At 36.0% G+C, this 51718-nt stretch overlaps 1 long non-coding RNA gene across 1 annotated transcript; it reads right to left on the bottom strand.

Moving 5' to 3' along the window:
• Positions 1-9748: 9748 nt before the first annotated feature.
• Positions 9749-50460, bottom strand: LOC109028290 (uncharacterized). The gene is made up of 3 exons (XR_008668332.2): positions 50325-50460; positions 29590-29660; positions 9749-9950 (listed from the first exon to the last, which is right to left on the bottom strand). It is a non-coding gene; the product is annotated as an uncharacterized lncRNA (long non-coding RNA).
• Between the last annotated feature and the right edge of the window lie 1258 nt (positions 50461-51718).

Consider the following 51718-nt stretch of genomic DNA (forward strand, 5'->3'; position numbering starts at 1 on the left):
AATGACACAAGCTCTGAATACAAATTTGAAGGAGGATATCTTTCCTTCTTGGATCCTGTCAAGAGGTCAATTGATCGATTAAAGAGCTGTCACTCCAGCAATTTGTCTTAAAAGTAGATTGTTCTTATCAGCAAGTTGTTTGATTAGCATAAAAGTCACAAGACTACATTTCATATGAATTATTTTTTTCTATGGTAATTGTCTGGAGGGGAGGAAATTAGCCAAAAGGAAGAAAAAATGATGTGAGAAGAGAGATTACCAATGAATCATTATAATTTAAAATGTTGTGTATCCTGCTACTGACCAAGAATACAAATATGCAAATATCAATCCAACTTTCATTAATATTTTACCTCAAAAATATAATTGTAAGCTATACCCTGACTAATATGTTAAACCTAATCTGGGAGTCAGTTCTAATTTTCAATATGAAGAAATTTTAGCTGTTTTAAACTCTATTCATGGTAGTTGCTAGTTTAAATTTCTGCTGATAATATAACTCCACTATGCTTGTGAAATCTTTGTTGGGTCTTTCTGTATATGTCATGGGTCTGACTAAAGAACTCCCTGAAATTCTTGTATTAGGTGAGACTGAGGAACATTGACAAAGCAATAAGGGTTGACATCCTCCACCCTACAAATCTATCATGGAAATTAATGATCTGCTCCATTTTAACTAACCAGTGGTGCAAAGCAGCCATCTTCTAGGGCTTTCAGGAAGAATCTTGAAATCTGAAGCAATAACCTGAGACATTTAAAGCTACAATTTATTTCAGCTTCACTTTATACCCTTCCGCTCTGCCTGCTAAGTTACACTTTCAAATAACCTCAGAAGAATGAGACTCAGCAACGTCTGTGTTTGAACACAAGTTTAGCCTCTGGACAAGTGTCCTATTGGAATCTCCCTAAATGTTTTAAGTTTTCAACTTATCAAGTCTAAATTCCATTGACTCTTAGGTTCCTGCTGCCTACATGAATATGACTGGCCATTTTCTAATCCAATGTTTCTCAGTAGGAGGAATAGCACCTTCTAGAGAGCATTTTAGGAATCTGTGGGTGCGTTCTTTTTTGGTTGTTGCAGTTACTAAAAATGTGACTAGTATTTAGAGAGTGGGAATCAGAGATGCCAGATGTCCTGTAATGTATAGGACAGCTACCCCAAACGAAGACATCTGTCACATCCTATGGGACTTGAAAGTATTCCTGGAAGATCAGTGGTTCTCAAACTTTAACCTATATCAGAATCACCTGGAGGTATTGTTCAGCACCAATTTCTGGTCCTCACCCCAGTTGCAGAGTCAGTGGGCTCAGGACAGAGCCAGATAATATGCATGTCTACCTAGTTCCCAGATGATGCTGATGCTGCTGATCCAGGGGACCATACTTTGAAAACTGTAGCTCTAGATAGATAGTTACGTAGGTAGAAAATCTGTTTATAGTTATCTGAACCTGATAAACTAGTTTCATTTTATGTGTAAAGACATATTTTGCAAAGGCCTTTTCTGCATCTATTGAGATAATCATGTGGTTTTTGTCATTGGTTCTGTTTATATGCTGGATTACATTTATCGATTTGTATATGTTGAACCAGGCTTGCATCCCAGGGATGAAGCCTACTTGATCTTGGTGGACAAGCTTTTTGATATGCTGCTAGATTCGGTTTGCCAGTATTTTATTGAGGATTTTTGCAGCGATGTTCATCAGGGATATTGGTCTAAAATTCTCTTTTTTTGTTGTGTCTCTGCCAGGCTTTGGTATCAGGATGATGCTGGCCTCATAAAATGAGTTAGGGAGGATTCCCTCTTTTTCTATTGATTGGAATAGTTTCAGAAGGAATGGTACCAGCTTCTCCTTGTACCTCTGGTAGAATTTTGCTGTGAATCTGTCTGTTCCCGGACTTTTTTTGGTTGGTAAGCTATTAATTGTTGCCTCAATTTCAGAGCCTGTTATTGGTCTATTCAGAGATTCAGCTTCTTCCTGGTTTAGTCTTGGGAGGGTGTATGTGTTGAGGAATTTATCCATTTCTTCTAGATTTTCTAGTTTATTTGCATAGAGGGGTTTATAGTATTCTCTGATGGTAGTTTTTATTTCTGTGGGATCAGTGGTGATATCCCATTTATCATTTTTATTGCATCTATTTGATTCTTCTCTCACACCAGTTAGAATGGCGATCATTAAAAAGTCAGGGAACAACAGGTACTGGAGAGGATGTGGAGAAACAGGAACACTTTTACACTGTTGGTGGGACTGTAAACTAGTTCAACCATTGTGGAAGTCAGTGTGGTGATTCCTCAGTGATCTAGAACTAGAAATACCATTTGACCCAACCATCCCATTACTGGGTATATACCCAAAGGATTATAAATCATGCTGCTATAAAGACACATGCACACGTATGTTTATTGCGGCACTATTCACAATAGCAAAGAGTTGGAACCAACCCAAATGTCCATCAGTGAAAGACTGGATTAAGAAAATGTGGCACATATACACCATGGAATACTATGCAGCCATAGAAAAGGATGAGTTCATGTCCTTTGTAGGGACATGGATGAAACTGGAAACCACCATTCTCAGCAAACTATCACAAGGACAAAAAAAACACACTGCATGTTCTCACTCATAGGTGGGAATTGAACAATGAGAACACATGGACACAGGAAGGGGAACATCACACACCAGGGCCTGTTGTGGGGTGAGGGGAGAGGGGAGGGATAGCGTTACGAGATATGCCTAATGTTAAATGAGAAGTTAATGGGTGCAGCACACCAACATGGCACATGTATACGTATGTAACTAACCTGCACATTGTGCACATGTACCCTAAAACTTAAAGTATAATAAAAAAAGAAACTTAGAACCAAATATTATTTAGTAGAGATGTGAAAATCAGAGATCTCTCTGCATTTTACTAACGTTAGTTATTTCATAATATTCTATTATTGTCCTGCTACAGCACAGGTGCAAAAACTATTTATTTTGTGTGTACCAGTGTGTTTTCAATGTTTTCCTGGTGTTTTCAGAGACTGATCACACAACTTCTTTGTATTCTCTTTATTACTGTTTACTCTTTTTATCCACCCTCTATTCCCCATGGCATGTCAAAAAATATGGTTTTTAAGACCCTTATAAGTATTAGAGACCCATAGAAGGGCATACTGTTTCTATCACTACCCTTTCCCATGTAATAAAAAAGAATTATTTGATGCTACATCTAAAAATAGGGCTCACTTTATTTCCAATTATTTTGTAGTCCCTCGTTGTATCCACTTCCCCATTTCTTGGCATATTAACATAATTCCATTAAGGTTATTTCTCTTTTCCCTACTGTATACAAGTAATTCTGACCTGTGTTTAATTGACTCATCACTATTTTTCTTAAGTTAATGTATACTTTTATCTCTCTTCTATTTTCCTGTACTCCTATAAAATGATTTCTGATCACTTCATGTCTAATAAATCAAAACATCCATTTTAAGAAAGTACAATTATCTGACCACTTCAATATGTTCTTCTGTGGAAACAACACTGAATACTTGCCTATTGAAATATGCACATATATGGTATTTTACTTTCTTGGGCACTAGAAATATTTGTTATAAAAGGGGATATCGTCCTTGATAAAACTGAGAGCTACTGATCTAGTTCAATTCCTCAGCTATTTTCTTGTAGAAATGGAGGCTTAGAGTGAAAAAGTTATTTGCCTGAGAACACATAGCTATTTAGAGAAATTGACTTCTAAAATCTGAGTTTGCCAATTTCAAACCCAATGATCCTACAACTAGAAAAAAAATTATGTATGTAGTTCTTTTTGTCCTTTCCTTATTTCAGCATAGAAGGCAAGAAGTCAAGTAGAGAGATTTATGTAATTTCTGGTCATGAATTATAAAATCAAGTGAATTTTTTCAGGACTTCACATATAATTTTATACAGAAAATTTCATTTATTGGTTTTCTCCATCTAAAATCTGTAAATCCACAGGTTCTTGTTTGAGCAAAAAAAATTGTGCTGTAGATGATGCCTTTTTCATTAGAGCATACCTTTGCTCTGCCTTCAAATGCTAAGAAATTGGTTCAGGCAGCATTTTGAAAGGGATACATTTCCCGGGAAATGGCACAGAATTGGAGGCAATCATCTTCCACTGACAGAAAAGAGTGGTGAGCTCAGAAAAGCTAAGAACTTAATCAGTACTGAATCAGACTAAGCACAATGAAGTAGCAGATTATTAGATAGCAGCCTTCAAAAGTGCAATACTTACAATGCAGGTGGAGCATGGGTACTTTGAAAACTTGGCTCAGAGTTTATTAAGCACTTCAATTGCACACATTGTATATTGCTGAGAGTTGGTCAAAAGTTTACTACCACAGGACACATTAATTGAATGTCTTTGTATGTGACCTGAAAAAAAATGAATCATTTTTAGCAATATATATATTTCAAATTCATTACCTTAGCCTTTCACAGAATCAATGCCACTACATTGATTTCATCGCTGTTATTGCTGTTGTTATTGTTTTATGGTTATAGTTTTTTTTTGGTTGTTGTTTTATGTTGCTCTCAGCAATAAGGTCATTATAAGAAACAGCAGTATGAAATTAGTGCAGGAAAGCCTTTAATTATTTTAAGGAATCACAGAATTTTGTTTTTTCTCTCTGATCACAAGAAGTGTGTAACATATGTAATCTCTGCTTTCATCTTTTCTGCCAGAAAACTCAGAGCCCAATTTGGAATACAACTATAGAAAATATCTGGGCCATTGTTTATTTTATTATAATTTTATCAAATTAATTATTTGTGTAAACTACCTCAAACCCTTCACTGAATGATGTGAAGCATAAACAAATAGATTTGAATAAATTGTATCATGTTTCACCCACATCCAACCAATTTGATCTCAAATATGTGACACTTTAGTTTCCCTTTTAAGTGTTTGAGTTTCCTTGAACCTGAGAAACAGATGTGTTCTTAGAAAGAGCAAACACCTGACAGTCTTTGCTAGAAGGGTTTTTAAAAGATAACTAGGGAAGAAATATTAAGTAAAAGGAGAGATTTTTATATCTGATGAAAGAACATTCTAGAATAAAATTATAATAAGTTAACAAAGCTATCTTAGCACTTATGTTGTCTCCGGAAAAGGAATTATAAGATGAGCCAGTTGAGGGTGCAGCCTATCTGTATCCAAGCAAGGAAAAGGAGAGGTAAAGATATAATGATATCCTGGAATTAGCAAGCTTAGAAGTGAACTAGCTAATCAATGCACTTAGTTCTCATGATCTTGGCTCTGAAACTTTATATATCTTTCAAGGAAAGTAATGTGTTCCATGAAAGAAAGTAAGAGGATAGTTAGCCAAAGAATTTCTGTAGAAACAATATGTTAACTGAGATTCAAAGGATAAAAAAAGCCAGTAAGATGAAGAGGTGGGATGAGGAGAACATTACAGAGAAAACCGTAATAACAGATGTCTCAAGGTAGGGAAGAATTTGATGTATTTGAATAACAGAAAAGATGAGGGTGGTAGAAGTATAATGAGCAAGACTACAAGAAGTAGATTAAGTTGAAAACCTGGACACAGGGAAGGTTTAAATAGGGCAGTGGTATAATCTAGTTTGCATATTTAAAATAATACTTTGGCTTCCATGTATAAGGTGTGTGTATTGATAAGGTGAAGGTGGGCAAGAGAAGGCAGAGACAGGAGACTGGTACAGTAAGTCCAAGAAAGAGAGGATGATGCCTTAGTCTAAGGTGGCATTTGAAAAGGTGATGATGTGGAGCAGATTCTGGATGCATTCTGAAGGTAGAATTGACATGTCAATAGGACAGAATTTATGTCAGTTAAAGTAAAAGGTCTAAAAATGATTCTTAGATTTTTAGTATCAATATAGGGGTGGATTGGGTTAATTTGATAGACAGATTGAGACAATTGTGGGAATAGGATAGAAAAGGTGATAGGTTTTATTTGTTGCATATTAATTTTGACAATCCTGTAAGACATCTAACAGATGTCAAGTAGTAGAATAAACAAGCCAGAGGCTTGGATCTGAAAGAAAGGTATGTAGTCTAGAGTCATGGCATATATATAATTTTTAAGTCGTAGGAAGAAGAAAGTTCAGGACAGACTTCCTTACTTCTCTATGTCTTCTCTTTTATCCCTTCATTCCCAGGAGCAAGCCAAAGAAAAAAAAAATAAAGAAATTTGTGCTCTATCAGTTCCTGGGGCTGAGATTGAGTGGATGATAATTCCATATCACTCAGCTATCAGTTATGCTAATTTTGTTGATTCAATGGAAGATTTGTTTGATACCTAGGTTGTAACCTTATAACAAATTTATATCATGGAGGGGTTATTATTTTTTGTTATATTACATTTTTTTGCATTTCATTTTGTATTCATTTAAGCAGGGAAAATACCAAGAACCCATAATTCAAATTTTCCCATCATTGCCACCATTGTCTTTGGGCCACCAAAATCCATGTGTCAGGAGTCGGGGAAAGTAGTCAAAATAATATAATGGAAATCCATAGAAAATAGATGTATATACAGTTTTTAATATTTACTATGTGTGTTCACCTAAGCTTTTCCTCCAGCAAATATTGGGGCAGAGGTAGCTAACAAGTCTCAATATCCCAGGCATCATATAGCCTGGAAAGAGGGTTAAGTCTTTAAACAGCTCACTCTGTATTGTAAGTGTACTCTGTATTGTGTAATATACTCTGTATTGTAAGTGTATTGTGTAGTGTACTCTGTATTGTGTACTCTGTATTGTGTAGTGTACTCTGTGTTGTGTAGTGTACTCTGTATTGTGTAGTGTACTCTGTATTGTAAGTGTACTCTCTATTGTGTAGTGTATTCTGTATTGTGTAGTATACTCTGTATTGTGTAGTGTACTTGGTATTGTAAGTATACTTGATATTGTAGGTGTACTCTGTATTGTAAGTGTACTCTGTATTGTGTAGTGTACTCTGTACTGTAAGTGTACTTGGTATTGTGTAATGTACTCTGTGTTGTGTAGTGTACTCTGTATTGTAAGTGTACTTTGTATTGTGTAGTGTACTTTGTGTTATGTAGTGTACTCTGTATTGTGTAGTGTACTCTGTATTGTGTAGTGTGCTCGTTATTATAAGTATACTTGATATTGTAGGTCTATTCTATTGTGTAGCATACTTTGTATAGTGTAGTGTACTCTGTATTGTAAGTGTACTCTATTGAAAGTGTACTCTGTATTGTGTAGTGTACTCTGTATTATAAGTGTGCTCTTTATTGTGCAATGTACTGTGTATCGTAAGTGTAATTTGTATCATGTAGTGTACTTGGTATTGTAAATGTACTCTGTATTGTGTAGTGTAGTCTGTATTGTAAGTGTACTCTGTATTGTAAGTGTACTCTGTATTGTATAGTGTCCTCTGTATTGTAAGTGTACTCTGTATTGTGTAGTGTAGTCTGTATTGTGTAGTGTCCTCTGTATTGTAAGTGTACTCTGTATTGTGTAGTGTACTCTGTATTGTAAGTGTACTCTGTATTGTGTAGTGTACTCTATTGTAAGTGTACTCTGTATTGTAGGTGTACTCTGTATTGTGTAGTGTATCTGTATTGTAAGTGTACTCTGTATTATAAGTGTACTCTTTATTGTGCAATGTACTCTGTATTGTAAGTGTACTCTGTGTAGTGTACTTGGTATTATAAGTGTACTCTGTATTGTGTAGTGTACTCTGTATTGTGTAGTGTACCCTGTATTGTAAGTGTTCTCTGTATTGTGTAGTGTACTCTGTATTGTAAGTGTACTCTGTATTGTAAGTGTACTCTGTACTGTATAGTGTACTCTGTATTGTAAGTGTACTCTGTATTGTGTAGTGTACTCTGTATTATAAGCATACTCTGTGTTGTAAGTGTACTCTGTATTGTAAGTGTACTCTGTATTGTGTAGTGTAATCTGTATTGTAAGTGTACTCTGTATTGTGTAGTGTACTGTAAGTGTACTCTGTATTGTAAGTGTAATTGTATTGTACTCTGTATTGTGTAGTATATTGTGCTTTAACTTTTAGAACAGCATACGCTGTGGTTTTTCATATATGTGTGTGTATACTTACATCTGTTTTAGCAATACATTTTGTGTATTTATATATATATTAGAGGCATAATCTGTAGACTTTTTATAAAATAAAATATTTTATACAATTAAACAGATTTCTCAATTATAGCCAGAGTCATTACAAACTGAAATCCATAACCATTTTACAGCAACCTTAGAAGGATAGAGCACAAAGTGCTTTTAATCTTTTCCCAAGAGATCAAGAGTTTCATTCACATCTTCAAAAAATATTAAGTAATAATTTACATGAAATTAATTATTCAGGAAAAAAATAGAAATTGAGAGAGATCATAAAATGCTGATCTATAAAGAGGTCCCTGTACAATTATGTTTAGTACATCACCTGACCATGTGGTTAAAGTGGTCTTTTAATAAAGATGCAAAACAGGAATCCAGGCTAGTTCTAGGATAATGGCTAAGTGTTCAGTGGGGATGGATGTTAAGTACTCTGGTTTATTGCATTCTGTTTATTGCATTTTGAATACCTTAAAATGACAATTTAATGTAGCTGAAATTACAAGAAATGTATGTTCTGCCAGCTATTTTTTAGTGAAAACCTGTGAGATATGACTAGAGATCAGAGGCTAAGCCTTTATTACATTTATGGAAATAAGAATGAATTTCTAAAAATGAAAGGGCAACTCCCAGCTGTGGAGAGTTTTATGTTTGTTTTTAACAGACTTTCTACTTCTAAGCCATTACTCCCATGAAAGAGTTCCCTACTGTAGAGCAGACCCTCAGGGCAGAAAATTTTAATCATAAACCTAAAAAAAATTGATTTGTTGACATTTTTGAAGGCATAAATATAGTCTTCATATGACCTTAACCAGGATGAGGAAACCTTGGTCAATCATGAAATTCTGACTGACTGGAGGGTAAAATCCTTCAGTGGAGTACCAGTCAAAAAAAAAAAATTCATAGGATGAGGTGATTTTACATTTGTTTTTTAAAAATATAAATCTAAAATATTGTATTTTCTGGCTTCAAAAAGTAAGAACAAGAAAAATAAAATCTATTAGCTCTCATTGCTATTGGATGATTCAACCAAAATAATGGTTTATTACTGTTATTGATACTTATGGGAAGAAAGAGAAAGAAACAGTGGTAGTAAAAGAAAGATAAATAAAATAAGAGGGTGAAGGTAAATACAGAGGAGAGGACCAACCAGGAAGCAGGGAAGAGAGAAAGAAGGAACCATGTGCTTAAAAACACAGAATGCGGTCGGGCGTGGTGGCTCGTGCCTGTAATCCCAGCTCTTTGGGAGGCCGAGGCAGGAGGATCACGAGGTCAGGAGTTCAAGACCAGCCTAGCCAACATAATGAAACCCTATCTCTGCTAAAAATACAGAAAAAAAAAATTAGCAGGGCATGGTGGCAGGCACCTGTAATCCTAGCTACTCAGGAGGCTGAGGCAGGAAAATCACTTGAACCTAGGAGGCGGAGATTGCAGTGAGCGAGACTGCGCCACTGCACACCAGCCTGGGAGACAGTGCGAGACTCTGTCTCAAAAAAAAACACACAAAACATTATCAGTTAGGAGTAGGTTTTTCTGAAGATAACAGAAAAAGCCAAAATAACAGTAGCTTAAACGAAATAAATCTTTATTTATCCTCCACATAAAATTTCAAGCCACAAGGACACTGCCAGCATGATGGCCCCACAACAATTGGCAAAGCTGGCTCATTCTGTCATGTTGCCCAGCCCGAAGTAATATGATGCTGAATTCTCGAAGATGGCTGCACATTTGCTCATCAATCAAGTCCATATTCTAACCAATCTTTGGGAGTAAAGGATAAAGAAAAGCATGCCTTGTTCCAATAGTCAAATTTCCCTGAAGTTGCACACTTAATCACATGTCCAAACCTAGATGTAAAGGATGACAATAAATGTTAACATTATCTCAAGTTAAAATTTGGAGTTTCTGTTGCTAAGTAAAAAGTGAAACATGGACATTTCTATATATAATTTGTACTCCTTGTCACCAAAACCCATCATTTATTCCTTTTTTCTGGAAACATAAAGATTAGTTATTTGTTATAGTTATAACAAAGTAATATTTCCCAATTCCTCTAAACAGTCAGAATTTTTCTGTTTGCATGTTTAATCATTAGATAACATTTTAGTAGTCAATTTTAATTTTCCCATGGAAGTTTGAAGTTTTCCTTAGATACAGAAAAGAATTTCTGGAGATTTTAAAATTTACTTTGAGATTACAAAAGGATTTCAGCCGATTAACTATGTCTGCTCATATCCTTAGTATTGTCTTCCTTCCACAATTCAAATTTACAGCTGTGATCTATTGATGGGATTAGCTAAAGCATCCAAATTTCATGTATTCTTTCAGTAAAGACAAATTGTTTAATGTAATTAAGTTGTTATTCCTTTGTAGAACAATGCATATTTAAAAAAAAAGAAAAGTCTCATTTTTATTCTATATGCCCCTATGTGGAATTGAGAAAATAAGGCTATTTCTCCATGTTGGGAATAACTTCTAAAAATTGTATCAGTGAAAAAAATAGTGTAACTTAGAATTAAACTTATGTAGCATTTACCAATATTGAAATGCATTTTCAAATTCTAATGAATAGAATGTTGTATGACTTCCAAGGCTAGGTCATAACAGGGAATATTGTGTAGTAGGCTTTCCCTCTTTCCCAGGCATGAACCTTCAGAGCCCTGAGCTGCCATATAAGAAGTCTAGCTAGCAATGCCACCATGCTGGAGAGATGATGAGGGAAAACTACATACAGATACAAACAGAGTGAGACACTCAAGAAGCCCTAGTTGTGGAATACAGCAGTGCTATGGAGGCTTGACATAACCATCTACTTTTTCAGAAACCCACATTGTCTAAGGTAAGATAGTGTGTGCGAAAGTTTATTGAATCCGTTGATTCGCTACCTATTTCTGCTAATTCACTTGATTAACATCTGTTCAATAATGATCTGTAATCCACCCTGGGAAATTTGAAATGTGAGGTGAAAAACTAAAGACCTGAAGGGCACAGGCAGTATAATTATTTTTCTTTAAAAATAAAAGTATTTCATTCAATGGGCTGGGCGCGGTGGCTCACACCTGTAATCCCAGCACTTTGGGAGGCTGAGATCTCAGGGAGGATGGTTTAAGGCTAGGAGTTTGACACCAGCCTGGTCAACAGAGTGAGACTCCATCTGTATTTAAAAGACATTAAAAATAAAAAAAGAAAAGTATTTCATTCAATGATCAAAACTTTGTCGCTTTGTGACTCGTACTTACAACAAAGCCCTACTCTCATTTGAAAGAGAAGGAAATATGACATATAGAGGAGGCAGAAATCCAGTGGAAATAATATAGTTTCAAAACCCTTTCATGTATACAGTCATGTGTTACTTAATAATGGGGATACATTCTGGGAAATGAGTCATTGGGAAACTTGGTCATTGTATGAACATCATAGAGTGTACTCATGCAAACCTGAATGGTACAGCCTAATACCAACCTATGCTATAAGGCGTAGCCTATTGCTCCCAGGCTTTTAATTTATACAGCATGTTACTGTATTGAATACTGTAGGCAACTTTGCCACAATGGTATTTGTGTATCTAAACATAGAAAAGTTACAATAAAAATATAGTATTATAATCATATGGAACCACCATCCTATAGGTAGTCTGTCATTGACCAAAATATTCTTATGCAGCACGTGACTGTATTATTTTAGCCAAACTCCACAGCAGTTCTCTAAGGATTAAAAGAAGGTTTTCTTTACACTCCAGAGATGAAAAACCTGAGATTCAAAAAGGCTAAGTGGGTCCCTGGTCAAATATCATTTCCTTTAAGACCATCATGACTAGGTTAAATCTCTCTTTCATGAGTATTTATAACACCATATGTCTTTCCATTGCAGTGCTTAAAATATTTATAATTTACATTATTTATATGACTTAAACATTAAACTTGTCTTTTCCACAAGATTGTACACTTTATTGGAGCAGGGACTGAGTCTTCTTTTGCTCACTCTTGTATGTCTAGTTTATTGTAGGTATTAAGTAATATTTTATGAATTAAGTCATGCTCTCCAATTGATAAAATAATACCTTAAAAGTACCAAACCATTGATGTGAGTCTGAACCTCCAAATCTCTAGCTCTTCAAAAGGTTTGAAAGGACCTTATTTCAGGGCTGTTTGTGGCAAAAAGTCACGGAATCCCACAAGACTTTTAAAATGTCTTCCTGCTGAACTAGAATTCAGATTTTTAAATTCAGTCACCAGATGAAGCAAGATAATCACTAACAAATCATAAACGTGGTGATGTGTTTCAAAGACAGTATTTTCATTTATTCATTTACTCAATTATTTACGCATTTTTAACAAATACATTTCAGTACCTCCTAAAATGACATTAGGTGGTATAGAGAATAAAATGAAATTCATGTACTCAGAATCTTTATAATCAATTTTAAGTAGTCATAGAATTATATGTCATTTTTTGAAATGAAAGATGACAACAGAAGATTAAGTTCCAAAAGCATTGTGCAGGGAATTCATCTATTAGGCATTTATTGAAAACCGAAGCTGTTAGATATAGTTTCATGGAAAAAGATATGCAAAAGCAGGATAAGTCACACACTTACTGTGGAAACTGCAGGCATGATTGGGGCAACTAATTAGTGTGTGGTAATGCAGTTAGGAGGGGGAATGTGATGACAATAATGAATAAGCAAGCAAAAGCAAGATCGCAAAGGCCCTTGTGTTCTCTTCATCCTGAAATCTATTGGAAGCTATGGCATAATTTTCCTGTTGGCAAGTCATATGGAAATAATGCAGATTGTCTAGTAGACATCTGTAGATGTCTAGTTTATTGTATGAAGTAATATTTTATGAATGAGTTAATTAAGTCATACTCTTCATTTGATGAAATAATACCCTAGAATGGGATAGGGCAGGGTGCAAATGGCTTACAGAAGGCAAGGAGGTGAGCTATGAGTGTTGTAAACAACACAGATACAAGATATCAGAACATAGAAGCTACAGTTCTTGTTGATTTAGTGAATACTGTGAGCTGAAGAAAAATGAGTAAGACACAGAAATATAATGTAAGTCCTAGAATTCTTATTTCAGAGGTTAGGAAGAAGATGGTGCCATTTACTAAGGAAGAAAAAAAGAACTGTAGCTTATACAAATTTGGGGGAGAGAATAAATCATTCAGCTCAAGTACATATAAATTAAGGTGTTAGTGAAAGATGCAATCGTAGATATTCATGAGACAGTTGAAATTTAAAAATAAAATAGAGAACATATAAAGACACAAAAAAGGATTGATATCAAATGGGACAAAAAGAGAAAAGCTACATCACTGAAAGTCAACAGCACATCAGAGGTATTTTGTGACAAAAATTTAGATTAAGTCACATAGGATCAATACATAGTATGAGAACAGAAAGATGAGGAGGGAATCATGGAGAAAACTAACAGGGCTTGAACAGAACTAGAGGAGACTGCGAAGAATTGGCCCAGATACATGACAATAAGCTGGTGAGGGTAATGACCCCAAAACCAAGGGAGGACAGAGTCCTGTGAAAGAGGAAGTAATCAACAGCGTCGGGTGCTGCTGCTGAATGTTCAAATAATGTAAGGACTGAAAGAAAAACGTTGATTTTGGCAGTAATATCCTAATATTACTGGTAACCATCGTGAGGGCAGTTTCAGTTTGGTGCCAGAGGCAGAAGGCAGATTTCAATAAGTTGAAGTGGAACTGGCAGGTGAGGAAACCAGTTCTTCAGTGAGAAGAGATTCCTTTTCAAAAAGCTTGGCTATAGAGACACAGTGAGATCTAGGCTAGTGAGGACTGTGTGGCAAAGGAAGGGTCTTTTATTTTAATGTGGAAGAACATAGACTGTATTTTTTAGGGTGATACAAATGGGTAGACAGAAAATTATTGATTTCACAAGATTCCTAAAGAATTTGGAAGAGACAGGATCCAAATTTCAGGTAGAGATACGTATTTCAAATAAAAGACTATAAAATTGAAGCAAAGTTGTTAAATATGACTCCTAATATCATAAATATCATAAATTTGTAGGTGATAACAGAGGAAATACCTGTCTGATGCTCTCAATGTCATCAATTAAACTGAAGGCACAACAGAAAGGATTTGTCAGTAAGTTAAGCAAGAATGGGAGAAATGGGTCTGTAGAAAAGAAGCACAGCACAGTGGGGGGGGGGGGGAGGGGAGGTATGAGCAGTGAGAGGGTAGATAGAACGAGAATCTTCTATTTTTGATGTTGGTAGAGTTGATCCTGTCAATCAGAATGGATGACACACAAGTATTAAATCTTGGAAGCTCTCTCTGGGCTAGATTTCAACCTTTGCTTATAGCTTGGGGAGAACCAGAGTAGCCCCAAGAGAAGGGCTTGGTTATCTGTGCCATGGGAACGAGGAAGCCTTAAGATAGCAAATGACAATTTGTCAAATTGCATGGAATTCCTTCATTACTTTAATAGTTGATATGGTCATACCTGTACATACTGACAGAATATCAGCTGTTAGTGTTGGCCAAGGATAGTAAAGAAAATCAGGCCTGCAGATTTTGGTTATAATTTGTTTTCTATTGCCACTGAGCAAAGAGATACTGGACACAGTGGTGGACAGGGTGGGCCTAGAAAATAAATGTTAGTTTGCAGTCCAGTGATTAATTTGAAATCTTTTCACCAGATTCCCAATAGACAGTGAAAAAGTTGTTTTATGACTCATCACAGTTTATCTCTGGATGGAAGGATGTATTAGTCCATTCTTGCACTGCTATAAAGAAATGTCTGAGACTGGATAATTTATAAAGAAAAGACTTTTAATTGCTTCATAGTTCTGCAGGATGTATGGGAAGCATTGCAGTTTCTGCTTGTGGTGGGGGGTGCATCAGGAAATTCCAACCATGGCAGAAAGCAAAAGGGGAATGAGGAGCTTCACATGGCTGGGGCAGGAGGAAGCAGGGAAGGTGCCACACACTTTTAAATGACCAGATCTCAAGAGAATTCACTCACTATCCCAAGAACAGCACCAGAGGGGAATCCACCCCCGTGATCTCGTTACCTCCCACCAGGCCCCACCTCTAACACTGAGGATTACAACTCAACATGTCATTCAGGCAGGGACACAGATCCAAACCATATCAAAGGGCTAGGACAATAAAGTCATAGTTATAATAGTAACTATGACTAATAATGGTCTTCATAGTCATGAGAAATAAACATTGCTTATCTGCCCGTCCTCAACAACCCATTCCCATAGTCACACCTTAAAGCTTGTCATTACCAGTTACAGCATCAGCTCCAATATTTTTTATGTCTAGCATCCCATTCTAGGAACAATACTTCTTGACTTTTTAGCAAATTCCTTCTTATACTCCCACTCACAGATTATATTCAACACACTGACCCTACCATTTCTTCAGTGTCTACTCCCTCAATCCATGTCTCCCTTTCTTTTTACTCAGCTTAAATTTCATTCTATGGCCCAGCATTAAAATAACTCCTATGCAAATATGCTGATTTCTTTTTACCCTCCTCCACTCTGGAAGAACTTATATGGTAAAACCTATTAATCACAAGCCTCTCCCTACTTCCTCTTTCACTTGAGCAGCTAAACCTACTGGGAGTGAAAAAAAAACAATCTTGCTGATTTTATCAGCTGAGTCTCATGAAAATCAAATTATATAATGAAGGTGAACATTTCTTGTAAACCATAAAGTGTATGCATATAACCTTTCATTTTTGTTTCATTTTCACTTTAAATTCAAAGTAGCAAATTCATAGCATATTTTTACAATTGCCAGATAAATCTACACTTCCCTAATTCATTTCCCCCCAACTCTACCATACTACTAACCATTTCACACATTCCCCTCTCTACTCAAACATTTAAAGCCTCCTTCCCCTTCTCAATTTAAGTTTATGTCATTACTTTTTCCTTCATTGGCAACTCAACATATATAGAGCAAACTACAGAGTCAAATTAGTCTTGAAAATTTCTTGAAAGTTAACACATTGGAGACTGACATACCATCTCTTGCATTTAATACAACTAGGCTTTCTTCTAGCATTGAAACTGTTTCTTTAGTTTAGTAACAGATATAGCCTGCATTCACAGTCCATGTTGTACCAAAAATATCTGTCTTTAAACATTATACATTCCATAGCAAGATGCACACACAACAAGTGGTATATGGGAAGTGACTTCACCTGGAGAAAGAGTAGATTTACCTCTCCCATCTCACTCTTACTCTAGGGCATAAATGCATTAAATAAAATGGTAGGATAAATGTTTACCCTATATAAATCTATATTTCTATATCTTTTTAGTATGTTGGTTTTTTGATATGTGGACGGTCTGAGTTACTGAGTGCGAAATTATTTTTTATTTTTTAATTAATTAATTAATTTATTTTTTGCAACAGAGTCTCACTCTATCGCCCAGGCTGGAGTGCAGTGGTGTGATCTCAGCTCACCGGCTCACTGCAACCTCTGCCTCCCGGGTTCAAGTGATTTTCCTGCCTCAGTCTCCCGAGTAGCTGGGACTACAGGTGTGTGCCACACGCCCAGCTAATTTTTGTATTTTTAGTAGTGACAGGGTTTCACCATGTTGGCCATGCTGGTCTCAAACTCCTGACCTCAGGTGATCCACCCGCCTCAGCCTCCCAAAGTGCTGGGATTACAGGCGTGAGCCACCATGCCTGGCCGAGTGTGAAATGTTAATACATATTATATAATAAATGTATTATGTGATCCCACTGTAAAACACAATGTGTTTCCTGCTTCTTATTAAATTTAATAGTCCATTTAAAATGCTTAGTACAGTGTCTGGCATACAGTAAACCATAAATGTTAGCTATTAGTAGTAGTCTTTTTAGTACAAGTGTTAATATTCAAGAGTTGATGTTACAGCCAAGTAGAGAGGATATAGGCAATGAAGATAAATGGTGGCATAGCATAAGTGCTAAATAACTATTATAGGTGCTTAGAGCAGAGAGAGATCACCATCAGCTGCAACATCAATGATTAGATTTGAAATGTTATTCATGAAAATACGTGAGGTTACAAGAAAAAGAAAGCCAGCAGCTGTGAACCAACGGTTCAGATAAAATACGAGGCAAAATTGGAGACAATTTCTAGACTAATTCCAGAAAGATAAACCACAAAATGAAAGGTTATATACATATACTTTATGGTTTACAAGAAATGTTCACCTTCATTATATAATTTAATTTTCATGAGACTCAGCTGATAGAAGGGCAGGTGTTTCTGTTTTAATTTTACTAATGAAGAAATTGTCCTTTAGAGACTGGTTGACTTTCTTAGACTCCTTCTGCTCAGCAATAGAACCTGAAGAAAAGCTACATAGTGGTTCTCTGACTCTAGGCCCAGCATTCTAGCCATTGTATTCTTCCTGTTTTGCCTGAAACAATAATTCAAGGAGAATACATGTGCTGTGATAGTAAGTGGCAGGCTTAATATATTGCTTAAAGTACTTTGTTGTGTTGACAAAGTCCATTTAAAAGGAATGAGGAAATCTTTAAAAGTTGTACAACCATCAATACTGTTTTCCATTAACTAGACACGCTGGTATCATCTTAATTCAAATATTTGTAAGCAGAAAAGAGATGCTCATTTTCATTCACAATGCCTCCCGTACCCCATCTGGCACAAGCAATTTCCTTTTGTTTGACTTTAAACTGTGTTATAAAGAAATTAATTTTACCCGGAGGGCTTTCACTATAAATCTCACAACTTTCATTCTGGTTAATTTCTCAGTTTCATCATTGGTAACAAATTATTTTTGTGGGGGGAATTGTGCTTGTCAGTTTCTCTAGTTTAGCACATCAGATTTTTTATTAGGTCTTGCCATTAACAAAATTCTTTGTTTTCTTTCCAAAGTTGTCAACAGCTATTCTAATTATTTTATCATAAGGACACATTTTACATTGGTATATATTTATTAATTGGGAAATTACCTTTTCAAATTAGTTTATAATGAGAATGATTATGTTTATTGTCACTTAGACAAGTGGTTGAGTGAAAAAAGAATCAATTTAACTTAATGTTTGTGATTAGTAACTAAAAATATAAATGTGTACCTCGTAATTGTTTAACCAGACTTCTTGTGGAGTTTTCTCTATGATTTTAATAAGTGATTAGAAAAGTCTGCTGATGCATAACCTCAGATTCCTAAAGGTCACTGGTCTTTGGAAGACAAAAGACAAAAAAATAGAACAATGCTATCACTATTATTAATTCTTTCTTAATTCACTACTCAAAGTTGGGCTAGACTTGTCATCAAGAATATAAAGGTTGACAAGATATAATTCCTGGCTTCAAAGAAGTCATAATCTAAAAATGTCTCACTATCAACAGCTACCACTTTTTCAACATTTTCTGCATTATGCAGACTTCCAGCTTTTTATCACAAGAAATATAAATCCTATCAACTTTGGAAGAAAAATGCATAGTAAGAAAAGTGAAATTCACAGAAGTTACTTACTAAAGGTTATAGAGCTACTAAGTAGTAGATTGAGGAACTGAACCTGTCTCTCTGTCTCTCTCTCTCTCCTCCTCCCACCCCCTACCCTCCCAGCCCCCTGGCCAACCCCCATCCCTCACTCCTACTCCTTACCTTTCTTTCACTACCGTGGGATGAGAGCTATATAGTTAGCAGTTGCCGGACAACCATGCTATAAAAGCATGAAAGAGTCACTGCCTCACTTTTCTTGGTCTCTACCACTCAGAAAGACCTGACCTTGAATATTAGTCAAAGAAAACCCCATACTCACCGAGATCACTATTTATCTCACATACATGGTCTTTCAAACATCCTGGAGGCGATGCTGTTCACAAATCACCGGGTATTGCTGAGGCGTTTGGTCAGCACTTCCAGAGAGCATCATGATCTAAGCCTAGAGCCAAAGCTGGTCAAACTCCTATGGCAGTGTCTTCTGAGAAACCACACAGGATATCATGTGCAATCTTTAGTTCAGATAAACAGGCATTTTTGAGCTCTAACTCTGTGCTAGAATCTGAACCCAAAAAGTAGGAATAAATGGAGAATTAAAACAATGTCTGCCCTCAGAAATTCTAAGGAGAAACACATCATAAGCTCATTTGGATGAGGATTAAGAGCAAAATAGAAATTTATTCAGAGATAACATGGAAAAAAAATATTTTTCTTATCGGAAATGTCCAAAAACTCAACATTGTCAGATGTAAAAGAATGCTCTCTCTGGGTTGATATGGGATGATGGTGATAGTATCACAGTAAAATTGTAATATTTTGAACATTTAAAACAATTTTACAAAAATATTTATCACAATAAAATTAGAGAGGTGTCTCTTAAAAGTACATACTGAGGGAGATTAGATTTAAAGCCTACTTTAGTGTAATCAGCTGCAAACTGTGATCCCCAGCAATTTACCTACTTCTCCTAGACTCAATTTCTTCATCTAAAAAGAAGTGGTAGTAATGACATCTACTTTTCATGTGTGTCTGATGTTTGAATGAGATAATGAGGGTTAAATGCTTAGTACATTTTATTGAGAGGCAGAATGTACGCATGTAAACAGAATCAGTATTTAAATTTGCAAAAACACATATAATTTACTTTTGGAGAGTCTGATGTTCTGTAGGATACAGAATTTCAGGCTGCTTTGACAATTATTGTAGATGAATATTTCAATATTTATCTGTAGGAAAGGGAATAGAACATCAGAAATGCCTGATGTGTTATAATCCTATGATTGATGGAGTATCAGATATTGATAATTTTTGGTTTTTTATCATAAAGTTGTTCAGAAATCTTCGAGCTGGAAGACCTCACGTATGCAAGACAAAACTATGTTTACATGGCCTAGACCAGCATGCTCTTCTATCCTGAGTGGATTGTAGTTATTCTGAAATTGCTTGTGGCACTGTTATAATGTGGGTTTCACAGCAGGGACCATAACTTCTATCTGTGAATTTGTAGTGCCTGACACATAGCAGGTGCTCAATAAGTGCCTGTTGAAGGGAAACTGGTAACTTCCATTCGTTTAAACATTATAAATTTTACTTTTTCGATATATACATTTACAACCTCATTTTGATTTCTAATCACAACATAATAAAAATTACTGACAAAATCACACAGCTGGAGAAATTGATGTAATTAGTGTCACTTTAAATTCATAAACACCATGATTACCGGCCTGTAGTAGATATTCACTAGCACCCTGTAATCCCAATATATTTCTCCAAGTAGCTTATTTTTCTATTTTCTACTCAGCTGCTTTTTTTTTTTTTTTTTTTTTTTTTTTTGTTGAGATGGAGTCTTGCTTGCTGTGTCGCCCAGGCTGGAGTGCAGTGGTGCGATCTTGGCTCACTGCAAGCTCCACCTCCCGGGTTCATGCAGTTCTCCTGCCTCAGCCTCCCAGGTAGCTGGGACTACAGGCACCCACCACCATGCCCGGCTAATTTTTTTGTTTTTTGTTTTTTTTAGTAGAGACGGGATTTCAACGTGTTAGCCAGGATGGTCTCGATCTCCTGACCTCATGATCCGCCCACCTCGGTCTCCTAATCAGCTGCTTTTTATTGCTTTTTGTATACCTCCCCCCACCACCACCACTGTATTGGGATGATCTTGCCTCACAGTTCACAGATAAAACAGAAGCCATTGTATTGGAGTTCCTCTTCTTCCCATCACCAAATCAACAAACCTACCTGACTCTGCACTCATCTTTTTCTGCCCTTTAAATGCAATGGAGGAGGCATCTCCCTCCCAACATTCAGCAAAGGTGATTCCTTTACAAGTCCATGTCCTTTTGCCATTCACCTTTTGAAGGGCTTTGCTGCCTGATTATTCTGCGTCTCTTGTGCATCACCAATCTCTCCATATATACTAAAGTATTCCCACTAGCATGCAACTGCTGTTTACCACAGTCCATCTGGGAGCAATGTTTCCTGACCTCCGCTTACTCTGTTCCCATTTCTCTGTTCCCTTTCTGGGCCAAACTTGTCACAAGAGTTGCCACATCATGCTCTCTACACTCCTCCTAGCTGTTCACCCTTCAAATTCATTGCAGTTTCTCTTCCACCCTCACCATCTCTACATAACTGTTCTTGTTAAAGTCTCCAATGACCCCATGTTTTCTGCTCTCACTGGACCCTCAACAGTTCATCATTCCTTCATGAAATACTCTTCTTTCTTGCCATCCACAATACCACTTTATTTTAACCTTTCTCCTACCTGCATACTCCTTTAAAATAAATTCTGAATATGAGCACTTATTACCATCCCCACTGCTGCTTCCCTACTCCAAAGCATAATCATTTCTTTACAAAATTTTTGTAATTGGCTTCTAACTAGTATCCCTACTCTACTCATTATCCTTACCTGTTAACAGCCTTTTCCCCACTCATCAGCATTAAAAATCCTCATAGCTTTCTGCCTTACTCAATTCAAAATCCAGAGTGATTACCAGGACCCATAAGGCTATATCCAACCTGGCCCCTGGTTACCTGTCTGACGTTGTTACCTTTTACCTTCTTCCCCATTCCTTGGGCTCCAGACATACTACTCTTCTCTTGTTGCTGTTCCTGCAGGTTCCAGGAAACTTCCCATAAGGGCGTTTATATTTCCTGTTTCTCAGACTAGAACATTCTTTGCCTGGATATCAGTAGGCTTATTTCCTACTCAGTTCTTTGTTCAAATATCACCTTATCACAAAAGACTTTTCTGCTCATCCCAAAATCTTTATTTTTCTTTCACAGCTTTTATAAAAATATGCCATGATATACATGAATTGTTTACTGCGATTCCCTATTCTAGCATATAAGCTCCAAGAGAGTGGAGACTTGGTCTCTTTGTTTACTGCTGATTCCTCAGCTCTTGGAACAGTCTGGTACTTAGTAATTATTTATTAAGTAAATGGTAAATTGAATTTTTTGTTTACTTGCATACTTTTACTGGGTTATAAACCCTATGACAGCCTATCAAAAAACTATATAGCTAATTAAATTATCACAGAGGCTACTGAAAATTCTCAATATACTTACTTGATACTTCCACACAATTTTCTTAACAGAACTAAACTCAACATGTCAAAACTAAACTCGTTATTCTACCCATCAAACTATGTGTTCCTGACTTTACTATTTCCATTAATGCAGTGCGATCCTCTCAGTCATGCAATTTAGATATTTAAGCCTCTTTTTACCTTTTATGCTTCTCCCTTATTGCTGTATTTACATCAACAGATGCCAAATTTTTAATTATTACTTCTGTAAGGACACTTTGCCTCTTTGTTTCCATTCCCACTGCCACACACTAGTTTAGACTTTTTTGCTTGAATCTGTCTTAATCATCTTCTAATTCTTCTCCTGGTCTTCACTTCTGGATGTTTTGATCATATTATTAACTAATTAATCACTCTTAATCATAACTCTCATACTCAAATCCTTAATTGTCTATCCATCACCAGTTTAGCTCCAGTGAGCATATAATTTATTATCCAAATAAGTACATTTTTCAGAGTAAAAAGGACACTATTATTAATTACATTGGGACGACACATATGAACCGGAATTGTCCAAGCAAACCAAAATGCATGGTCATTTTAACTTCCACAAGGACTGTTGATTGCTTACTCAGTAATCATTCCTCCCTTCTTTCTGAAAAAAACAACACACACACACACACAAAACAAAACAAAAAAACAGTTTTTTTAAGCATTTACTCCTCCTAAGAATGATTTAGTGATATAAATTGAATTTTCTTAGCCAACATGGAAATTGCATTGCATTGCATTCCTTTTGTCAACAATTGATTTAGCAAGGAGGATATAATCTAATTCTACCCTCTGAAAAGTGAGAGGTAGTTTGTTTCAGGAAAAGAGATTCATGAAAAAGGATTATGGATACATTTCTTATCCTTATTCTGGTTTATGTCTTGTCTGCATGTAATGCCTGAAGCTTCAGTAGCCAGTTTGTGATCATGAGGTGAGCTAGCGGGAGACAAAGCTGACATCCTAGCCTATCTGAGAGAAAAATGAAAACAACTTGGTTCTTTAATTATATTATTGAAATACTGAATTAAGCAAAACTGTGGGTAACTTGCTCCTAAAAGCAGGATACTCTTCTGCTAGTGTGAGATAATACATTTTCCTTATTGTTTAAATGAATTAAAGTGGAGTTTTCATTAGTTGCTGCTGAAAGCATTCCATTTGATGCAAGCTAACACATCTGTCTGCCTCTTTCTTACTCTCTCTCTCTCTTTCTGGCTTTCAGTATTCCTTACCTACAGCTTCTTCCTCCTTCTTATCTAAAACCTGTTTCAGTACACTCTACTTTTTAGATGAAGACCAGAATCTATTTTTAATATACTTTAATTTTTGTACTGTCTTTATACAGGTTGCCCCTCATTTCAGAAATACCTTCTGTTCATTTTCTGAAAGCTAAAACCCTCCAGACCTACCCATCTCAGATATTATCTCCTCATGAAAGTTTACTGATTCTTGAAATGAATCCTATCCTTGTGTCTTTTAAACCTATATTGCAATAAATTCACATTTCTCTCATTACACTGATTTAACCACATCCTACAGTTTTATGCACAATGCTAAATCTTCTACCTATTCATATTCTTCTCAGTATGCTTTAAACATCTGACACAGAATTTTGCATATTGAGTAGTTATTAAAATTGATATTTTGAAAACATTTCACAATGTACAGTTATTAGTGAGTTGAGTAGTAGTACTGTTTACTATAATTTGCAAGTTGCCACACTAAGAAAAGTATGTCCCTATCCTCAACTTAGTATTTTAAAACATAGAAGAGGGAAAAAATAGGTATCTAATAATTAACATTTTTTTGGTTGGCAAACAGATGCTACATATAATACATCTTTTGCATGCATCTGCCCTAGATAACTAGTTTGCCAAAGTAATTTTATTGTCAGTGCATTTCCACGATATATATTGAACACTTTGAAGAGATAAATGGAAGCTTGCCATACAGGATGCCAAATTCAAAACGTCATTCTTTACTGAATTAAAAAGAATACAGGGGAAAGACAGAAATATGTATCAGTTTATGGTTATACTTCTTACTCAGATGAAATGCCTCTGCTTTACTATGTTAATATTTTCATCAGACTTGAAAGTCTATTCCTGTTCCAGTTCCTTTATTTTAAAGAATTGAATTTACCAAGAGAGACTAAGGCAGGGAGAGTCAGGAGAGGGCTTACAATGATGGAGTGGTTAATATATGTCCAGGCACCATACTAAGAACTTTACATATGTCATCTTATTTTATCCTTAGTATAATCCCCCAAGGTAGATATTTTTTTATCTCCAGTCTACTAACGAGAAATCAGATGCACAGAATAGTGTCCGCCAATATAGTTACCAAATGACAGAGCCAAGATTTGAACCCACATAATTGATTAACTAAACCCAGGTCACCTTCACCAAATATGTAAATATCTTAATATTTTTGCTTAAAGGTCAAAAGCTATGTTTAGTAATATAGAATTTTCAGGATGTAAATTAAGGAATTCACAAGTTAGTAGATGAAGAAAATGCCCATGAATAATAAAATATAAAGAAAAATTTAGTAAAACCATAAAGAGTTCGGAAATGAAATATTGCAATGTCTGAATTTAGATTCGGGCTATGGATAGGTTATGTACAAAGTGAGTGCAGAAAGCACAAGCAAGAGAGTGCAGAGAGGGAGACAGGGAAAGGCAAGATACCAATAAACAGTGCATTAATAAATAGAAATGTCCAGGGGCAACTGATGTTTAATTCTGCTAGAAGCCTCTGAGGAGTTAAGTGGAATGCATTTTAAAATTGCTCCACCTGGGGATTGAGAAGCTGAGCTATTTATCTATTCACTTACATCTTTCATTGTTTGAGGGTTATCTCTGGGGGCTGTTATATCCTCAGCATATCAGGGCTTCCCTGCACTACAAGCACTGCACTGGGAAAAGTCCTCAGGCAGAGGAGCAGAGACAAAAACCCTTGCGCTGCGAAATTGTCAGACCACACATGCACATGCATGACACCTGTCCACAGCTCAGAAGGGAAACGGGATGAGCAACAACACAGTCAGCTATGCATGGGAATGTAAGGGAGTTTAAGGAGTGTGAGGGAATCAGGGCAGGAATCACAGACGAGATAACATTTTGGGTGGGTAGAACTGAACTCAACAAGGTTTGACAACATGTACGGAATAAGAGGCCGGAAGTGGAAATGAGTTTTGCTCAATTTCAGCCTACCTTGGCAATCCAATTTAAAATGGCAACACTTTCTTCCCACCATCCCTTACCACAATTCTTTGTTTGTTTGTTTGTTTGTTTGTTTGTTTGTTTGTTTGTTTTGGAGACAGTCTTGCTCTGTCGCCCAGGCTGGAGTGCAGTGGCGTGACCTTGGCTCATTGCAACCTCCATCTCCTGGGTTCCAGTGATTCTCATGCCTCAGACTCCGGAGTAGCTAGGACTACAGGTACGCACCACCACGCTGGGCTAATTTTTGTATTTTTAGTAGACATGGGGTTTCGCCATGGTGGCCAGGCTGATCTCAAACGTCTGACTTCAAGTGATCTGCCCGCCTCGGTCTCCCAAAGTGCTGGGATTACAGGCATGAGCCACCACACCCAGCCCCCTTACCACAATTTGGTCCCCCTGCTTACGTGATCTACTTGCTTTCCATAGCAATTTCTATCACACAGTATAATTTACTCAGTTGTTATGTTTATTGTTTTCTGTCTATACCATCTACTGCCACTATAATGTAAGTTCCAATAGGGCAGGAAATTCGTATATTTTGTTCACTGATATATCCTAGGTGCCTAGAAGGGTGTCAGACACTTCAAAGTTGTTTGATAAACATTTGTTGAACAAAATAATGAACTTGAGCATTAAGCTCTTCAATTAGTAGATGGTTATCTATAAGTTTAATGAAGATGAAGAATCTAAAAAGAGAAGAAAGAATGAGAAAGAAAATGAATGAATGCAGTTTGGTGCCCAGTTGAATCCGCTGGATCCCTATGAGACATCAGTCATGTTTCTGTACACTGGAAAAGAAAGAAGGGCAAAGAATCTATGTTTTGTTGGCACTCTGTTTTTGCTGTTTAACTTTATATTCAGCATCATGCATTTGGTACGTTTTCAAGGATCTTTTTTCTCAGTAAATCATCTATGTTTATAGTATTAATATACCCTGGCGGAAACAATAATCTCACATTTTTCTGGCATCATCTATCCTCAAGGGCCTCTGAGCTTTTGTGCTGAAAAGTTATTTTTCTTACGGTTTTGCATTTGCTTCTTTAAACTGAGAGCATCTGTCACAGGAGCTGATTCTGCTTGGCAGCTCCCACTCACTCAATAGTGCCCTTAACATCACTACCAGACTCAGAAATCTGCTTTCTCTATGTCTTATTTTTCTGAGCTAAAGTGTGCCATGATTCTCCTCTGATCATACACGCTGGGTGGAACTATGAGACACCATCACTGGCCATCAAGAAATGCAAATCAAAGCCACAATGAGATACCATCTCACACCAGTTAGAATGGCAATCATTAAAAAGTCAGGAAACAACAGGTGCTGGAGAGGATGTGGAGAAATAGGAACACTTTTACACTGTTGGTGGGACTGTAAACTAGTTCAACCATTGTGGAAGTCAGTGTGGCGATTCCTCAGGGATCTAGAACTAGAAATACCATTTGACCCAGCCATCCCATTACTGGGTATATACCCAAAGGATTATAAGTCATGCTGCTATAAAGACACATGCACACGTATGTTTATTGCAGAATTATTCACAATAGCAAAGACTTGGAACCAACCCAAGTGTCCAACAACTATAGACTGGATTAAGGAAATGTGGCACATACACACCATGGAATACTATGCAGCCATAAAAAAGGATGAGTTCATGTCCTTTGTAGGGACATGGATGAAACTGGAAATCATCATTCTCAGTAAACTATCGCAAGGACAAAAAACCAAACACCACATGTTCTCACTCATAGGTGGGAATTGAACAATGAGAACACATGGACACAGGAAGGGGAACATCACTCTCTGGGGACTGTTGTGGGGTGGGGGGAGGGGGGAGGGATAGCATTAGGAGATATACCTAATGTAAATGACGAGTTAATGGGTACAGCACACCAGCATGGCACATGTATGCATATGTAACTAACCTGCACGTTGTGCACATGTACCCTAAAACTTAAAGTATAATAATAATAAAATAAAAAATAAAAAATAAAAAAAAGAGATACAAAGTCTTTAGAAGTGGACTCTGTGCTTTGACTTTGTGTCATAGGCAGCCTTAAAAGCAATATTATTCTGTAACTAGTACTGGCACTTATGCTAGTTCTTGGATGATCAGACATACATTAGAAACACTCATGTGATAGCCAGTGACTGTTTCTGATATTTAGGTTTACATCTGCTTCTGCCCAGTAAGATGAATGTCATTTACATAGATTACAATAATTTGGAAATTTTCTTAATTATGTTGATGTTTACCTTTGTGCTAATGATAAAGAAATGGTTTGTTAGGCAAATTAATAGAGCAAAACCATTGTGAACCGTATGCTTAAAGTTTATAACTAATTCAAAGAAGAAATTACTTTCAGGCAATCTCAAGTAATTTAAAGGCATCATTTGCATATAAATACATGGAATGATAGGCTAATTACGATTGTTTTTATTTATTCATTGAACCTGTTTCCCAAAAGCATTCTCTTAAACCACATTGTCATATTATGTTATCTAGTTTCCTTGAAAGTAAAACCAGGAGGGGCTTTTTAACTTTTATTTTAAGTTGAGAGGTACATATGCAGGCTTGTTACATAGGTAAACTTGTGTCATGGGAGTTTGTTGTATAGACTATTTTGCCATCCAGGTATTAAACCTGGTAGATTTGTCACTAATTCTGCTTCCACCCAATGAATGAGGTTTGCCAGCAGTGTGTTCATCAGTCATGAAGCAACATCATCAGATCACAAAGTCAAAAGCTCAATTAAAAGTCTCAACATTTAAAAATTCCAGATTTTATAGAGTTGTTTTTTTTTTTTTAAAAAAAGGAGTGTTTGCTGAGAATGATGGTTTCCAGCTTCATCCATGTCCCTACAAAGGACATGAACTCATCCTTTTTTATGGCTGCATAGTATTCCATGGTGTATATGTGTCACATTTTCTTAATCCAGTCTATCATTGTTGGACATTTGGGTTGGTTCCAAGTCTTTGCTATTGTGAATAGTGCCGCAATAAACATAACGTGTGCATGTGTCTTTATAGCAGCATGATTTATGGACAAAAAACCAAACACTGCACGTTCTCACTCATAGGTGGGAATTGAACAATGAGAACACATGGACACAGAAAGGGGAACATCACACACCGGGGACTGTTGTGGGGTGGGGGGGAGGGGGGAGGGATAGCATTAGGAGATATACCTAATGCTAAATGATGAGTTAATGGGTGCAGCACACCAACATGGCACATGTATACGTAAGCAACAAACCTGCACGTTGTGCACATGTACCCTAAAATTTAAAGTATAATAATAATAAAATAAAAAAGAGTGAGCACTGAAGGAATATTATTTTAGCCAGGCACTGCAGTCCCTTCATAAGCCACAGTACTTTGAGAGGAGCCATCTCCATGTTATAGACTTGGGCAAAGCAAGCCTTTGAAGGGACCCCATGCCCTTAGGTGGTAGAGGACCAAGCATGTAAAAAGTTGGCACTTTTTGATGAGTTTCTCCAAGTGTCTCATTTTCTGATCACTGATGTTTCCGTTGCTTATTTCACATTGCAAACTCTGGCATCTTTTTATCCTAATAAGAAATATTAAAATACTCAGTTATGAATACTCAGTGTTATGAATACTCAGTGGATCTGTTCATCCTCCAATTATGATCCTGCCTCTACTTCAGCCAGGAGTCTTCCTTATTGTTTGAAGAAAGAACTTGAAGAATATCTTTAGTGTTTTCCCTAGTAATCAATGTATTGCTCTTAGTTTTTGTTAACTTTATGGCTAAAACTACATATAGCACGACCCTTTGGTACACAGATTCCGTGAATGAGCTTGCTACTAAGAACCGTTATTCATATCAATTTTTCTTTCCTTACAAACCCAATACAGATGGAAAATTGCAAGACATAGTGAAAACAATTACTGACTGGTACATTGGGATAGAATTAGAGAAACGGGAATTGGTTAGGCTTGCATAGGGCTGATCAGCATGTGCTATACGATTAGAAAGGCAATTCAGCTGTTTATGCTTGGCATAAACTCAATTTTGTGTTGTTACCTCCACCTTTAAACAGCCCAAAGATTTTCTGGTTCTGTTTCTCCAGAAACATTTCTTGTCTTCTGCAGGGATGTGGGTGGAGATTGGGTACCTTAAAGGTGAGAGTTTTGTTGACAATGTGGAGTAATAACTTCTCTTCATATAGATTTTCAAACCACTTTATTTTCACTTACCTCATTGACTTTATCCTGTTCGATCTTTTATGATATCTGATGTTTCTAATTCTTTGGGCCTTTCCAAGATGCTACGGAGAAAAAAAAAAAAAAAGCTGCTTGCATTTTACAGTATCTCTCTCTACGAGCCCTTAGATTTGAATTTCTTCATTCTGATAAATCGGATGCTATTGTGCCACCCATTTCCATGTACTAATATTTCAAAGTTGTGGACATTATCTAGAGTATGTGTTTAGAGTATATGTCTTTTTCTTCTTGTTTGTGTGTGATTTTCCATAGAAAAGAGAATTGAAACCTGAAGCTGAGCTTTGTTTTTTGATAATACCTGAAGCTAATGAAAATAGGAATGAGGAGAATGTCATTCCAGGAAGGGAGAGCAATATGGTTTTAATAGTTACTAAAAGTATATGTGTGATAGACAGAATAACATCTCACCCAAAAGATGCCAATATTCCTAATCCCCAGAACCTGTGAATATGTTACTTTATATGGCAAAAGGGACTTTACAGATATGATCAAGTTGAGGATCTTCAGATAGTAAAATTATCCTGCATTAGCCAGGTAGGCACGATGTAATCACAAGAGCCATTATAATGGGAAAAGAGAGGCAGGAGGGGAATTAGAGAAGGAAAGGACCAGAGGCAGAGGGCAGAGAAGAGCAAGACTGAAAAAGCCACACTGCTGACTTTAAAGATGAAAGAATGGCCCACAAGTCAAGGAACACAGGGGGCTTCTAGAAGCTGGAAAAGTCAAGGAACTGGATTCTCCTCTACAGCTTCCAGAAGAAATGCAGCCCTGACAAACCATTAGTACCTTCTGATCTCCAGAATTGTACTTGAATAAGTATTTGTTGTTTTGAGCTCTTAAGTTTGTGGTAATTCTTCACGGAAATAATAGGAAATTAAGGTGCTATATAGAGAGAATATGGGGGAAAGGGTAAATAAATAATGCAGTGACAGACAGTGAAGGGTCTGGTATGCCAAGTTAAGGAATGTAAATTTTATCCTGAATTGCAGTAATGACCACTTAAAAATTTTAAGCAGAAGGATTTTACAGTTAGTTGATTTTTTTTGTTCATTTTTACTTTATGACAACCACTCTAACAATAATTTGGATGGCAGATAAATTGGAAGGGCCAAAACCAGAAGTTGGTAAATCAATTGGGAGACTATCTGTAATCTAGTCAAGAAATGCTGTGTTCACAGGAAGATATAGAAGACCTGGACAGAATGATAACAAGTAATGATATTGAATCAGTAATAAAAAGTCTGCCAACAAAATCTAGGATTCCACGGCTTTACTGATGAATTCTACCAAACTTTTAAAGAAGAACTAACATCAATTCTTCTCAACCTATTCCAAGCAATTAAAGAGAATGGAATTTTTCACAACTCATTTTACAAGGCCAGCATTACTCTGATACCAAAACCAGAGAATGACACAACAGCAATAATGACAACAATTACAGGCCAATATGTCTGATGAAAATAGTTGCAAAACTCTTCAATAAAATACTAGCAAACTGAATCCAACAACACACCAAAAAGATTACACAGCATGATAAAGTGGGATTTATCCCAGGAATGCAAAAATGGTTCAACATATTCAAATCAATAAATGTGATATACCACATCTCACAGAATGAGAAAAACATAAGATTACTCAATAGACACAGTAATCGCATTTTCTAAAACTTAACATATCTTCATGATAAAAACTCCCAACAATTAAATATAGAAGGAACATACCTCAACACAATAAAGGTCATATATGACAAACCCACAGCAAACATCCTGCTAAATGGGGAAAAGATAAAAGCCTTTCCTCTAAAAATTGGAACAAGACAAATATGCTCACTTTCACTACTCTTATTCAACACATACTATAAGTTCTAGCCAGCACAATTAGGCAAGAGAAAGCAATGAACGGTATCCAAACTGGAAAAGAGGAAGTCAAACCATCCCTCTTCACAGGTGACACAATTATATATATATATACACCTAAAGACCAGTAAACTCTTAGAACTGATGAAGGAATTTAGTAAAACTTCAGGATACAAAATTAACATACAAAAACCAATAGTGTTCCTGTACACCAATAATTAACTAGCTGAAAAAGAAATTTAAAAAGCAATCTCATTTACAATAGCTACAAAAAATACCTAACCAAGGAGGTAAAAAATCTCTACAAAGAAAACTATAAAACACTGATTTAAAAATTGAAGAGAACACAAAAAAAATGAAAAGACATCTCATGTTCATGGAGTGAATTAATTTTTTTTTTTTTTTTTTTTTTGAAATGGAATCTTGCTCCGTCACCAGGCTGGAGTGCAGTGGCGTGATCTCCACTCACTGCAAACTCCGCCTCCCGGGTTCGAGTGATTCCCGTGCCTCAGCCTCCCGAGTAGCTGGGACTATAGGCGCCTGCCACCACGCCCAGCTAATTTTTTGTATTTTAGTAGAGAGGGGGTTTCACCGTGTTGGCCAGGATGGTCTCAATCTCCTGAACTCGTGATCTGCCCGCCTTGGCATCCCAAAGTGCCTGGATTACAGGCGTGAGCCACCGCACCTGGCCGTGAACTAATATTTTTTAAATGACCATACTACCCAAAGCAATTTACAGATTAAATGCAATCGCTGTGAAAATACCGGTGACATCCTTCACAGAAATAGAAAGAAAAATCCTAAAATTTGCATGTGACCACAAAAGACCTTGAATAGTCAAAGAAATTCTGAGCAAAAAATACGAAGGTGGAGGCATCACAGTATCTGATTTTAAAATTATTATATATGATAATAATATACAACTTTATTACATGAAGTTATCATAGCTTAAAAAGACTCATAGGACAATGCAACAGAATAGAGAACCCAGAAATAAATTTATGTATTTAAATCTAACTCATTTTAGACAAAGGTGCCAAGTGCATACATTGGGGAAAAGACACCCTCTTCAATAAATGGTGCTGGGAAAACTGAATATCCATATGTAGAAGAATGTTTCCAGACCCTTATGTCTCACCATGATTAAAAATGAACTCAAAATGGATTAAAGATTTAAGCATAATACCCAAAATTATAAAATTAATGAAAGAAAACATAGAGTAAATCCTTCTGTACATTGATCTAGGAAAAAATTTATGGCTAAGACTTGAAAAGAACAAACAATAAAAACAAAAAGACAAATGGAACTATATCAAATGTAAAAGCTTCTTTACAGCAAAGGAAACAACCAACAGAGTGAAGAGACAACTGGTAAATGGAAGGAAATATTTGCAAACTATTCATATGACAAGGGACTAATATCCAGAATATACATGGAACTTGAACAACTTAACAGAAAAAAAACCTGCACAATTTTTATTACAAAATGGGCAAAGTATCTGAATAGACATTTCTCAAGACATATAAATGGCCAAGTAGTGTACAAAAAAATGCTCAACATCACTAATCATTAGGGAAATGCAAATCAAAATGACAATGAGATATAATTTCACCCCAGCTAAAATTATTATTATCCAAAAGACAAAAAAAAAAAAAAATGCTGGAGAAGCTAGAGAGAAAAGGGAACTCTTATACATTGTTCATGGGAATGTAAATTAGTACATCCATTATGGAAAACAGTATGAAGGTTTCTCAGAAAACTAAAAATAGAACTACCATATGACCCAGCTATTCCATTAGGTATTTATCCAAAGGAAAGGAGATCAGTATATCAAAGAGGCACCTACATCCTCATGTTTATTGCAGCACTGTTTCCAGTAGCCAAGATATGGAATCAACCTAAGTGTCTATCTAAACAGATGGCAATGTGGTATATATACACAATGAAATACTATCCAACCATTAAAAAGAATGAAATCTTGTCATTTGTGGCAACATGAATGAGCCAGGAGGGCATTATCTTAAATGAAATACCAGGCACAGAAAAATAAATACCACATGTTCTCACTCATATGTGAGAGCTAATAACAAAACAAAATAAAACAAAAACTTGAGGTCTAAGAAGTAGAGAAGACAATTGTGTTTATTAGCGGTGGGGAAGAGGGAGGGGAGGGGAGGATAGGGAGAGATGGGTTGATAGATACAAAGTTACAGATAGATGGAAGGAATAAGTTTTAGTGTTCTGTAGGACAGTATAGTAAACATTCTTAACAATTTAGTGTATATTTTCAAAAAGCTAGAAGAGATTTTTGAATGTTTCCAACACAAAAAATAATGTCCAAGGTAATGGATGTGCTTATTACCCTGATTTGATCATTGCTCATTGTATACACTTATCAAAATATCGCTCTGTATCCCATAAATATGTACAATTATTTTATGTCAAATAAAAATAAAAGGAAAAAAATAAATGCTATGTTCAAATGGAGAAAAGGTTATAAAGGTACACTAAGGAAGTGAAATAACTGAGTAGATATGGAATCCTGAAAAAAGGCAGGATTCTAAATGACTAAAATTCTGCCACTGAAAGGATACTTTTTATTTTTCTTGAAAGTAAAGAACAGAATAGAAGGATTGGATTTGTTAGAAGTAGGAGTTCAATTTTATATATTCTGTTTTTGAGGTGCCTATAAGGGCTTCCAGTTAGAAAGATATTCAATAGAGTTGGATATGTGGGAAATGAATTAGGCTTTACAAAAACCAAAGATATAAAATGGCAAAGAAGAAAGAGAAAGAATAATTTATAGAAATGTCCCACATATCTTTTAACCTCATTTATACCCATGAATTTAACCAATATTAATAAACGTAAGATTCCAGATATAAAGCTCTAGTCCTTATAATTTACCTGAGATGTTATCCCTACTCAGCTGTTTTCTGGAAAAGACTGCTCTGACATTTAGAGGTATATGAAATCTTATCTTTCACCTGTCCTGGTTAACAGCACACCACCACTTCAGTGTCAGAAAAGTCAATGTCATCTTCAACTCCTGCTCTCATTCTATTATCAAATCCATCATGAATTCCTGTCAGTTTTACTTCTCAAATATCTCTGAAATGTAACCCATCTATTCTATCTCCACTGCCATTTGTTTAGTTCAGATCCATATAACATCCTCTTACTCCTTAATAAACATTTTTTCTTTCCAATCGATTCACTGCACTTGTAAGTAAGGTACTTGATGATATCATGGCCCCAACATGGTGTTTAGCATCATATCTCCACAGAACATTTCTGAGGCAGGAAAGGGCCACCTGGTCTTCTCCCCTCTAATCAGAGAGCAAATGCCTTCATAGAAGCCCTACAGCTCTGAGCACCTTCTTGGCCAGAAACAAGTCACCTACTTACTCCTTCACCAACCACTGAGATAGGGAAGTGTTTAGACTAATCATAATTAATGTTGTTAACTTAGCATGCTGCCTACTAAACAAAATCAGCCTTCTTTAAATGAAAGGAGGAAGGGGACAGTGGATAAGAAAATAGTTATTAGGCAACCAAAATCTGCTTTATCTAGAAATCATGAAATAACAAGATGGTAGCATTAGTCCAGACTTTAGAGAGAGAGAGGGAGGGAAACAGGGAGAGAGAAATGCTTAAATACAATAGTTAAATAGTGACATGCATCTCTTCATTTTTAGGAATGTTTTTTCAATACTCACTCTGAAAGACATTTTTATATTGCTGAAAAAATATGTTTATTGAGTTCCTAACAATTATATTTGCATAAAAACAGAGGAATGAATCAAGATAGTAATAATTTTTTTATGTTTAAACATGAGAAAGGACACACACACACACACACACACACACATGGTTTGAATCTAAGCTCACCTAAATATAGACACCACCATTCTTCTCATGGCATACATCCAAAGGACAGGCATAGTGCATACAAATAATTACTTGATCTCCATATGACTAGTCGTGCATTTTGTATTTGTTTTAGAAACATAACCTAGCACATCCCGATTTGTGTTTATGTACGCTGCTACCATCTGCCCATTTAATGGCAATACAGCAATTATAAAACAATGGCCAATGGTATCCAAATAAAGGATAGATGGAGCACAGTGAAAATGGGAGAAAATTTCATGGCTTTTAAAAACACAGGTTTCAAATGTATCACCACTGTGGCACATTCTGAATGTTATCAGCTTCTCTATATATAATGGTTTCTTTACTTGGCTCTAAGCTGGAACTCAATTTATCTTTCTCAGCAATATGCTATCTTGTTAATTAGTTTATGTTTATGTAAAACATTGAATATGTTAACATTTTTGTATGTCGACTGTAAACAATAAACAACTATTATGCCAAAAGGTTAAGTTTTTTATTGCAAGTTAACAGTACAATCCACCAAATGTCTATTGCCCATGATCATTTTTCTTCATAAACATTTCTCTCAGGTTTGTCTATTCTAGAATTTATGCCGATAATGAGCTTTTGAATACTGATTTTATATGACACAGGGTCATATTTAAAAGCTTTTTATCAAAATAACGGGAGATGTAATTTTACATACATCTCATCAATACAGCTGTCTTTAATCTCTGGGGATAAATAGTGACAAATGAGGCTTAGTTTTTGACTTGTTTAGCTGCTGCTGAAACAGACTGGGTGTTTTAATGGAGCTTTTAAGTGGGTAATAGGTATGCGGTGAGCATTCTGAGGTGTGATAATGAGATCTATGTGTGGATGCGGCACTATATTTTTCACTGTGTTTCTGCACAAGAAAGTATTTGCAATTTATAAAAGAATCAGAAGTCTATTTACATGGCTACTGGGATGTGTGCTAAATTTCCTTATGCATTTAAATATCCCTATTTTCACACCCACTACAACCATTATTTAGTTTGCAGATTCATTAAACTGTATAATGTGTACATATTAACTGTCAAAGAAATCATGTCAAATTAGGTGTGTATTTTTATTGCTTAAAAAAAAGTACACAATAATGCAACATACTTAAAAATGTTTGAATCACAAAATTGTTATGGTGACAAAAAAAAGGTTTGGATAAACATCTTTCATTCAAGCCTTCAAATTCATATATTTAATATTAATGTCTCCAATTACAGGAAACACTAGCTGTGATTTCAGCATTGGTGTGATGAAACCAAAACTGTATTCTCTAATTGCTGAAAAGTGACAGACCACATAAATGGCAACAACCCGAATACAGGAGTCCTGAAATTCTAGCCAATAAGCAGAAATTCTTACTCTTGCAAATCTTGGTGTAGTTAGTGGAAAAGAAAAAAGAGGAAGCAGAGATAAAAGTAAAAGGTTAAATGCCATAACAATAAAGCATCTAGTTTCTTAATGAAATCAACAACTGATTTCCTGCACATAAGCTAATTTGAAATCATATATAAGAAAGAGGAACTTTATAATGCCTTATATTATATTTCCTGGTACATGTACCCTGTAGATTACAGGGATGTGGATTTAGGGAAACAGCATGGACTTTGGTGAAGACAACTCTGGACCTACCATACACCTGTCACTTCCTGGTCATACAATTGTGGCCAGACTATGTATCATCTTTATTCTCAGTTGTCTCATTATTAAAATGTGTTGGGGGGTGCACTTCTGATTCAAATAATGAGGTGACTTCAGAGTCCTATGGAGTCAAGATATTCTGAAGGGCCCTCTAAAGAGTAAGCGACTGGATCTTGTTTGTATTTATACACTTTCTAAGGCATTGCTGGACTTATAACAATAAAATAAAAAATTAGTAACCACCCCTAAGTTTTTTTTAATAGTGCTAAAATCAAAAAGTTTAGTTGGCCCTGTACAAATTCCAGTAAAAGGGCTGCTATCAGAAGACAACACCTTAGATCAGCTATGAAGTGGGAAGGCTGAAACTAAGAATCTTGTATTAGGTTAAGAATTTTCTTTTTTTTTTTTTTTCCTAGACAATGGCTACACCTTTATTGAGCATGTATGATATACTAAACATTTTGATATTAATAATTCCTGAGTAAGGAGTAAATAAGCTGTGAGGAAATAAGCCATTATTACTATTATTATTCTCTCTTTTTTTTATTATTGTACTTTAAGTTTTAGAGTACATGTGCACAATGTGCAGGCCAGTTACATATGCATAAATGTGCCATGCTGGTGCGCTGCACCCACCAACTCATCATTTAGCATTAGGTATATCTCCCAATGCCATCCCTCCCCCTTCCCCCCACCCCACAACAGTCCCCAGAGTGTGATGTTCCCCTTCCTGTGTCCATGTGTTCTCATTGTTCAATTCCCATCTACGAGTGACAACATGCGGTGTTTGGTTTTTTGTCCTTGCGGTAGTTTACTGAGAATGATGATTTCCAGTTTCATCCATGTCCCTACAAAGGACATGAACTCATCATTTTTTATGGCTGCATAGTATTCCGTGGTGTATATGTGCCACATTTTCTTAATCCAGTCTATCATTGTTGGACATTTGGGTTGGTTCCAAGTCTTTGCTATTGTGAATAGTGCCGCAATAAACATACGAAACACCAAAAGCAATGGCAGCAAAAGCCAAAATTGACAAATGGGATCTAATTAAACTAAAGAGCTTCTGCACAGCAAAAGAAACTACCATCAGAGTGAACAGGCAACCTACAAAATGGGAGAATATTTTTGCAACCTACTCATCTGACAAAGGGCTAATATCCAGAATCTACAATGAACTCAAACAAATTTACAAGGAAAAAAAACAACCCCATCAAAAAGTGGGCAAAGGATATGAACAGACACTTCTCAAAAGAAGACATTTATGCAGCCAAAAGACACATGAAGAAATGCTCATCATCACTGGCCACCAGAGAAATGCAAATCAAAACCACAATGAGATACCATCTCACACCAGTTAGAATGGCAATCATTAAAAAGTCAGGAAACAACAGGTGCTGGAGAGGAAGTGGAGAAATAGGAACACTTTTACACTGTTGGTGGGACTGTAAACTAGTTCAACCATTGTGGAAGTCAGTGTGGTGATTCCTCAGGGATCTAGAACTAGAAATACCATTTGACCCAGCCATCCCATTACTGGGTATATACCCAAAGGACTGCAAATCATGCTGCTATAAAGAATTTTCAAAGAAGGCTAAAATGGCCACACATTGGGTAGTGGCATAAGGTTTTTGGCAAGAGCAAGTGTAGATCCTTTCTAAAGGAATGCACATCAGATATAGGTCCTCCTGATTTCCATAAACCAAGATAAAACAAATATGAGCTCACACACAAAGATATCAAAATAGAAAGCTGCATCTGCAAATATAAGAGCAGTAGGAAAAGAAAGCCTCATGGGGGTGGATTAGTAAAGAAAACAATTTCAAACTCATTTTGAGGCCAGCTTTATGTTTATAATAAAACCAGAAAAAGACATTACAAGAAAAGAAAACCATAAACTGATATCCCTGAACAGTGACTAAAAAATCCTTAACAAAACATTAGCAAATTAAATTCAACAATATATTTTATATATAAATATATATTTATATATATTTATTCTATATATATTTAATTGATAGCAAATTAAATTCAACAATATATTTATGTATATAGGATAATACATCATGTGCAAATGGGTGGACATATTAACAGATTGAGTGAGAAAATTCTTATGATTATCTCCACAGACATAGACAAAGCATTTGCCAAAATTCAGCATTTATTTATGATTCAAACACAACAAATTAGAAATAGGAAGATGTTTTCTTGACAGGATAAAGGACATCTCTTTTTTAATAAGACATCTATAACTAACATCATACTTAATGGTAAGAGGCTGAACATTTTCCCCTAGGATTGAGAAGGAGGCAAAGATGTACTCTTATCACCCCTAATCAATACAGTACTGCTAATATTGGCCAGTGAAATAAAACAAGAAATTAAAACAAAAGCCTTACAGATTAGATAGGAAAACTGTCTGTATTCACAGAGGACATGCTTACCTATGTAGAGAATTTCAGACAATCTACAAAAATAGCTCCAAAAACATGAGTGAGTTTAGCAAGTTTGTACAATACAACATTGATAAATTAAAATGTCACATTTTCGTTATATATGTATCATTGGATAAAGTCAGTCATATTTCCAAATACTGGCAATGAAAGCTCAGAATTTGAGACTAAAAAAAATCACTTCAAACAGTATTGAAGGAAAGAAATGAAATAAAAATCTAAGAAGACAGGTCCAGAATTTATATATTGAAAAATATAAAATCCTGTTGGAATAAATAATACAGATATAAATGGTGGACATACCATATTTATGAATTGGAAGACTCAATATAGTTAGCATGTCACTTCATCTCAATTTTATCTCTTGATTCTATACAGTCCCAAACAAAATTTCAAAAAATCCCCCCCAAATTTCAACATCCAAAAAATTGTATAAGTCTCTTTGTAGGTCTCTAAGAACTTGCTTTATGAATCTGGGTGCCCCTGTATTGGGTGCATATATATTTATGATGGTTAGCTTTTCTTGTTGCATTGATCCCTTTACCATTATGTAATGCCTTTCTTTGTCTTTTTTATCTTTGTTGGTTTAAAGTCTGTTTTATCAGAGACTCGGATTGCAACCCCTGCTTTTTTTGTTTGTTTGTTTTTCATTTGCTTGGTAAATATTCCTCCATCCCTTTATTTTGAGCCATGTGTGCCTTTGCACGTGAGATGGCTTTCTGGAATACAGCACACTGATGGGTCTTGACTCTTTATCCAAATTGCCGGTCTGTGTCTTTTAATTGGGGCATTTAGATCATTTACATTTAAGGTTAATATTGTTATGTGTGAATTATATCCTGTCATTTTGATGCTAAATGGTTATTTTGCCCGTTAGTTGATGCAGTTTCTTCATAGTGTTGATGGTGTTTACAATTCGGTATGTTTTTGTAGTTGCTGGTACCAGTTGTTCCTTTCCATGTTTAATGCTTCCTTTGGGAGCTCTCGTAAGGCAGGCCTGGTGGTGACAAAAATCTCTCAGCATTTGCTTGCCTGTAAAGGATTTTATTTCTCCTTCCCTTTTGAAGCTTAGTATGGCTGGATATTAAATTCTGGGTTGAAAATTATTTAAGACTGTTGAATATTGGCCCCCTCTCTCTTCAGTGAATCCAGGAGCTGGGTTTTGAGAAGATTACCAAAATAGATAGACCACTAGCCAGACTAACAAGGAAGAAAAGAGAGAAGAATCAAATAGACACAATAAAAAAATGATAAAGGGGATATCACCACTATCCCAAAGAAATAGAAACTACCATCAGAGAATACTACATACACCTCTATGCAAATAAACTGGAAAATCTAGAAGAAATGGATAAATTCCTGGACACATACACCCTCTGAAGACTAAACCAGGAAGAAGTCAAATCCCTTAATAGACCAATAACAAGTTCTAAAATTGAGGCAATAATTAATAGCCTACCAACCAAAAATGCCCAGGACTAGGCGGATTCACATCCGAATTCTACCAGAGGTACAAAGAGGAGCTGGTACCATTCCTTCTGAAACTATTCCAAACGATAGAAAAAGAGGGACTCCTCCCTAACTCATTAGCATCATCCTGATACCAAAACCTGGCAGAGACACAACAAAAAAAGAAAATTTCAGGCCAATATCCCTGATGAACATCAATGTGAAAATCTTCCATAAAATTCTGGCAAACCAAATCCAACAGAACATCAAAAAGTTTATCCACCATGATTAAGTTGGATTCATCCCTGTGATGCAAGGCTAGTTCAATATACACAAATCAATAAACATAATCTATCACATAAACAGAACCAATGACAAAAACCACATTTTATCTCAATAGATGCAGAAAAGGCCTTTGATAAAATTCAGCAGCCTTTCATGCTAAAAACTCTCAGTAAACTAGGTATTGATGGAATGTATCTCAAAATAGTAAGACCTATTTATGACAAACCCACAGCCAATATCACACTGAATGGGCAAAAGCTGGAACATTTCCTTTGAAAACTGGCACAAGACAAGGATGCCTTCTCTCACCACTCCTACCCAATATAGTATTGGAAGTTCTGGCCAGGGCAATCAGGCAAGAGAAAGAAATGAAGGTATTCAAATAGGAGGAGAGGAAGTCAAATTGTCTCTGTTTGCAGATGACATGATTGTATATTTAGAAAACTCCTTCGTTTCATCCCAAAATTTCCTTAAGCTGATAAGCAACTTCAGCAAAGTCTCAGGATACAAAATCAATGTGCAAAAATCACAAGCATTCCTATTAACCAATAATAGACAAACAGAGGGACAAATCATGAGTGAACTCCCATTCACAATTGCTACAAAGAGAATAAAATACCTAGGAATACAACTTACAAGGGATGTGAAGGACCTCTTCAAAGAGAACTACAAACCACTTCTCAAGGAAATAAGAGAGGACACAAACAAATGGAAAAACATTCCATGCTCATGGATAGGAAGAATCAATATCGTGAAAATGCCCATACTGGCCAAAGTAATGTATAGATTCAATGCTATCCCCATCAAGCTACCATTGACGTTCTTCACAGAATTAGAAAAAAACTACTTTAAATTTCTGATGGAACCAAAAAAGAGCCTGTATAGCCAAGACAATCCTAACCAAAAAGAACAAAGCTGGAGGCATCACGCTACCTGACTTCAAACTATACCACAAGCCTACAGTAACCAAAACAGCATGGTACTGATAACAAAACAGATATATAGACCAATGGAATTGAGCAAAGGCTTCAGAAATAATGCCACACATTTACAACCATCTGATCTTTGACAAACCTGACAAAAATAAGCATTGGGGAAAGGATTTCCTATTTAATAAATGGTGTTGGGAAAACTGGCTAGCCATATACAGAAAACTGAAACTGGACCCCTTCCTTACACCTTTACAAAAATTAAGTCAAGATGGATTAAAGACTTAAATGTAAGACCTAAAATCATAAAAACCCTAGAAGAAAACCTAGGCAATACCATTCAGGACATAGGCATGGGCAAGGACTTCATGTCTAAAACACCAAAAGCAATGGCAGCAAAAGTCAAAATTGACAAATGGGATCTAATTAAACTAAAGAGATTCTGCACAGCAAAAGAAACTACCATCAGAGTGAACAGGCAACCTACAGAATGGGAGAAAAAATTTGCAATCTATCCATCTGACAAAGGGCTAATATCCAGAATCTATAAGGAACTTAAGTAAATTTACAAGAAAACAAACAAACAACCCCATCAAAAAGTAGGCAAAGGATATGAACAGACACTTCTCAAAAGAAGACATTTATGTGGCCAACAAACATATGAAAAAAAAAGCTAATCATCACTGGTCATTAGAGAAATGCACATGAAAACCACAATGAGATAACATCTCATGCCAGTTAGAATGGCAATCATTAAAAAGTCAGGAAACGACAGATGCTGGAGAAGTTGTGGAGAAATAGGAATGCTTTTACACTGTTGATGGGAGTGTAAATTAGTTCAACCATGGTGGAAGACAGTGTGGCGATTCCTCAAGGATCTAGAGCCAAAAATACCTTTTGAACCAGCAATCCCATTACTGGATACATACCCAAAGGATTATAAATCATTCTACTATAAAGACATATGCACATGTATGTTTACTACAGCACTATTCACAATAGCAAAGTCTTGGAACCAACCCAAATGCCCATCAATGATAGACTGGATAAAGAAAAAGTGGCACATATATACCATGGAATACTATGCAGCCATAAAAAAGGATGAGTTCATGCCCTTTGCAGGGCCATGGATGAGGCTGGAAACTATCATTCTCAGCTGACTAACACAGGAACAGAAAACCAAACACTGCATGTTCTCACTCATAAGTGGAGGTTGAACAATGAGACAACATGGACACAGGGAGGGGAACATCACACATTGAGGCCTATGAAGAGGTGGGGGGAGGGGGGAGGGATAGCATTAGGAGAAATACCTAATGTAGATGATGGGTTGATGGGTGCAGCAAACCACCATGGCACGTGTATACCTACGTAACAAACCTGCACATTCTGAACATGTATCCCAGAACTTAAAGTATTTTTTTAAAAATATATATAGACAAGCTAATTCTAAAATTTACATGGAAAAGCAAAAGTACTACAATGGCCTAGTAAATTTTGAAAAGAGGAATACAGTTGGTGGACCCATGCTACTCAATTTTAAAAGTTAGTAAAAAGCTGCAAAATCAGGACAGTTTGTTGTGATTAAAGGACAGAGAGTAGGTCAATGGAACATAATAGAGATGCCAGCAATAGATGACACATAAATGACAAGCTTATTTTGATAAAAATGCAAAGAAAATGCAATGGAGGAAAAAGGTAAAATCTGTAGTGTAATTTCTTAAATTATAGCAGAGAACAAATATAAAAACATAAAATAGAGGTTGGAGAATAGAATAGAGTTCTAACATATGTCCAATCACAATTGCAGAAGAGATGAGAGGAAATGGTGAGAATAAATATATGAAAAGTTAATAGTATTTTATACTTAGAAAAAATATGAATGTACAAGTATAGACAAATCTATTACAAATATCAAGCAGACTAAGTCAAAAGACACCTACTTGTTAGTGAAACTATAGGATATTAAATTTAAAAGTGGATATCTTAAAAGCAGCTGGTACTGGTACCAAAACAGATAAATAGACCAATGGAACAGAACAAAGGCCTCAGAAATAACACCACACATCTACAACCATCTGATCTTTGACAAACCTGACAAAAACAAGCAATGGGGAAAGGATTCCCTATTTAATAAATGGTGTTGGGAAAACTGGCTAGCCATACGCAGGAAGCTGAAACTGTGCCCCTTCCTTAAATCTTTACAAAAATTAACTCAAGATGGATTAAAGACTTAAATGTAAGACCTAAAACCATTAAAAATCCCTAGAAGAAAACCTAGGCAATACCATTCAGGACATAGGCATGGGGAAGGACTTCATGACTAAAACACCAAAAGCAATGGCAACAAAAGCCAAAATTGACAAATGGGACCTAATTAAACTAAAGAGCTTCTGCACAGCAAAAGAAACTACCGTCAGAGTGAATAGGCGACCTACAGAATGGGAGAAAATTTTTGCAATCTACTCATCTGACAAAGGGCTAATATCCGGAATCTACAAAGAACTTAACCAAATTTACAAGAAAAAAAAACAACCCCATCAAAAAGTGGGTGAAGGATATGAACAGACATTTCTCAAAAGAAGACATTTATGTGGCCAACAAACATGAAAAAAAGCTCATCATCACTGGCCATCAGAGAAATGCAAATCAAAACCACAGTGAGATACCATCTCACACCAGTTAGAATGGCGATCATTAAAAAGTCAGGAAACAACAGATGCTGGAGAGGATGTGGAAAAATAGGAATGCTTTTACACTGTTGGTGGGAGTGTAAATTAGTTCAACCATTGTGGAATACAGTGTGGCAATTCCTCAAGGATCTAGAACCAGAAATACCATTTGACCCAGCAATCCCATTACTGGGTATATACACAAAGGATTATAAATCATTCTACTATAAAGACACATACACACGTATGTTTATTGTGGCACTGTTCACAATAGCAAAGACTTGGAACCAACCCAAGTGCCCATCAATGATAGACTGGATAAAGAAAATGTGGGACATATATACCATGGAATACTACACAACCATAAAAAAGGATGCATTCATATCCTTTGCAGGGACATGGATGAAACTGGAAACCATCATTCTCAGCAAAGTAACACAGGAACAGAAAACCAGACACCACATGTTCTCACTCATAAGTGGGAGTTGAACAATGAGAACACACGGACACGGTTGGGAGGGGGAGGTGGCATCACACACTGGGGCCTATCGGGGGGTTGGGGGCTGGGGGAGGGATAGTATTAGGAGAAATACGTAATGTAGATGATGGGTTGATGGGTGCAGCAAACCACCATGACACGTGTATACCTATGTAACAAACCTGCATGTTCTGCACATGTATCCCAGAACTTAAAGTATAATAAAAAAAAGAAGAGGAACAGGAAGAAGATGAACAAGAAGAAGAGGAAGAGGAAGAGGAAGAAGAAGAAGAAGAAGAAGAAGAAGAAGAAGAAGAAGAAGAAGAAGAAGAAGAAGAAGAAGAAGAAGAAAGCAGCAGCTGGAGATAAAAGGTCACACAAAGAACAATTTGTGTAACATAAAACCTCTTGACTGTGACAATGGAAGCAAAAAAAAAAAAACAGTAGAACAATTTATTCGAAGTGGAGTGTTAAGAAAAAAATGGCTGTCTTGGGAGGCCAAGGTGGGCAGATCACGAGGTCAGGAGATCAAGACCATCCTGGCAAACATGGTGAATCCCCGTCTCTACTAAAAATACAAAAATTAGTTGGCCGTGGTGGTGCGTGCTTGTAATCCCAGCTACTTGGGAGGCTGAGGCAGGAGAATCACTTGAATCTGGTATGTGGAAGTTGCAGTGAGCCGAGATCGCAGCACTGCATGCCAGCCTGGCAACAGAGTGAGACTCCATCAAGAAAGAAAGAAAGAGAGACTCGCAACTATCTGGTTGACATAACTGGCTGCCACTCATTTTGTTCCATGATGCAGCAACAAATAATTCTTCCAGAACTGCAGATTATAGCAGCAAAGCTTTATTTTTCTTGCCTGTATTACACAGGGGCTTAGTAAGCTATCAGTGCACTAGCTCTAGATCATGTTTTGTCTTTATGGCATCTAGACTATAGGAGTAATCCCAATTTGGAACATGTGTTTCTTATGACAAAAGGAAAGGAACAAGGGCAGAATAATGTAATGACCCTTAAACTTCTGTGAGACCTGGCACACATCACTTTTGCTCACATTTCTATGGGCCAACATAAGTTTTGAAGACAAGATGGATACCTATGTGGTAGGGAAGTATACTCCTCCCACAGAGAAAGAAAGCAAATTATATGGCAATGAGCAGGGATATAAAATATTCTTATAGGGAGGGGAGCAAATAATTAGAAAAAATAATATAGTGTGTTAAAATTCAGTATTGTGTACCTAGACAGTTCTTATCTTTCAAGAACACAGCAAAATAAATCATTTTCAGATAAATAAAAGTGAAGGATCTTACCACTCACAAATCTTCACAAAAGGAAATTCTGAGGATTGTACTTGTGAAGGGAAGGAAAATAATTATAGAAAGAAGGTCTAAAATGCAAAAATGAATGGTGAACAAATAAATTTAGATATGTGACAAAATCTAACATTACAAAAAACAATAAGAAGTCTAAATTGTAGTATGAAAACAAAACAATAGAATTTGTGTGTGTGAGCGTGTGTGTGTGTGTGTGTGTGTGTGTGTGTATACAAATCCAGAAAAGATCATTCTTTGCTAACTTCTGTGAATGCCCATCTCTTCTGTCTTCTCTCAGTACACACCTTAAATCCCTGGCTTCACTAGCTAACTCCTAGTCTACTAATTATTTTAGGATTTTTTCTAATTTCTAATCTAATTTTTAAAAACCATCTAAGATTAACCCCATTAGAAGTCTAGACTGGATTGTTTCACTGTTTGTCTAGCACTCTGCCATAGTATCCTATTATAAAAAGTTATCAAACTGGGCTATTATTGTCTGTTCATTATTCTGTCTCTCACACTAAAGTGTGGATCAAGATCTTTGGCATTTTTATGATGTATTTCATGCATTTAGCACAATGATTGTAGACCCCCAAATAAATATTTATTGAATGACAGAAGGAACTGAATGTAGGATAAAAAGATATAGTTCTTTTCCTTTTGGAATTGAATATTTTTAACATTTATTAATATATCTCTAAAGGGGAGCAAATGCCATTTATTGTTTTATACACTTCCAGTGAATTCAGTTATGTTCACTAATTTATAGGTTGTCATAACTTCTCCTGAGAAGCAGAGAAAAGAGGGAAATTACTATCAGTTTATAGATAAGACCACTGAAGCTCAAAGCAGATAATATCTCTTTCGTAAGGTAGTGCTACCATTCAGATCCAAATGTCTTTTTAAAAAATCAACATTCAGTACATAAAAATGATTCTTTCAAAGTCTCAAAACTATAGTTCCTTATGTGGCATGAATAGAAAAAAATAGCTCTATAATTATTATAAAGAATAGTAAAACTTAATGTGAAATGCAAATGACATCATTAGCTAAAATCCATAAAGCTGATATTACTTAAAAAACAAGTGTTTTCATTTTTCAAAAAAACACTCACAAACTGAAAACATCATTTTCCAGAATTTGTTTTTTCTTCTTTCTCTGTCCAAATGTATTGAAGTGTTGAGAAACTGGTGGGTAATTGTTTTATCATTCATTCTAAACTCTACCCAGTGCAGACTGCCTACATTCAAGCCAATTATCCTCATAAAATTAATTTCAGGCCGGGCGCAGTGGCCCACACCTATAATCCCAGCACTTTGAGAGGCCGAAGCAGGCGGATCACGAGGTCAGGAGTTGAAGACCAGCCTGGCCAATATGGTGAAACCCTGTCTCTACTAAAAAATGCAAAAATTAACTGGGCGTGGTGGCACCCACCTGTAATCCCAGCTACTCAGGAGGCTGAGGCAGGAGAATCACTGGAACCTGGGAGGTGGAGGTTTCAGTGAGCCGAGATTGCACCACTGCACTCCAGCCTGGGCAACAGAGCAAGACTCCATCTTAAAAAAAAAAATAATAATTTCAGATTGATGTTGGTTTACTGTTTCAAGAACATTTAATTGAATATTTTAAATAAGACAAAGTATTTTTATAAATAGGTAATAACACTGATATTAGTAAACCGTAAAAAATCAGCCTGCATAGATGCCTCCAGAGTCTAACATCAGAGTAATAGTCCCATTTTATGAATTTACCATTTTATTTTCTATTTGTAGCACAAGAAACATTATACCAACAATGAAAGAAATAAATAAAAAAGAAAAATATCTCACAATCCCAACTCACTAACGAATCCTTTGTTTTCATTTTTTATGTTCTTTGGGTCATAAGGAAACATGTTTTATGTGTTTGAAAGTATACTGTTCATTGTAATGTTTTTTCACTTGACATTACGTTATAAACATTTTTTACATTGTTATTTTTCACAATAAGTTTTTTAAATTAATGGTTTATAGTCTGCAAATTTATATTTGGTGGTTTACTGAACCATTTCTTAGTTTTCAAACATGAAGCTGCTTTCCATTTTTTACTACTATAAATGATTTAGTAATGAGCATTTTTACATGTGTTTTTCCTTTTTCTCTAAAAATAATATGAAGTCTCAATAATAGCAACAACAGATCAAAAAAGGAACAATTTCAAGTTTTTGCTATTTTGTTTTTAAAAGATGACGACAACTTATACTCTCTGTAGCTTACATGAATGCACCCATTTCAACACAAGCTCACTTGTACATATATGCTAATTTAATAATTGTAAAAAAAACACCATTTGATTTTACATCTTTAATAAATAATCACATTGGTCGGGCGTGGTGGTTCACGCCTGTAATCCCAGCACTTTGGGAGGCCGAGGCAGGTGGATCACCTGAGGTCGGAAGTTTGAGACCAGCCTGACCAACATGGAGAAACCCTGTCCCTACTAAAACTACAAAATTAGCTGGGCGTGGTGGCACATGCCTGTAATTCCAGCTACTCGGGGGGCTGAGGCAGGAGAATCGCTTGAACCCGGGAGGCAGCGGTTGCCCTGTGCCGAGATCGCACCATTACACTCCAGCCTGGGCAACAAGAGTGAAACTCCATCTAAAATAAATAAATAAATAATCACATTAAATTTTGTGCCCTAAGTGGCTGTTTGTACATGAACTCGTTGTTGCCCTGATAGAAGGACTCTTAAGACAATGATGAGGTCACAAAAGAAGCTGGTAATCCTCTGTGGGAGAAATGATCCTACCCTCCTTTAGCCACTTTGCAATTGCTGTTTCATTCTTCAACTGTGTCTGAAAGGGAGTCATGTTATGCTTTATTCCTACCACAAAATCACTCATTCAATATTTTCTGATGTTGGAACATGATGTGTGTCATTTTGCATCTCACCTTATGGAGAAAGTATGGATACCAATTCAGATAGGGAAGGGGTAGCTGCAGTCTCCATAATTGTATAATTACATCATTATTTCTATTTGACAAATAATCTAAGAAATCATATAAGTAAAATATGAAAATTTTGCACTTAGGAGTACCGCTGAATTTATTCATAATCGTGTCCATCTTTAAGGCCAGGATTAACACTTTGATTCTCAGGGGACTTTTTAAACGTATTTTGTAAAAATTGCTACTATGTGTTTAGTATCTGCTACATGCCAGACATTTCTTCACATGGTATAGCTAATTATCCCAGAAATCCTATAAAGTAAATATTCATCATCTCCATTTTACAAGTAAGGAAATTGAGACTCAGAGGTTAAGTATCTTGCCCAGGTCCATTCAGTACACTCCTAGGCTGAATTTCATGTTTAATGTTTTCTCTCTTTAACATCTGTGATCTGTCACTTATTTAATTATTTAATTCAAAGGTTAAGTATATTTTCTTCTCTAAATTCGCAAATTTCTATTGTAAATTTACGTTGACAGGAATATAATTTAACCCAGAACATTAATAAACTATAATCTAAGTAATTAAAATGCTCAACCAATAATTGTTTCTGATCTCAAACTAAGAAAGCTTTCTCTTTACATAAATTTTCACCTGGATGGAAGAAATCCCAGGGTAAATGAAATTCACTTTCTGGGCCCAATGCTATGTTATACCAACTATGCTTTTCTGAACAATAGGCTCACTTGCCATTCTTTGAACATAATTTTTACCTTCATCCTTCTGCACCTCGGCTCATTTTCAACTGCAAATCTCCTTCTCCAGTTATTAAGGGGCCAATCCAAAGGGCACCTTCCTTATGACAGCTTTCTTAGTCACTTCAAAGTAACTCCTCTCTCTCTGGATCAGCCATATGACTTTGTTCTATATTCTTCTACATCATTATTTGTATTCTATGCAGTAAATGGAAAGAACGTGGGCTTTAAAGTTGTCTAGGTGACTCAATATTCTGCTCTAATCTAAATTGTCACTTTCTTAAAGATCAATGTGTCAGCTATTTCTGTGTAACAAATCACCCCAAAACTTAGTGGCTTAAAACAATAAGCATTTCTTATTGCTCTTAAATCTATGAACAAGCTAGGTGGTTGACTGGCAATAAGATGATCTAACCTAGGATGGTCTCAGCTAGGACAGCTGGGCTCATTTCCACGTAATTTATCCGTTTCCAACAAGATGGCCTTAGTTTTTTCCACATGGAAGTGACAGAGTTTCAAGAGGAAACAAGTGGAAGACCTCTTAGGGCCTAAGCAAAGAGACTGAGAGACAGAGAGAGAGACAGAGACTGACTCACTTCTTCCTTCACATTCTCTAATCACGAGTGCAGCTCAAATTCAAGTGGCAGGAGAATAGACTCCACCTCTTTATGGGAGAAGCTTCCAAAATCAGCATAATGGAGTATCTACATTTCAGAGTTATAAAATCAATAGGAAATTTTATTACAAAGTCCTTAGCAAGTGTTTTTAATATAATCTATACTCAATATATGCTAAATTATATATCCCTTATGTATCTTTGCCCCTCATATGTTACGTGTATAGTAGGTCTATTAGCATTACCAAAATAATAGATTGTAGAAATACATATTTTGAAATACTCTTGGAAAACAGATTTTGAAAAACATTTTAATACAAATATGCAATCAAATAGGCACATTACTTCCTGAAAATTATAATTAATTCAAGTTCTAGAAAATATATAGAAAATAAATACTGATGCTAAAAGCCAAGACAAATTTAACCATTTTTCTTCGAAGTCCTCAGTTTCTCAATTAATATTTTTGTGTCATATGAAAAGTGGGAATTTTAAAAGGAGGTATCTGATCATACTCAATATATAATTTGTGCAGGGCCATTATTTTTGGCAATAGATTTTATTTTATGGGAGTAAAATCAAGTATATAAATTCTGCATCACATGCTGGGAAAAAATCAGTATAGCTACACACTTCTCATGCTTCAAGGATTTTTAGTAGAAATCTATAGGAACATAGTAGAAATCTATAGGAACATAACACCTTTGAACTTCACAGCCTCAATGTATCTTAGACAGACATGATGAGAATGCATTCCCATGAGTTTTACTTGCTGAAGTAAAACTCGTGTAGTGTT

Source organism: Gorilla gorilla, chromosome 13 (genome assembly GCF_029281585.2).
Source record: "Gorilla gorilla gorilla isolate KB3781 chromosome 13, NHGRI_mGorGor1-v2.1_pri, whole genome shotgun sequence".
NCBI classification, from domain to species: Eukaryota; Metazoa; Chordata; class Mammalia; order Primates; family Hominidae; genus Gorilla; species Gorilla gorilla.